The sequence below is a fragment of the Acomys russatus genome, chromosome 2 (assembly GCF_903995435.1).
Source record: "Acomys russatus chromosome 2, mAcoRus1.1, whole genome shotgun sequence".
Taxonomy (NCBI): domain Eukaryota; kingdom Metazoa; phylum Chordata; class Mammalia; order Rodentia; family Muridae; genus Acomys; species Acomys russatus.
Window position 1 is genome coordinate 81,730,592 of NC_067138.1, and position 72,089 is coordinate 81,802,680.

Genomic DNA, 72,089 nt, shown 5'->3' on the forward strand with positions numbered 1-72,089 from the left:
TCAAACTAATTTCTCTCTCCTAGCCCCTCTCAGCCTCTCTCCAAATCCCGACTCACCCAATCCACAGCTGTTCTTGTTCTATCTCATTAGAAAACAAACAGGCCGCTAGAAAAAAAATAAATAAAATAAGATGAAATAAAAACAAACAAACATGAATAGAAACAAAACAAACTAATTAAAGCAAAACAAAGATCCAAAAGAAAAAATATAAGAAACAGATGTAGGTGCAGGGACACACACATTGCCACACACAGAAATCCCCTAAAAAACCTTGAAAAATGGACACTATAATATATATACATAAAAGACATGTGTAAGAAAATATTTTAAAGAAAAAAAGTGCCCAATGAAACATTTTTTGGCCATCTGTTGGGTGTAGGGTCTGGACACAATAATGTATAAATAAAAGACATGTTGTGTAAGGAAAAAATTATAAAAAGAAAAAGAAAAAAGAAAAAAGGTCCCAGTGAAGCATTTTTGGGCCATCTACTGCTGAGTGTGAGGTCTGGCCTTATTAGAAGTTTGTATACACAGTAAGACTCCATTGGAGAAAACAAATTTTTCTTTGTGTGCAATTATCAACTAGAGATAGCTTCTGGGTTATGGATGTGGATGTATTGTCCACCTCTCCTTTCAGAACTAGGACCCCATTTGACACAGACCTATTCAGGCCCTGTGCATGTTGCCACAGTCTCTGAGAGTTCATGTATGTGTCAGTCTCTATTGAGAAGGCTTCGTATCCTTAGTGTTCTCTATAACTGTTCACTCTTACAATGTTTCTGCGTCCTCTTCCCCAGGGTTCCTTGAGCTGTAAAGAGACAGAATTGATGCAAATATTCAGTATAGGAACCAGGGTACAAGATCTTTCACTCTCGGTATCAAGCTGGGCATATCTGTTTGTTCACATCTGTTGCAGAAGGAAGCTTCTCTGATGATGGCTGAGGAAGTCACTGATCTCTTAGTAGAGCAGAATGCCATTTTGTTGCTATATTCTTTTAATAAAACAGAACTATTTGGTTATCTCTTAGGTCTCAGGTTCTTGGCCACCTCAACCCTGTGTGAGATGTACTCCATCTCATGGAGTTGGTCTTATATCCAATCTCATGTTAGTTTGTTAGACCCAAAAGATTTGTGTCACTATCGCACTAGTGTTTCTGGCATTCATGTTACCATTATATACCAAAGTGTTTGTAGTTGGGTTGATGTCTACTCCTGTTCTTTGGTAGCATAAAGAATGTGTTCCAGTACTATGAACATTAGTCAGAAAGGAGTGCAGGCTCTAGGTAGGCACCGGCTTGACTTCTCCATATTCAGTGACTTGTATAGGTGTTGTCTTCAGCAAGATTTGCAATAGCCTGGTTCATTTTAAGGTTCCCATGGGATTGTTTTGGCTAACAATTCTAGTAAATGTAACCCACTCCCAGAACTGAAGGCTTACTTTGGTGATAAGAGGTATTTAGTTAGGGCTTCATCTTCCCTATAGTTTGTTGTTTTTTAAAAATCATATTCATATATGCATATATTTTAAGAAGCTTCTACTCTATTAGGTTTCTACAACAATCAAGCCACTTGAATTAGTTGTCTCTACCCATATTCTCTCCCTAAACTTTCTCCCTGTCCCCTGTGATTACCCTTCCCAGCTCACCCCATCTCTCTATAACTTTCTATTCTATTCCCATATCTTAGGGTAATCCAATCATTCCCCTTGGTCCCTTACTCTGTCCCTGCCCTATCTGGTTATATTAATTATAGTGTACTTATAGAAGATTTACAACTTATGTTCATATATAAGTGAATATATATATGTATATATATATATATGTATGTCAGATTTGTCTTTTGGGGTTTCGCTTTCTTCATTCATGATTATTATTTTTCTATCTCCATTCATAGACTTGAGAATTTCATGATTTAATAGTTTCAAACAGCTGACTAATATTCAATTGTGTAAGTGTCCCACATTTCCTTTATCCATTGAGGGACATCTAGTCTGTTTCCAAATTCTGGGTCCCATAGAGCATGAATGAACGTGGTTGAGCAAGTTACTCTGTAGTGGGATGTAGAGACCTTTGGGTGTCTGCCTAAGAGCTGTATAGCTGGATCTTATGGTGGGTCTACTGCTGTTTTCCTGAGGAACCATTACACAGATTTCTACAGTGGTCATGCAAGGTTACTGTCCCACAAGCAATGAATAAGTGTTTCCTTTACTCCACATCCTCACCAGCATGAGCTATCACTTGTTTTATCGATGTTGTCCATTATGATTGCAGTTAGATAAAAGCTCACAGTAGTCTTGATTTGCATTTCCCTGATGACCATGGATGTTTAACATATCTTTAGGTGCTTTTCAGAGGATTGTGTTTCGTCTTCTCAGAGTATTCTTTTTAGATCTGCACTCCTTAGTTTTCTTGAGGTCCATTTTTTTTGTTTTGTTTTTTTTCTTATTTTTCTTTTTTTTTACAGGTAAGCTACTGTATTTTTTAAATATATTTTATTAATTTATTCATATTACATCTCAATTGTTATCCCATCCCTTGTATCCTCCCATTACTCCCTCCCTCCCATTTCCCCCTTACTCCCTTCCCCTATGATTGTGACAGAGGGGGACCTCTTCTCCCTGCATATGCTCATAGGGTATCAAGTCTCTTCTTGGTAGCCTGCTATCCTTCCTCTGAGTGCCACCAGGCCTCTTTTTTGTTTGTTTGTTTTTTGGGATTTTCTTTTTTGTAAAAGCTAAAAGTAAGTTTTAATTTTTGTTCAGATTATAAACATGAACTTAGTGGAATTATATTATTTTGATATTATCCCTCTTAGATGTGCAGTTTGTAAAAATATTTTCTCATTCTGTATCCAGCATTTTTTTAGTGTGTGGCAGTATTGGTTTCCTTTGCCATATAGATTTTCTCTTTCATGAAGTACCTTTTTTTTTAAATGCCTATGTGAGCACAGCTTTATTGGATAATAATGGAGCATCCCCAAATGTTTCTGGATCAGTAGAGTGACAGGATGAGGTGGCAACTCACTAAAATATGGAACCCTTCTTCACCTGCCAAGTCTCAGTGCCTTTAGGATGGTGTCTTGCTATGAGTGGTGGCCCCTGTCTTCTTTGATGCTCCTTTCAGCAGTGCAAGATTTTTAGCAAGGCTGGAGCTGGCCTTCATCACCATGTCATGACCAGTCTTCTTCCAGATCCCCACTTCCAGGTTCTTCTTCATGTTTTGCTGCTGCCTTCAGCTTTTGCACACCATGATGAGAGCAATGACTGACTGCTTGTCTGTGGCCCACGGCTCTGCTCCACCACAGCTGTCTTGCTTTTGGATGTCTGTACCTGGAACTTTCACTGTCCCTGTGCCATGTTTTACCATGAGCGGAGTTGCCATTTATTAATTGCATTGCCATTCTTAGCAGCATTGTTAACTAAGTTTCATTTAGAGTGTCCTTTTCAGTGCCAAAGAGTTCAAGATTATTCTCCAGTCACTCATCTATCAATTTCAGTGTGTCTTGCTTCATGTTGAAGTCTTTGATACATTTGGAATTGAGTTTTGTGCAGGATGGTAAGTATGGATATATTTGAATTCTTCTCCATGTGGATGTCCAGTCTTCACAGCACCATTTGTTGAAGATGCTATCTTTTGTTCCATTTGCATTTCTGGCTCCTTTCTAAAAATCAAGTGTCCATAGGTGTGTGGATTTATGTTTGGGTCTTCAATTATATCAGAGTGTCTGTTTTTGTGCCAATGCTGTGCTGATTTTATTACTGTAGTATAATTTTTAGGTCAGGGATGGTGATATCTTTAACAATTCTCTTATTATTAGGATTGTTGTAGCTATCTTGGGCTTTTTTTGTGTTTCCACATGAAGTTCAACATTGTCCTTTAAAGTTCTGTGAAATATTGCTTTGGAATTTTTGTGAGGATTGATTTCTTTGAATTTATAGAATTCTTTTGGAAGTTGGCCATTTTATATATTAATCTTTCTAATCCCTGAGCATGGAAGATATTTCTATCTTCAGAAATCTTCAATTTCTTTCTTCAAAGACTTCAAGTTTCTATCATACAAGTCTTTCATTTACTTAGTTAAAGTTACTCCAAGATACTTTTTTATTATTTGAGGCTATGATGAACTGAGTTACTTCTCTAATTTTTTCTTGATTCATTTGTCATTTGTACACTGGAAAGCTACTGATTTTATATGCTAATTCTGTATCCTGCTACTTTGCAGTTGTAGGAGTTTTTTTTGTGGAATTTTTAGGGTTACTTATGCATGTAATCATATCATATACAAAGAAGAATACATTGACATCTTCCTTTTCTGTTTGTATTTTCCTGATCTTTGGTTGTCCTATTGGTCTAGCTAAGATTTCAAGTACTATATGAGTAGCAATGCAAATATTAAAATCAAGGAATCCCCCAAATTTCTGGACAAATGGATTGAACTAGAAATGATGATAACGAGTGAGTTAACCCAGAAGCAGAAAGAGTCAAATGGTATATACTCACTTATGTCTGGACATGAGCCCAAGGGGCATGTCCCATGAAAGTCTTCATTCACCAAGAAAGTAGGTCAGAGGGAAGGACATCCTATTGGGACTCTAGGTGAGAGAAACATGGGACAATGAAGAAATAGAAGGATCCAGAGGGTCCTAGAAACCTACAAGAAGAACATTATGATGGGCGGATCTGGGCAGAAGGGTCCAGCGCAAACTATGGCACCAGCCAAGGACAATACGTGCAGTAAACCTGAACCCCTGCCCAGATCTAGCCAATGGAAAGGATATTCTTCACAGTTGTGTGGAGAGTGTGGTCTGACTTTCACACAAACTCTGATACCCCGTATTTGACCACGTCCCCTGCATGGGGAAGCCTGGTAGCACTCAGTGGAAGGATAGCAGGCTACCAAGAAGAGACTTGATACCCTATGAGCATATACAGGGAGAAGAGGTCCCCTTCAGTCACAGTCATAGGGGAGGGAAATAAGGGGAAAATGGGAGGGAGGGAGGAATAGGAGGATAGAAGGGATGAGCTAACAATTGAGACATAATATGAATAAATTAATAAAATATATTTTAAAAGGAATGCAAATATTTATCATTCTTGCATTGTTTCTGATTTTAATGGAAATTCTTTAAATTTCTCTCCATTTAGGTTGATGTTGGCTATGGGATTGCTGTAAAATTTATTACCTGAGGTATAATAATTTATAACTTTATAATTTAAGGTATGTTCCTTGTATTCCTAGTCTCTCCAGGATTTTTACCATGAACCAGTGCTGGATGTTTTCAAAGGCCTTTTCTGCACCTAATGAGATGATCATGTGGGTTTGTTTGTCTTTTAATTTATAAATATAATAAATTACATTAATTGATTTATGTATGTTGTACTATCCCTGCACCAGTGGCATGAAACCTGCTTGTCCATCGTGGATTATCTTTTTGCATTTGTTTTGCAAAATTTTATTAATAATATTTGTATCTATACACATAAGGGAACTTTGCAGCTTTCAATAATCTGTCTCTATTCTTTCATTTAGTATTTTGATGTTTATATGTTATGGGGAATTTCTTCTCTAGTTTCATCTATTTGGTATCCTCTATGCTTCTTGTACCCTGATAAGTAGCCCCGGTTCTTTTTAGATTAGGAAAAAGTTCCTTCTCTGGTTTTGTTGAAAATATTTTCTGTGCCTTTAACCTGGGTTTCTTCTTCTTCCTCTATTCCTATTACTAATAGATTTGGTCTTTTCATACTGTATCAGATTTCCTAAATGTGTTTTGGCAGATTTTTCCCATTAAATTGTTTCTTGGTAGTGGGCTGGGAGGGATCTACAGAAAACACCACACACCAGCCACAAGGGCAGCAAGTTGATGGGAGAGAGCCTGAAGGCCCCTCTTCAATAGCAAGTGGGTAGGCAGGGGCCTACATTATTGATGGAGCAGCCTTAGATCACTCCAGACTAGTAGGCATTGTTAGAAATGAAGAGAGATTCACCGTCTCATGACTGACCACTTGGGGGTATACTTTCCTTGACAAGTGAGGCTGTTGGCGAGGGCTCACTTGACGTATGTTCTCGGGGCACTCATTAGGTTCTCCTTCTTCCAGCCCCAAACCTTTAGAGCAGAGGTCTGCAGGGTTTGGCCATAGGAGAAAGTCAAGATCTATGGCTTTAGCAGGGGGCACTTGTTGATAGCATTGAGGTTGATGGATGATTCTTCCTCATTCTGCCCTCCAGACAGGAAAGTGTCCCCAGAGACAGCAGAGGGCACCGTGCAACAAAGTGCTGTTAGTTGCCATGACAGTCTCTTCATTGGAAAATTTCTGAGTGCAAGCACGGCCTGGGGTGCTTATGTTGGGCTTCAGCAAGGTTCCTTCCAAGTAGACATGGTGGTCACTCAAAGCCTTGCAGCCAGCAGCCAGTACTTTCTCAGTTACATACTGACAGTACTTCAAGTTATAGTCCCCATCAGGGAGGATTTCAGGCTCCACAGTGGGTACAATGCTATCTGCTGGCAGATGCTGGTGTAACGGACCAGAACATTGGCATTTTCCATGATTGCAAGGTCTGAGGGGGTGTGCTCCCCAACCTTGAACACTCAATACCTCTTGCCAAAGTCAGCTCCATCCTTCTTACACTGGCACAACATTCAGATAGTCCACCAGCCCTTGGGTAGTGGTCTTGCCATTGGATCCTGCCAGGGGCACCATGCCCTTATCTACCTTAATGACCACTACACCACCCATGGACTTATAGTTTGGGGGAAGGGACGCCCATCATCAGCCTTCTGGTGCAGTGTCTCATGGAAGAGGATCATCCCGCCCACCTATGCCGGGATTCATAAGGCTGTCAGAAGTCTGCAGCAGCTGGCAGTAGAAGTGCCTGTCCTCGGTTTTCTCAGTGCAAAGGGACTGCATCCACTTGGCAATGCTTCCAGTGGACTCATCTGCAGCCAGGGTGCCATTGCCTGGAGCCACAATTTGGTTAGCGATGTCAGATTGCTCTTTCTTCTGCTTTAGAGTCAGTGCTGCGTATGGGTAGGCCATGGTGCTGGTGGCAGCACGCTCCTGGCACAGGAATGGGTGGGTCGGCCGGGTATGGCAGGTGGTGGGTAGGTGAAAGAATTGAAAAGTGAAGAGTGAACGCCTCTAGGTTCTCCAGAACTCAATTCTGTGGCACAATCCAAGAGAATGCAGCCTATTCAGCTGGTGTGTGGGGCTGCAGCTTTGCAGCTTTTTTCTTTTTTCTTTTTTTAGATGTAACATTTTCTGTGACTGAGGTATTCATTTCTGCTATTTGTGTTTAATTTCTGAGATATTTCTCTTCCTTCTTTTGTATTCTGTAGTGAGGATTGCCTCTGAGGTTCCAGTTCAAGTTTCTATTTCATTTCCAGTTTCCCTCAGTTTGGTTTTTTTTTATTGATTCTATTTCCATTTTTACATCTTGAACAATTTATTTCACTTCATTCCACTCTTTATTTGTGGCTTTATAAATAGTTTCATTCATTTACTCTTTAAGGACCTTGCAAATATCCACAGTAGCTATTCTGAAGTCTTCATCTTATGCTTCAACCATATTGTGTATCTCAGGGCATATTGTAATGGGGATAGTGAACTCTGGTAAATACATATTATTCTGGCTGTTTTTATGTTTTCACACTGTCATCTACTAATTGGTGTTTGGAATGATTGTAAATCTAAGTGTTGATATGTGATCTTGTCTTTATTGTCTAAGATCTTGTTGAATCTTAGGGGCCTGGAGACTGTGAGCTGTCTGATAGAGAATGCTTCTGAGATCCTTTAAGGTTGCACAACCGTGACTCTCACTTAGAACTGGTTTTTAGTTATCAGCTGCTGACATAGAGTAATGGGGATAGGCTGGAAAGGCAGTGTACTGACAGGGTCCACAGGAGGGAGGGAAACTGAATATGCCAATAATTATAGAGTCCTCCAGGAATAAAGAAAAGAAGGGAGGACAGGTGCTTGCACGTGGTATTCTACAGCGCTGGAGAAGAGACTATGGAACAGGAATTGGAACATATGAAGGAGAGAAAGAGTAAATGTGGCTTACCTGATTACTAGGGGGCATGGCCAGTGGGTTTCTAGAGAGAGATTTGCGTGTTGCAGGTCAGCCACAGGGATGGTATGAGGAAAGAAGGATATAGGAGTAGATCTTCTTAGTTTCCTGGGAATTATGTTCACACTTCTTAAATATCTTTCCATGCTATGAGAGATTCCTTTTGGAGTCTCCCCTAATCATTTACTGGTTTAACAGAATAACTGTAAGAGTAGAGGTTTCACAAGATATTCCAGAAATTTGTAGATAAATGGATTGAACTAGAAATGATTATAATGAGTGAGTTAACCCAGAAGCAGAAAGAGTCAAATGGTATATACTTACTTATATCTGGACACTAGCCCAAGGGGCATGTCCCATGAAAATCTTCACTTACCAGGAAAATGGGACAGAGGGAAAGACTTCCTATTGGGACTCTAGGTGAGAGAAGCATGGGAGAATAGGGAAATAGAAGGATCCAGAGGGTCATTATGATGGGCAAATCTGGGCCCAGGAGTCCTGCTCAAATTATGGCACCATCTAAAGACAATATGTGCAGTAAACTTTGAACTCCTACCCAGATCTACCCAATGGTAGACTGGGGACTAACTTTTACACAAACCCTGATGCCCCATATTTGACCACATCTCCTGGATGGGAAGGTCTGGTGGCACTCAGAGGAAGGCTTGCAGGCTATCAAGAAGAAACTTGATACCCTATGAGCATATACAGGGGGAGTAGGTCCCCCTCAGTCACAGTCATAGGGGAGGGGAGTAAGGGGAAAATGGGAGGGAGGGAGGAATGGAAGGATACAAGGGATGGGATAACCATTGAGATGTAATTTGAATAAATTAATAAAATATATTAAAAATGAGTAGAGGTTTTAGAAAAGTCTTCATCTTTTGAATGGATCTTTGTTGTTTCCACACACTCTGCTGCTATAAAAATTGAGTCTCTGTTTACCCATTGGAAAAGCGCTCTTCCAAGAAGACCTTGCAATAGCCTTTTGCACTAATATACTGACACTAAAATCTCCCTTAACCTAAGAACTGGGAATGGTAGTTCAGGGCCTATTGACCCTTTCAGGAAAGGAAGCCATTTCATCACTGTAAATATTTTAAGAAGAAAACAGTATTAGTGTATCTAGAAAAGAAACTGATACGATTCCTTTCAATAAGTTAATAGAATGAAAGAGCTTCAAAGATACACTGAGGCCTTGAAATATTAGGGAGAACATTGGGTGGAAACGATGCATTATGTGTAGGTTTAAACATCATAGGAATTTAAAAGGATGGATAGACTTCACTTGAGAGCTTGGAGAAGATTTCATTAAGACAGATCAATAAATAGATGATCTATGTCATCTATCTATAAATACGTGATATCTCTGTCTCTCGCTGTCTGTCTCTGTCTCTATCTTTCTGTCTCTGTCTCTGTCTCTGTCTCTTTCTTTAGGTATGTAGACAGACAGATAGATAGATAGATAGATAGATAGATAGATAGATAGATAGATAGATAGATGCCATGATAGGGTGCACTTGAAGGTGAGTTTTTGAGACTCAATTAATTCATAAGTTTGAAACAATTATGAAGAACTCTGATTCACTTTAAATGAATTTCTAGAGATATCCATTCCCCATTTGTAAATATAACATGGTTTTTCTCTCTGTGAATATGTCCCTCTCTCTTAGTCTTAACTGGACAGCAAATCTTGCTAGGCTCTAGAAGTATGGGAAGTAAGATTTTCCTGTATGTAAGTTAATTAGCTTGTGGTATTTTGTTGTAGTTCCTCAGTCAGATTAAGACAGTTCTGTTGCCATTCCTATTCAACAGCATCAACATTCACCCAGCAAAACAATAATACTACTCAATTAAATCTTGTCCCTTGCTCTTTGCCTAGCATTTCTTTAAACACCTATCTTCAGCTTTGTCCCATCCATAACCTTCCCATTAGCACACTATGACTTTTTCTTTTTTCTTTCTTTCTTTTTTTAATGTTACTTGATTGTCTGTTTTAAAATTTTTCTTTCTTTCTTTCTTTTTTCTTTCTTTCTTTCCTTATATAATTTATTCAGATTACATCTTATTTGTTATCCCCTCACGTGTATCTTCCCATTCCTCCTGCTTCCCTCTTTCACCCTATTCCCCTCCCATAGGTTTGTGACAGAAGGGGACATTGTCCCCCAGTAGATCACAGCTTATCTGGTCTCTTCCTGGTAGACTGCTTACTTTTCCTCTGAGTGTCACCAGGTCCCCCACCAAGGGGAAGTGGTCTAATAGGGGGTACCAGAATTCATGTCTGAGTCAGTCCTTGCTCTTTCCACAATTGTGGAGGATGTGCTGTCCATTGGCTAGATTTGAATAGGGCTTTTAAGTTTACTGCGTGCATTTTCCTTGATTGGTACCATACTTTGAGCTGACCCACCTGGTTCTAGATCCGCCAGCTTTATTAGTCTTCTTATAGGTGTCTAGGACCCTCTGATTGCTTCTCTTTCCCCATTCTTCCTTACTTTTCTCAAATAGGGCCCCAATAGGAAGTCTGAGTATCCATTCCAATTTCTGGTTAAGTGAAGACTTTCATGGGATATCTCTGTTATCTACTGTCTAATTATAAAAATGAGTATATGCCATGTATATGCTTCTTTCTGGGTCTGGGTTAACTCACTCAGGATTATCATTTCCAGTTACATCCACTGCCTACAATTTTCAGGGTTTTCTTGTTTTTAATAGCTAAGTAGTATTTCATAGTGTAAATATATCACAGTTTCTTTATCCATTCTTCTACTGAGGGATATCTAGGTTGTTTCCAGGTTCTGCCTATTATGAATAAAGCTGCTATGAACATGCTTGAGCATGTGTCCTTTTGTGTAATGGAGCCTCTTTTTGGTATATTCCAAGGAGTGGGATAGCTGGGACTTGAGGTAGCCCTATTCCCAATTTTCTGAGAGAGTACCAGATTGATTTCCAAAATGGTTGTACAAGTTTGCACTCCTACCAGCAATGAAAGACTGTTTCCCTTTCTCCACATTCTCTCCAGCATAGGCTGTCACTTGAATTTTTGATCTTAGCCATTCTGACGGTGTAATATGGAATCTCAGAATCGTTTTTGGTTTGCATTTCTCTGATGACCAGGGACATTGAGCATTTCTTTAAGTGTTTCTCAGCCATTTGCTATTTGTTTGTTGTGGATTCTCTGTTTAATTCTGAACCCCATTTCTCAATTAGGTTATTTGGTTTGGTGGTGTTTAGTTTCTTGAGTTCTTTATATATTTTGGATATTAGACCTTTGTCCAATGTAGGGTTGGTGAAGATCTTTTCCCAGTCTGTAGGCTGTCGCTTTGTTCTGTTTACAGTGTCTTCTGCCTTATAGAAGCTTCTCAGCCTCAGGAGGTCCCATTTATTAATTGTTGACCTTAAGGCCTGGGCTGTTGGTGTTCTGTTCAGGATGTCATCCTCTGTGCCAATGTGTTCCAGGCCCTTCCTCACTTTTTTTTCTAACAGATTTAGGGTGTCTGGTTTTATGTACAGGTCTTTAATCCTCTTGGACTTGTTTTGTTCATAGTAATAAATATGGATCTACTTGCATCTTTCTACATGTAGACATCCAGTTAGACTAACACGATTTGTTGCAGATGCTATTCTTTTTCCATTGAATAGCTTTGACTTCTTAGTAAAAAATCAGGTGTCCATATGTGTGTGGATTTATTTGTGGGTCTTCGATTCAATTCCATTGGTGTTTATCAGCTACAGGAAATCTCTGGTAGAATTTTGGGGGTCACTTAGGTACACTATCCTATTACCTGTGAATAGGGATAATTTGCCTTCCTCCTTTCCCATTTGGATCCCCTTGATCTCCTTTTGTTGTCTTATTGCTCTGGCTAGAACTTCAAGCAGTATATTAAAGAGATATGGAGAAAGTGGGCAGCCTTGACTGGTCCCTTATTTTAGAGGAATTTCCTTGTGTTTCTCTCCATTTAATTTGATGTTAGTTATTGGCTTGATGTATATCGCCTTTATTATGTTTAGGTATGTGCCTTGTATCCCTGATCTTTCCAAAACTTTAAACATGAATGGGTGTTGTATTTTGTCAAATACTTTTTCTGCATCAAAGGAGGTGATCACATGCTTTTTTCTTTCAGTTGTTTATATGGTGGATTAGATTGATGGATTTATGTATATTGAACCATCCCTGCATGCCTCAAATGAAGCCTACTTGGTCATGGTAAATTATATCTTTAATGTGTTCTTGGATTCAGTTTGTGAGTATTTTATTGAGTATTTTTGCATCAATGTTCATGAGAAAAATTTGTCAGAAATTCTCTTTTTTTATTAGGTCTTGGTGAGGTTTAGATATCAAGGTGACTATGACTTCATACAAGGAGTTTGGTAATGTTCCATCCATTTCTATTTTGTGAAGTAGCTTGATGAGTATTGGTATTAGCTCTTCTTTGAAGGTCTGATAGAATTCTGCATTGAAAACATCTGGCTCTGGGTTTTTTTTTTTTTTTTTTTTTTTTTTGGTTGGAGACTATAAATAACAGCTTCTATTTCTGTAGGAAAAATAGGACTATTTAATTTGTTTATCTGATCTTGATTCAACTTTGGCAAGTAGAAACGATCAAGAAAATTGTCCATTTCCCTTTGATTTTTAGATTTTGTGTCATACAAGCTTTGAAGTAGGACATTATTATTCTTTGCATTTCTTCAGTGTCTATGGTTATGTCTCCCTTTCCATTTCTGATTTTTGTTGATTTGGATAGTGTCTGTCTACCTTTTAGTTAGTTTGGCTAATGGTTTAACTACTTTGTTGATTTTCTTAAAGAACCAGCTCCTGTTTTGGTTGATTCTTTGAATTGTTTTTTTTTTTTTTGTTTGTTTGTTTGTTTCTAATTTATTGATTTCAGTCTCCTCTTGAGTGTTTCTGCTTCTTTTTTTCCCTAGGGGTTCTAGATGTGTCATTAAGTTGCCTATATGAGATGTTTCCAGTTTCTTTATGAAAGCATTTACTGCCATGAATTTTCATCTTAGCACAGCTTTCAATGTGCCCCATAAATTTGGGTATGTTGTTTCTTCATTTTCATTGAATTTTAGTAAGTATTTAATTTCTTTCTGTATTTCTTCCCTGACCCTGTAGTCATTAACTAGAGAATTGTTTTGTTTACATGTGTGTGTAGGCTTTTTGTTATTTCTGTTGTTGTTGAAGTCCAGCTTTAGTCCATGGAGATCTGATAGGATACAAGGTATTATTTCAATCTTATTGTTTCTTTTGTGGCTTGCTTTGTGACCTACTATATGATCAATTTAGGAGGTTCCTTGAGTTGCTGAGAAGAAGGTCTAATCTTTCGTGTATGGGTGATAAGTTCTGTAGATATCTATTAGATCCATTTGATTCATGACGTTGGTTAATGTCATTATTTCTTGATTTAGTTTCTGTTTTGGTGACTTATCCTTTGGTGAAAATGGGGTGTTCAATTCTCCCACTATTAATGTGTGGGGATTGATGTGTGATGTAAGCTTTGTAAATATCTCTTTTACAAATGTGGGTGCCCTAGTATTGGGAGCATAGATGTTCAGAATTTTGATGTCATCTTGGTTGACTTTACCTTTGATGGGTACGAATGTTCTTTCTTGCCTCTTTTGATTAATTTAAGTTGAAAGTGTATTTTATTGATATTAAAATGGATACACCAGCTTACTTCTTATGTCCATTTGCTTGGAATTCCCTTTTCCAGCCTTTTATCCTAAGGTAATGTCTGTCTTTGTGGCTGAGATATGTTTTTTGAATACAGAAGAATGTTGGGTCTTATTTATGCATCCATTCAATTAGTCTCTGTCTTTTTATTGGAGAATTGAGACCATTGATGTTGAGAGATATTAGTGACCAGTGACTGTTAAGTCTCTTGACTTTGATGTTGGTTACAGTAGAGTGTTTGTGTGGTTATATTTTTGTGATGGAGTAGTTATCTATTTCCAGTGTAATTTTGGTTGTAGTTTGTTACTTTGGGTTGGAGTTTTCCTTCTAGTAACTTCTGTAAGGCTGAATTTGTGGTTAGGTACTCTTTGAATTCGTTTTTATCAAGGAATATTTTGTTTTCTCCATCAATGTTATTGAAAGTTTCACTGGATAGAGTAGTCTTGCATGGCATCTGTGGTGTTTTACAATTTTCAGAACCTCTGTCCAGGCTCTTCTGGCTTTTATGGTCTCTGCTGAGAAGTTGGGTGCAATTCTGATAGGTTTGCCACTATTTGTTACTTGGTCCTTTTCCCTTGCAACTTTTAATAATTTTTCTTTAGTCTGTATATTTTGTCTTTTTTTTTTTAATTATGTGGTAGGAGGATTTTCTTTTCTGGCCTATTCTATTTGGTGTTCTGTAGGCCTCTTGTATGTTTATTTGCATCTCTTTCCTTAAAGTATGGAAGTTTTCTTCTATGATTTTTGTTGAAAGTAGTTTCTGGGCCTTGGAGCTGGGTGTCTTCTCTTTCCTCAATTCCTATTATCCTCAGATTTTGTCTTTTCATTGTATTTTTGATTTCTTGGATGTTTTGTGTCAGGAATTTTTCAGATTTAGCATTTTCTTTGATGATTGTTTTAAGTTCTACCAAAGTATCTTCTACTGCCAAGATTTGTTCCTCCATATCTTGAATTCTGTTAGATAAGCTTAGGTCTGCATTACTGGCTTGCTTCTCTGAGTTCTCTTGTTCTTTGATTTTTTTCAGTCTGTGATTTTCTCATTGTTTCCATTTTCATCTTCAGATCTTGAACTGTTTTATTGATTTCCTTCATCTGATTGTTTGCATTATCCTCAATTTCTTCCTGTGTCTTTCTATGAGCCTTCAGATGTTGAACTGTCTTATTAATTTCCTTCATCTGATTGTCTTTTCCTGAATTTCTTCCAATGACTCTCTATAGGCTCCTGTAATGACTTCAATCTGCTTGGCTGCACCTTCCTGCATTTGTTTACGGATTTTATTCATTTCCTACATTATCATCTTCATTACTACGGATTTGAGGTCATTTTCTTGTGTTTCAATTGTGTTTGGGTTCTCAGGGTTGACTTCTTTGGGATAGTTGGGAACTGGAGATGCCATATTATTTTGGTTCATGTTGTTTATATTTTTATGCTGACATCTAGTCATCTTGCTGTCTCTGAAGTTGTGAGGTAGTTTCTGGTATCCTTTCCTAGATCAGGCAGGTGACCTGGTTTCAGCTCCAGGGGACTTTACCCAGCATCCTGTACTTCCCACTGGGTTAGCAGAGGCTTGTGCTGGTGTTCTGTAGCCCAAGAATAAGTTTGAGGTAATGTAGATAAAGTCTGTTATCCTGCCTTTGGCTGGATTTAAAAACCTTGCCCTAGGGCATTGGGGCTCTGAGGGTCTAGGCTCGGTCAGCCCTAGCAAGCAAGAATCCCTGATGACTTGTGGTACGATTCTGTCTGATCCATCCAGTCTGTGGGTCCTAGGTTCAGTCCCACTTGAGAGAGTATATACTGCCCTCTGGCTTTTGGGAGTTGGTTGGCCTTCTGCCCTGATCCCTTCAGGCAGGTTCAGTCCTGTCCAGGCATGGGTGGGTACTCCTGCTGGGTTTCTTCCCATTCCCATCTTCCCTCCATTTTCCATCCTATTTCCCTCCCCTAGACCTCTGACAGAAAGGTATCTTCCCCCCACCACATGATCAGAGCCTATCAGGTCTCATCCAAATAGCCTGCTTCCCTTTCCTCTGTGTGCCTGCTGGGCCTCCCCACCCAGGAGAAGTGATCAAATTGGGGGCACCAGAGTTTACATCAGAGGAAGTCCTTGTTCTCCCCACAATCATGGAGAATGAACTGTCCATTGGCTACATCTGAATGGGGGTCTAGGTTTACTGTATGCAATGTCCTTGGATGTTACAACAGTTTGTGCAGTGTTTTCCGCTCCAATCCCTTTCCAGATCTGCCAGCCTTGATAGTATCCTTGTGGGGCTACTTAAACCCTTTGGGTCCTTCCATTCCCCCATTCTTCCATAGCACTCTCCATGCTCCACTCAGAGTCCATTCAGTGAGTTCAAGTTCTAGCATCTGTCCCGATCCCTCACTTTGTGGAGTCTCTCTGAGGGCATCTATGTTGGGCAAATATTCACTTATAAGTGAATGTCTTTCTGGGTCTATGTTAACTCTCTCAGGATGATCGTTTCTAATTCTACCCATTTGCCTGCAGATTTCACAATTGCTTTTAATAGCTGAGTAGTATTTCATAGTGTAAATGTACTCCAGTTTCTTTATCCATTCTTTGGTTGAGGAACATCAAGGTTGTTTCCAGATTGTGGCTATTACAAGTAAAGCTGCTGTAAACATAGCTGAGGAAATATCTTTGTTGTATGGTGAAGCATTTTTGGGTATATGCCCAGGAGTGGTATGGCTGGGTCCCGAGGTATTACTATTCCAAATTTTCTGAAAAAGCATCAGATTGATTTCCTGCCTGGAATGGAGAGTTTCCCCCTTTCTCCATATCCTTGCCTGCATGTGCTGTCACTTGAATTTTTGATTTTAGCCATTCTGGTAGGTGTAAGATGGAATCTCAGAGTCATTTTGATTTGCATTTCCCTGATGACTAAGGTTGTTGAATATTTCTTTAGGTGTTTCTTGGCTATTCAATGTTCCTCTGTTGAGAATTCTCTGTTTAGATCTGCACTTTTTAAAAAAAAATTTATTATTTGGTCTGGTGGTGTTTAATTGCCTGAGTTCTTTATGTATTTTGGTTATTAGCCCTTAGTCAGTTGTAGGGTTAGTGAAGGTCTTTTCCCCATCTGTAGGCTGTTGTTTTGTTCTGTTGACAGTGTTCTTTGCCTTACAGAAGCTTTTCAGTTTCATGAGGTCCAATTTATTAAATGTTGATCTTAGAGCCTGAGATATTGGTATTTTGTTCAGGAAGTTGTCTCTTGTGGCAATGAGTTTCAAGACTCTTCTTTACTTTTTCTTCTAAGAGATTTAGTGTGTCTAGTTTTATGTTGAGGTCTTTAATCCACTTGGACTTTTATGGAAAAGGTACCTTATATGCCACTTTCATCCGAATATTGTAATCATTTTGTAAATATAAAATTTAAAGAATATAGATTCTAACTTTAAAAAAGATTTTTAAACAAATGACCTCTGGATCCATAAGGTACTGTGAAATATGCCACCTTTGATCTTAGCTCAGCTGAAAAATCTTTTCTTTTGTACAAACTTAAGAACACAGCCCTTGGCTAGGAGGTCCAGTGGTCACACAGAGGAAGGAGATACCTGATGACACCTGATAGGCTGTGGTAAGGTGGTAGGGGAGGATGGCCCCTTGTCTGAGGTCTATTGGAGAGGAATAGGGCAGAAGAGGATGGGGGGATGGAAAAAGGAAGATACAGGTGAGGGTATAACAATTGGGATGTAAGATGAATAAACTATAATAAATAAATCAATTAAGAAAGAAAATGCAACATAAATGTCTAAGAGAAAAAAGTTAGTTCATACTCATTCCTTTTGTTTTCTCATATGCAATCTGATTGCTTCTAATAAAAAAACAGGATTCCTGTTTTTGTGAAATATTTTGCAATATTAGTTACAATAGAAAAATTTTACTTTTGGGGAGAAAAGTAAACAGTAAGCTCATATTATTCAGAAATTAAAAGTTACTAAGACCTATGGGTTGTATGGTTTGGATAAAATAACTCCATGATGAGTATTTAATGTGGAATGTTTTGTCATTCTCTGAAATCTGAGGAATATAAAAGTTACAGCCTTGTCACAAAGTGATAAGATTCTATGCAGTGGCCTCTAACATAGCTCATTGAAAATATCCCTTACAAAATATGTTTACACAGTAACTATTTGGCTGTTAAATCAACCCAATATTTAATAGGCCCAGTGTGATCTGCTTACATGGGAACCTGTAATAATTATAAAGAGACCATGGCAGAATATTAAGAAATTAATATGTGGCTTCTACAAGCAATGATCCTCGAAGAGAACAACAGTTTGTGGAAGATAAGATAAATACCACCTGCTGCAATGGCTCCAAGAAACAATCAGGGATGTGACATTCTCTGAAAGAAATGCAGTTTTCCAGATCTTGAACAGCTAGCTGAGGTGGAACACTGGGAAATGAGTTAACTATTTGATTTTTCCCCGGCTAGTCATCCACTATATCACTGGGGATGCCATTGTGCAAGTTGCAACAGCTGGTGTTTTCATGCCACCAAGCTTGCGCCCAGTTACTGTAGAACCAGAAAGGGCTCTTTGGAACCACAGAAAGATCTGTGAGTTGTACTTTCCATTTCCTGTGTATTATTCTGTGCATGGCCTAGTGCTCAAGGTCTTAACATTTCTTTTGGAAATATTATGTCATTGTTCCCAACAGGAGGTGTATATGCTTTTAATGTCCACTTTAAAATTAAGAAGCTAGCAGTTCAAAGTGTATAGCTAACAGATACAAAATCATACCACTTATACGATATAATTATGACACCAATGCATTGCATCATCTTCTGTGATCACTGGGAGGCCATAAAGTCACTGGACAAACAATTTCTTATGCTTGTGCCATAATGTGGGGGCATAAATATGATAGTGAAATAGAAAATTGACAGTTTTGGCAACCCTTGGTGATGTAACTTCTATAAGGGAACATATATTCCTCTGACTTTTGTGCTTGTTATAATGCTGACAAGACAGCATATATTTAAGAGAATATTTGCTGATTTTAGGTGTATAAATTCTACCCCATTCCTTGTATAACATCCTTTTCACAGGAAGCATTGAGAATTTATAAAAAAGCACTGGGTTCTAAGGTGAGAAATAATTGTGAGGTTCCACAGCATTAATATGTAAGTACTTGTGGGTTGCTATCTTTCTGCTCTTCCTGATTTTTGTCATAGTTTTGCTATTTGAGCAATAGGTGATGTAAAGAGAATCAGAACCACTTTCTCTAGTCTAGTTGAAAGAGAGAACTTGCAGAGGGACAAGACAAGATTTTCTGAGGACAGGATGTGTAGTTGGGTAGCTGTTGTGACAAGGAAAGGCACAGGGGAAACATCCTTTAAACATTAAATTGCCTTATAATCATCTGTACATTGCTTTTGTGACACTGAGGAAGGATTCAATTGAGGACAATGAACATACTATCCCAGTTCTCTGCTACTAAGCTCTATGTTCAGCTCATGGGAGGGTTGTACAATAATTATTTTTATGATATCCATGATTTCCTTATAAGGTATCCATAACTGTCTACATGAATTTAAAAACTGCACTACTCAAGTATACACAGTATTCTATGGTTTAAAAACTAACCTTCACTCACTTCCTACATGAAGGAGTTCATGAGGGCAAGAGACATAATGGAAAGGTTATTTCATGATGTGTCAAAGACTCTTCTACAACCACAGAGCTTTAAATAAGCAGGCCAATTCAGGAGCCCAGATTCTGACACTTATGTCTATGGGACCCCTCAATAGGAAATCTTTAAGAACAACAGAAAAAATGACAAATGACACTGAACATATGTAGTCAGTATAATGATTTGTCTAGCTAAATCTTTCTGTCGGGAGGCACAAATGTTTCATAAAGTAGTATCTCTGTTAACATTAAAGTGGGGAATGCATCCAAAGATACCAGTCTCTTTAGAAGCCAGTCAGAGTTTGGGCATCCATGACTTAAAAAAAATCCTTTTTGAACCTTCTTACATTTCCTAGCTTGTATGTAATAACCAATTAAACGTGTTGTTTCCTTTCTGGGCTAAAATTTGTCTTACTTATTGTCTAAATAATTGCTTCTTAGGCTTATGCCCTCTCCAGCCCAGTCCTCAGGAGGCCTGTTTACCCTGCCCCTCAGCCTCTGATTTATATATGTCTGATCTTGGAGAGGGGCACTCAGTGGTCCTATCAACAAGATTGCCAGGCCATGCTTTGGGGCTTTGCTCTGCCTACTTGCTGAAGTGAAAATTGGAGTGTGAAGTTTTCTTCTGAAATGCCCTGATGGCCTGAAAATTTTTATCAAAGACTGCTATTATGAAAATTTTGCATGTCTTTTCATTATGTCCTACTGAAAACTGCACTGTCTAAAGAATTTTATGACAGTCCAAATGGAACCACTACAACATTAAGATGTGAATGTGATATTCTGATTTGAATCCTTTCTAGTCACTGACCTTACAAATGTGAAAATGTTCATATGGATAAGATTAATGATTTAATTATTTTTATACAAGCTATCCCTCATGTAGGCTGTTTTCCTTGACTTGACTATGTTAATTAATAAAGAAATAACTCAATAATCCTTCTGTTGGAGCTTGTGGTTAATCAGGTGCAATTATCAATAAAGATGCAGTGAATGTCTGTGTGTTCAGACTCTGATGAAAGAAGGATATATTTGACAATAAAGTGAAGTACACAAGGCTCCTTTCCAGTGCTTGCTTCCAGAAGGAAATAAGGCCATGAGTTTTAGAAGGCACAAGCTGACATTATAAATATAGTTGTCCTTTTAATTAAATACTCAGACAATATGATCAAATATGAAATAATCCATTTGTGTGAGCATTATTTCATGTCATGTCTTAAATTAATGCTTCCTAGGCCTTGGCCTGGATTTTCTACTTGTGTAGTAAGATGTGCTAGTTGGAAAGCTTGCACATTCTGTCTGCAGCAGGCTGTAGCTTACAGTTTTCTTTAGGAAAATGCAAAATAACAAGACAATTCCTTATAGTCAAAAAGTCTACACTTTTTTAAAAAGATAATTAATTGCTTTGTTGTAGAGAACTCTGTAAAGAACAAAATGCATGTAAAACAGTTCATGTTGTGACAGGTAAGTAAGAAATAAGTGAAATGATTATGACTGGCAATGCTCTTCTAAAATAGTCTTTTACCCTCATGCTCCACTTCAGTGTCTTATGGCAGAGATTAATCAAGTCTTATATGAAATAAAATGTGGCTGGGAGAAAGCTTTTCTTACAAGAGTTTCACTACCTGTATATGGTTGAATGTATGCTACTAAGCGTTAAGGAGAGGGCATAAGTTGAATAGATGACTTCCTGAACTTCTAGGTTTAAGTAAAATTGGAAGTAGGATTTTTTTTTATGATTTTTAGCATTAGGTTAAAAATATTTTGAATTTCAAAATACCTTAATGTTAAAGATTCCAAAGAATTTGTCACTAGTGAAGTGTCACAGTATGACATTTTGACATTTTTCCAATATAATAGATGGCTATATTTATATGTATTCTGCTGTCTGCAATCACTGAAATTCTCTTAGGTAAGTACAATAATAATAATTTAGGAAGATCTAAGACATGACACATATTTGGTGACAAGACATTTACTTCATCTTGAGGCAGAAATTAGTTGTAATTGAACTCTCCCTATTGGGAAAGGAGAAGAAACAGAAAACTGGGAAGAAAAAGAGGTTTTAAGGAGAGCTGGTTACAATCTTTTTAATGTCCAGTCATCTATAGAGTGACTGGGATTTCACTGAAGACCTACCTTCTGCCAAAGACTAGAGGTTTGATTTAAACATATATCAGCAAAGTTTCTGGTGTCAAAGAGTTTCCAGTTAATTGGAATGACTGAGATAGATGTATAATAGAAGAAGAAAATTATGTCCTGATCAGCTAGGTCCATCGAAGTTCAATTGAAAAGACAGCTGATTCTACCTTGGGGCCACGGCGGTATTCTTTATTTTTTAAAATTGAGTTTATTTTAAGTGTGGTGTTTGTGTGTGTGTGTGTGTGATGTATGCCATGTGCATGTGGGTATCCATGGAAGCTGGAGGCAGGCTTGAGATCCTATAGGTTTGAAATTACAGGTGGATGAAAAAAACATTTATGCTAGCTTGTGCAAGTTGGCTATGTTCACATCTTCCCAGCTATGCATACGGCTATACCATGCTGCTGGCTTCACATCAGCTTTGGTGAGAGAGTGCTCACATGACAGAATTAGGAAAACACTGCAAACGTTGACTTTTCTCCTCCTAGAGAACACATTATTAGGCACTCACCAGTATCCTACTGCCTGTAGGTGGGAGATGGTAGAAAAAGGTATTGGTCTGAATCTTACAGATTGGTTAGAAAGAAGTTACTGAATCCCTGGGTGACGGTTTTTGAGGGCTCGTGGAAGAAAGAGGTTTTTTTTTTTTTTTTTTTATATCAGCTGCTAAATTAGGTTGGCTATGTAAAAGATATGTCATCCTATCATTTAGTAGCACATTAAAAAACTTTTATTGATTTTTTTTCGTGTCACATCATACACTCCCATCCTGATCTTCTCCCTATTCCCTCATATTCACCCTTCACCCTTACAACCTCCCACCTCAAAATAAAACACACGCAAACAAACAAAAAGAAAGAAAGAAAAACAAAGCATAAAACGCATCTCACATTGGAAGCTGTAGTATAATATCCCAGTGAGTCCCACAGTGTGTTCCTCTGTCCACACAAGTGTTCATTGCAACAAATCATTTGTCTGGTTCAAGATCTCTGGCTTCTAATACGCCATTAATATTGGATCCTCACCATGCTTCCTCCCAGTTATTCTGTTGTTGCTCTGTGTCATGGAGGTCCTACAGTGTTGGAACAGCAGAACTGGCCCTTTCGCTTGTCCCAACGGTTCACAGATGATACATATTTTGCGGTGGGCCAATTCAGAGCCCTGATTCTGGGCCTGGGTTGTAGCTGAGGTGGTTAATGTGCTGATCTCTCTAACACTGCTCTAGCTTGGCCACCCATTGCCACCACTGGCAGTAGGCAGGGTCAGCTCTTCTGCTCTCCTGGCCACCTCACCAGCACCTATGCCTCCAGGTCCAGCTCCACAGTGCTGTCCAGTCAAGGTGCAGGACCCACTGTCCCAAATGCTGCAGCCTGAAATGCTGCAGCACTCCAACTCCCACATGCTCTGGATGTCTCAGCTGTGCTTTGACCATCAGTGCCAGCTTCACTGTGTTGAACAGGTGAGGTGCATGATCTTTTCTCCTGAGTGCTACAGAGAGTGAGGGGGCAGGGATAGCTTTCCCATTCTCATATGCTGTGGGCAGCTCTCCCAACTCCTGAAGGTAGGGAAGGTGAGCCAGGAAGGCATCACCTCCCACCCCAGGAACAGGTATTTTTTAGAAATAGGAAAAAATGAGAATTATTAAATATATTTTGAATAGTTATAAACCAACAGTTAATGTTTTATCTACTTACTGAATTACTGTTTTAATTAGTGTTCAAATTTTAATTAATGTAGCTAACATTTTAATTACTTATTGAACATTGAAGTTAGATTCTGGGCTTTATGAATTCTGTACATGTACAACTTTACATGTGAAAAATATGACTCTTATATAAACAAATATATCTTGACATTCATCAAGCTTTCCAAATTACCTACCTGGAAAATTAACCATTTTAGGTAACCGCAAGCTAAGAGCAATATCAGGAATTCCGTGTGATTATGTACACATCTATGTTTCATGGAAGGGGAAACGAAGACTGGAAACAGAAGGAATTGACAGAAAGTCATAAAGTTTTTCCACAATGTGTGAACCTGGATCTGGATTCTTTCTCTTGACTAACCACCACCCACAATCTCTAACATTGTCACACTTCTTCTTCAAAGGTCTGTGGTTATTTGAAAGCATCTAATTGGCTGTGCTGTCAGACTGCGATAGCCAGTTTCTGGGAGGCAGAAGGAATACTAATCTTTCTTATGCTTCCCCACCAGGAAGCGAACTTGTTTTCTATCAAATTCTTTGATAGAAAATTCATCCAAATAGGAAGGGAGTGTATGCTGAGCAGCAGTAAATGATGGGTGTTTCCCGTTACGTGTTTTAGCTTTAGCATGAAAATATGACTAAAGGATATGATGATGGCCTTGTTCATAGAAAACACTATGCAAATAAGATATGCTGTTATCCTAATAGGAATGAGCCTAATTAAAGTACGTGTATTTTTCAAGGTCCATCGTCCTTTTTAAACCTGTTATTTTCACACAGAGACTGTGTAGCTCTAGGCTTGCCTGATTGAACAAGAACACTCAAACAGAGGGTGCCTTCTATTTTACTGTGTGGCTTTGCAATTCAGATGATGAAAAGAGGTTTTTCCCTGGCTTTCAGCCTCCCCATCTATTTTGATCATGGAGGTTAATAATGCTGAAAAGCACTCAGAGTATATAATGCTGCAGAAGAAATGAGAGTTCTATGTTTTATGGCTGGGACATGACTAGTAATGTATCTGCTGGGAAAGTTGCCATTCAGAGTGCAGCAATGAAAATTGAATTCAATCAATTCTTAGCCATTTGTCCCTTCCCCCATTCTACTCTAGCTCCTGCCTTTTATTTCATGTAGGAAGAGAGCCTTCAGATCCAAGTCCCAAGCATGCTGGTGTTTTCATGCTCTGTGGGGTTGTAACTGTTGTGTAGTGGCTTACCCATTTGGCTACACAGTAGAATTACCTGGGAGCTTCGCAAAGCTTGAGGCTCCTTGGAGAAGAACAAAGGCTTCAGTATTGTTTTAAAGCTATCTTAATGGTTCCAATGTGCATTCGGGAATGAGCATGACTGTAGTGGAACCTCAGAACTTTACAGTAATCAATTTCTCTCACAAGTATAAGGCAAGAGCAGTGAAGATTCCTGTTCTCACTCTCTCATTCTCTCTTATCTTTCTTTCTCCTCTCCTTGAATGAAATGGTTATCCCTATAGTACACATTCTGCCTTATAAATATATGTTTAAGTTCCAGGCTTCATCTGTTACTCTGGACAGGTTATTTTAGCACTCTGATATTCACCATCCTTGTCCAAGTCAATTTCTGTCTCACGGTATTGATGGAAAGATTAAACAAACAATTTAACTTCAAGCTCTTCATTGCAATACCTGGGACATAGTAAAGGTAATAAATTCTATATTACAGAATACATAATTTTCTGAATGTTTTCATATATAGTGTTCTACTATGCTTTTAGCATCTTTTTTATCACCTTTTTTTCAGATATGTAGTAAAGAAACTAACAAATGCTAAAAACCTTCATGTAACAAAACATCAAAATACTCATCAGAAACCCAAATTATCAGTCAGAATAATAACATGCCAGAAGATGTATTTTCTGCTTCTTCTGCCCTACTTTCTATACTCAATTCATAAGCAACAATATATTTGCTAATAAATCATATTTTTCCTCCCTATGATCAACACTCTAGGCCTAGATACCCTCTTCTTTCACTTCCTAGCTATCCACATTAATTAGCTATTGCTCAATTAGTTGCATCTGGACACTCTTGCCAATGATCTACTAGAAGTGCAAATTATACCTTCTTACTTATCTCATAACCTTTTGCCTCACAATATTCTTATATCAAGGTAAGACTCCACCTACCAGCACAATTCTTTGACATTAGCAAGTCTAGAATTCCTACTCACTTTTATAACAGAAGGCCATGGGATTTGGGAAGCACATGTTCCAGCATATAGAATTTCTTTTTTGGGTTTTGTCTTGATTATGAGAAAATCTACAGTGTCTGGGAAATAATTTTTCCTTCTCATTGCTGCCTTGGCCAAGATTAGGGGCAATTGATCTTTGATATATCCCTTGTCTGTCATCCAGAAACCAAGCAGTAAATGTCTAGCAAGGCCAAAAGCATATTAAACGTTTCAGAAGAAAAAAAGTTAACTACTAGCTCCTTTGGCTTCTCTTTAAGGCTCCCATCTTTACCATTGATCTGGTTAAAATCTACTTTCAGAACATAAGACCTCCTATGAGCTATTCACACCTCAGCACACCTCTGAATGTAAAGGAAACATGTTTATCTCGTCATTTTCCAGAGAAGAGTTAAGTTTTCAGGTAATAATTTAGTAGAAGGATGCCAGAGAGGGCTAGCTAGTACCCTTAGAGAGTATTTATAGTTTAAATATTTTATGAGTAGAAATTCCAATTTATTCAGTTGTATTTGAGGCAGAATAATATTTTTATTATTATATTGAGGCCAAATATCTTTTATTTATGTTCCTGTTTCTCAGAGATGTACAGGTCATCTCTAGCTTTGGTTCAACATACAGAGAAAAGAGTCAAAACAAAGCTATTCATTGGATGTAGTGTTTTTTTATACAAGTTTCAAAAATAACTTGGGTCATTCATTCAAACAACTCCATGTTTCAACAATGTTGACAAATTTAGAGACTAAGAATCATCAGGAAAGAAGATATAAATTATATGCGACCTCCACCAATGGAAAAGTAAGAAAGTGAAGCTTAAATTATCAATGTCCTTTTGAGTTTAAATCAGTGACTATGACTATTATGTTGTGAATAAGTATCCAGACATGCACACACATGTGTTATAAACTTACATGGGATTCACAAAAGAAAATAATATGAAGAAGAGAGCAGTTGTTATGGAGTTGCTATGCACTCAACTCTGGGAATCATTTGGAGTTAAATAACATTACTAGGTATTCCTTCAATAAGTCATCCAATCTGTTTAATATTTAGTTTAGTCAGCTTTTAATGGTACTTATATTAATATATCATATTTTATGATAGAGTAAATGTAGCCACATATACTTTGCTTTAAGAACATGGTAAGCTCTCAAATGTTACTTTAACCAAAGAATCTATCAACTAGTCAGGCATTAGAGTTCTGAATCCAGGTTTCTGGCAACCAATTCCTGTAATTCTCTTTACTTAGTTCTGAGACCTCTGTAGTGTCAAAAGAAGCTGAACAAGTTTCTGTATCCAGGTTAATACTGAAAATAAACCCCTGCTAAAAAAATTGATGTATTTACCTCCTTCCTAAATTAGGGTGAAGTAGACCTTACAGGAGAAAAAAATATTCAGAGGTGCATGAGTTGCATTTAGAAACAGGTCCAATCTGTTGAAAATGTGGCTCAGTGGTTAGAAGCCTTGGCTGCTCAACCAGAGGAGCAAGGTTTGATTTTCAGTCCTTACGTTGTGGCTCACAACTGTTAGTAACTCCAATTCAAGAGGATCCAACTCTATCATCTAGACTCCAGAGGCTCCCAGCTCAGAAGTGGTGCTCAGACGTACATGCAAGCAAAACATTCATTCACACAAAAATAAATAGAAATAATAAAAATAAAAACAAAGATAAATCCCAAACAAATCATGAAGCTTTAAAATCAAGAAAAAAAAATAGTGGATTGTAGTTTACATAGTTAGAAAGTTTCTTTCATGCCTGCAAGATGGATAGAGGGGTTTGTATCCAGGCCTGACATGGATCTCATCAGCTGAGCAAGGAGCCTCTGAGATAGTTTTCAAAGTGACAAAAGAGACACAGCTCCAACTTTTGAAACAGTGGAGAAAGGAGGTACTGAGGCCAGATACCTTCACAAAGGGCCCTTTCTAAACAGCATTTGCTTAGTACTAGCCAAGGCAAGCAAATCCCCAAGACAGCTTACATAGGGTTCCTCTGCCCAATGTCTAAGCTTTCTGTTCTTTAACTATAGCAGCAGTGTTTCCAAGAAGAATATTTTGTGCTAAAAAATCTTCCTCATTACAGTTTTCAATAACTCCTTGAAATAAGTGTTTAGTCATTGCCTAGTGGCTTGCAGCTACTGTATTCCTAGCCAGGATACTATCTGCATTCCAGAATGGTTCTGTATCTTCTTCCAGTCAATTGTGGTAAGTGAAGAATATTTTTGCCTTGCTGTAAAAATAAGGAATTTATAAACATGCCAGTATAAAAGAGTGTCTGGAGGATCATTACTGAATGCATAAAAGACTAATTTCCTCTGTAAAATGACAGCAATAAAATTCTTGTAAATATGGGCCTCCACGGACTTTTCAAAATCACATTTTTTCATTCTCAGTCTAGTAAAGTCTATTATATATTTAACAGAGTAAATAACTGACTCATTGTCTGTTCACATGCCTGATCCAAGGAAATGTACACCCAGGCAAAGATCAACAGTAAAAGAAACATGAGAGACATGGGCTGGGAGAGAAAAGAAGGGAAGGAAAGAAGAAAGAAAGGAAGGAAGGGAAGGAAAGAAGGAGTGGGAGAATAAAGGCTAGAAATGGGAGGATGGTTGCTAAAGTAAGCTCTTAACAATGTAGAAAAGTACAGAAGATGAGTGCGGGGGAATTGGAGACATCATCTCCCAAAGTTGCCAGAATTTGGAACAGTTCTATTTCCCAGTTATTAAAACTTCAGGGACATGGTAATTTAATAAGTCCTAGTTACAAAATAAAGTCTAAGTTTGAATATAAGCTCTATTTTTTATGTGGAGACTATTTGATACAGAGAGTTTCAAAAATTCTTATGTTTTCAGTCACTTCTGCATGACAATCAGATTAACAAGCAAATCTGACCTGTCAGAGATCCATAAATGTTGTGACAATGGTCCTTGGGGAGGAAGTGCTACTCAGTGTCTGCACTGAGTAATGGGAGAGGGAAAAGGGGACTGTGCTGGTGGATGACCAAGGAGGAGGATGAGGCAATGTTTCTTTATCATTAAGTGAATCTCTGTTAGCAATAATGAGAGAGACAGACAACCCAACAGGGTCAGATGTTTGGTGAAACTGCTCTGAAGTCTTTCTTGGTTTGTAAAAGATTAATGTAACAGACAGGAGATGTTCTTCAAATAGAAGAATATTAGAAACTGTTTTGATAATAAGGGGAAGAATTCTTAAGAAAAATTGAGTTTTGCATTACTAACAATGTAGAAGGATAATAACTCCAAGAAGAACAGTGTCTCCTGAAAAGGAATAACCAGTTCAAGAATAAAGTAAATTAAAATAGATGGTTCAAACATAAAGTGAGCTTTTATGTCAGTTACCAATGAATACCAATAAACCTATAAATCTTTCTTTAGATTCACACACAGTGGGAACTAGGCTCTATAAGGATGGAGTTGGGTGTGGGATGAGTAGAAAGAGATTAAGAAATTTCAGTAACAGTTGATGTAATTTTTATATCACCTAGCTAAAACACATTCTTAAAAGGCAGAATTATATAAAGTGTGGGAAAACAAAAAAGACTTAAGACTTCAAACTGTAGAACAAGCAGGTAACTTATATTGTTAATCCCACTACATGGGAATAGCTATGAGACGGGTTGAGACATGAATGTCTATGCATATACAATGCTTCTTGTTGGTCACAAAATCCCAGTGACTTCTTATTAGATGCCATTCTTCATATGATATGAATGAAGATTTACAGATGCCTTTCTTCTGCTCATATGAAGAGAAGAAACAACCTTAATTGTTCTGTGCATCATGCACACCTCACACATTTATAGTTTTACGACTGTATAATGCTTGTGAGAAATTATATGTTTTCAGAAAAAAAGAATCAGACATTTAAGCTGGATCAGACCTGACAGGAATGACAGGATTCATTCCTCTCAGCAAGCTGGAGGCTGACCTCCTGCATCCTTCATGTTCCAGCCCCATGCGCTTCAGTTGCTGTTCCTCATCAGAACAGGACAGGTTTGAAGAAAGCTTCAGAAATTCAGATTGTCCCACATAAGACTTCTATTAAGCCTGGAATTTCTCAACATTTAGAAACTTGACCATAAATGCTATTCTTAGATTGTTTAAGCATTTTCCCCAATTTTATTTGGCCCGAAGAAACATTAAAAGAGTGATGCCCCATTTCCCCTAAGCGGGGTTCTGTAGGTTTTTGGTTGTTCTCTTGAGCTATAGATGTCTATTTTTTATTAGTAGATGGTTATAAGTTATTATTGGTCTTATGCAGAGAAAAAAACGAGGTTGGACTCAGGGATGTTTCTCTTTTCCTTTATCTTTCTTTCTTAGGTTTGGAGATAGAGGTTGAAAAGAAAGAAGGAGGAATATAGAAATATATAGGGATGATAGAACAAAAAGTAGATTAGTGAATCCAGTTCTTAATTTAAGGACTTAATTGTTACTCACAAATAAGGTTATTTTTAACTCATTGGTATAGAATTTGTATATTGGTGCAAAATGAGTTTAATTTTGATACATTGGTATAGAATTCAAATTTAAGATTATTCTTCACACACAATACACACACACACACACACACACACACACACATATTGCTACTCTAATATGAGGTATTGTACCCACACAACTCAATTATAATACAAGATTTATTTCCAATACTTTGAAAGTACTATTGCAGCCTTTTTAGGATAATAAAGTAATACAAGTTAATTGCTAGTCGATCAAACCATGGTCTATTTTATTACAGTCCTCTTTTTTGGGGGGGGGCAGGGTTTCTCTGTGTATCCCTGGCTATTCTGGACTCGCTTTGTAGTCCAGACTGGCCTCGAACTCATAGAGATCCACCTGCCTGTGCCTTCTGAGTGCTGAGATTAAAGGTGTGTGCCACCATGCTCAGCTTACTAGTCTATTTTTATCGTAAGAATATATATCCTAGGTATAACAGATAGGTATGATAGATAGATAGATAGATAGATAGATAGATAGATAGATAGATAATGTCTTCAAAAACCTTGTTTAGGGGTTAAGATGTTTTTAGGTCTAAATAGATGTTTTAAGTTGATAGAGATGAGATGATAGATATTGATTTACATTCAGAACTTTAGACTCACCAAGATAGGAAAGATATTTTCTTCAAGTTTGCCAAATTTATATAATCAAAACATTATGAATGTAGCATATTTATATTTCCTGACTGTTTCAAGGTTCTTCTTGCTGTATGTTGCTTATTGCATTTATCTGTAATAATATAAATGTATATGTAAAAAGTGAAAAATAATAATAAAAGTTTTTAAAATACCTAGGACTATGAAATCAGATATGCTGATTTCAAATATCATCTTCATCTCAGCTGACTATGGGAAAGAATGAACTGAGAAAAATTGACTTGATTGTGTCTTTAATGCATTATTTGTGAGACAGGGATAATGTCAGAATTGATGTGAGTTAGTGTTTGCAAATGATTGGCAATAGCACTTGACACAAAGTACATTCCTGTGTCATTGAAGCTGACATCATAAATGCATTGGTTACTCTTATAATGACTTGTATACAAATTCTGTTACAATTATGCATTGTACAAAGAAATATATATGTTATAATGAATAGATTGTACTCCCAGAATACATTATTTAATAAACATCAGAATCATTTAGGATAAACTGAGAGACTGGTGCATAGTTTTCAAAAAGTTGCTTCTCACACCCTGATCGTCATTCTCTGGTGATTTGAAATGAGATTAAACATGTTTTAGTTTGTATATTTTAAGCATACTTTGCCTGAATTCCTGACACCTGTTTTGAGATAAGCATTTAGTTCCTTTGCCCCTTTTATCCAGACTACTATTTGTCTTGTTTCTGGGTATCTTGATACTTTCACACGATACTTTTCCTGTCACCTTCAGGATGTCACTGCCTTTCAAAACTCATTTTCTCATTGTCCACAGGATCATATATTAGCTGCTTACCTGTTGACTGCTACTTTCTATAATATAATTATATACATATAATTTCATTCTTACACACCCAAGAATATTCCTTGGTCACCATGATAAAAGGCATCTCTGAGAGTTGCAGTCTAATGCATGACTTGATACATGAGATACTAGGTATGTGCTGTACAAGAGTAGTGACAGCTGTAATGGGTAGATGATAGGAGAATCTGTGTTCCTGCCACAATTATACTTGTGTATAAATGAAAAATGAAAGACAAGCGTGCTATTTCATAAACTTTAGGAAGAGGACCCTAAGGATGTTTGTGTAGGATGTATTTCAAAACCAACTAATCAATGATTTCATCATAGACTAGATATGTATGGGTTCCAGAACACTGAAACATAGAAAAGCAATACCCCTTAGCTTATAAAACATAAACAGTTACAAAGTTCTTTTAAAAAACAATTAAGAACACCAAGTGTTGAATTAGCAGTCATGGTCTGTCATGCAGGCAGGATGAGAACAATAGGAGATTAGAAATGGAGTCAGAACTGCTAGGGCATGAGAGAAAGAGGGCTGTAAAAGGTAAAGAGGAAACAAATGTGGAACTAGGTAGTGGAGAACATGACAAGCACGCACAAAGTCCTGGGTTCAATACTTAGCACTAAAAAATGAAACAACTCCCCAAATATACCAGCTAACAAAATAACAGCAACAAAAAGATGAAGAAGGAATGAGGTACCATATTCTAGATGGTCAGTGGTACCTTAAGTGTGAGACGCATACATACCGGCCAGGAGGGCTGCAGCTGGGGCAAACTACAATGTATGTAAATCTACCTAGATAAATTCTCTCTCTCTCTCTCTCTCTCTCTCTCTCTCTCTCTATATATATATATATATATATATATATATATATATATATATATATATATATATATATATATATATATATATATATACCTTCTGTTTTTCAAGTACACTCAATCCATCTTATAAAACTGATTTGGAGATCACAAAGCCTAGTTTCCTACTCTGAAGCAATTAGGCACTTGGTTTGCTTGGCTCTTTAACTCTGAATATATGGATTCTTTCCCTGAAAAGTTCAGTTCTCATTCAACTGTTGTCTGATAATTAGGGATTACATCCTCAGTTTACTGTCTCTGTGCCTCTATTTTCTATTTCACAATCCAACTTTCTGTATCCCTTTTCTAGCTAATCTTCTTTAGGTCCAAATAAATGAATTGATCAAATGCTTTTTTTCACTTCCTCAAAAAATAAAAGAGTCCCAACTGTTTATTGATGATTGGAATAATAGTTTTCCTTGGTTGGAAAGAGGCACTCATAAGCAGAATATTAGGTTTTTTTTTTTTTTTTTTTTTTTGAGAGAATGAGGTTACATATATTCACTTGACTTTATACTTATTATTTAGCCTTCATTTTCAACTTTTCATATTGCTGTCAGCCACTCCAAAGGACCTTCACTGGGCTGATTATGGCACAGATTCAGATTGCATTAGTGTAAATTTGGAGTTTCCATTGCCTGCTGCTTCTGCAGCAATCTGCAGATTTATTCCCAATAGTATCATTAACACCTGCTTCCTCTGGGTGCTGATGAGGACTAGAGAAAGCCCCCAAGCCTATAATAATTCACACTGTTGATTCTCCCTGAAGCTAATTCATCTTTCTGATCTGTCATATTATTCATTTAGTGCCTTAACCCTCTCACTGCTCTTGCAGAGTTTCCCTACCCAGAGTCAATTGATTTTTGAGGCTTTTAATAAGATTGTGGAGGTAAGGAACCTGACAGATCATCTCTTCAGTATACTTTCTTTGAGAGAAAAGTGAAGGTCATAAAGGTTAAACAATTTTTAAAACTTACACAGAGTTCACCTTAGACTCTGTTTCCACTATACTTATTAAACACTCTTTTTTAAAAATCTTAAACATTTTTGAGGACACCATATATGAACACCCTATCTATGTCACTCTCACTCTGACCTCTTCCCAAATCCCTCCAAAATTAATTGTCTTTTCTTTGATTATTATTTTGAATGTATGGACAATCTACTGAGTTTACTTAGTGTTGCCCACATGTGCATGTGTACAGGGCTGACTACTTAAGCATTGGATACCTAAGACCCATCCCTGGAAGAAGCTAATTCTTCCTCATTTGGTAACCATTGACAACCTGTAGCTTTCCAGCTAGAGGTGGGACATTGTGAAATTTCCCAAATCCATGTGAGTATGCCAGCTGGTGTTGCCATTATGCTGGATAAAGGTCCAGGGTCTCACTAGGCTGGTGAGCATAGGATGTGTGGTTGGGGATAGGAGAGGGGTTTTGGTGTTAACAAAAATGCAAGACTCCCGAGGGCTCATCAGAATAGGCTTGAACATAGGATGTGCAAACAAAAATAAGCAAGGTCAGTTTTTATTGCATTGACTATCGCTTAGGGTCTATATTAAGCTCCCTATGACTCAGTGTGCTCCATCTCCTAGCAGGGCAAAGAGCAGTCACAAAGGTCTTCTACTATTACAAGAAAAATGTGTATATTATTATTATTATTATTAAAATTATTATTATTATTATTAGTGCATACTTGTGTGTGTGTGTGTGTGTGTGTGTGTGTGTGTGTGTGTGTGTGTGTGTGTGTGTGTGTTTAGCATGGAAAGAGATGTATGTGTTTCTGGACCAAATAGGTCAGAATTCAGTTGTTAGGAATACACCTTCTTTTAATTCTTGTTGTTGCTGGTAAACTTGGAGTTCTGTTTACCACATGGAGATATGATAATATCAAGAAAAAGCAGAAAAAAATGATGTTTCTTGGCTTCATTTTAGCATCATCCAGAGGGTCATTCCTCATGATTTTTAGCATCACAGGAAACTACTGTTTCATAAGCTCATTTCTGAATAAATAATTAGCCTGCCTAAGGTTCAGGCCACCACAGTAGATGTCTGCTTAGGATTCACATTTATGCATCAGTATGGGGCTCATCCCTAACTTAAAACCCATACATAAGGTAGCTATATGAATTCAAATTAATTCCTCACCTGCATCCTCCTTGCCCTTGATACTGGCCACCCAGAGGCTCACCAGTCTCAACTTTTGTGCTAGGAGCCTTCGGGCCTCGCTGTGCATTCTTTGTATCCCAGCAGGCGACCAGCTCGGGCTGTGCCTGTAGCTACTACTTGCTAGGTGCCAATTGGCAGGCCTAGGACTGGCTCTACTCAGCTGTGACATGATGCCACAGGAGCTGCCTTGCCCTTGATGTTAGCTGCCTCTCAGCTAGCCTCCCCTTGCATAGCTTGTGATCTAATAGACTGCAGTTGAACCATTGTGCTGTGCTCCGTCTCCTAGCAGGGCAAAGAGCACAGGTTGAAGCTGCAGCTGCTCTATGTTGGTGGCCTGCTGGCCTTCAGGCCGAGGCCCAGCCCTATTCAGCAATGACATTTCTCTGTGGGAACTCCATGGAGCCATACATCTCTTTTCAGGAATGACTTCTGTGCTTGTCACTTGCTGGCTGAGATAGGGCAAGCAAATTTTATAGATTCATCATTTTCTACGCACAGCTCTATTTTGCCATCTTTCCTTGGGATTTTGTACATCCACAATTTAAAAACATCTTCCCATAAGACTTGCCTTTTTTCTTAGTTGATCTGGAGCTAACACAGGCCCTGTCGTCTTCCTTTCTACCACCATGTCAGCCCTTGGAGTCTCTCTAGGTCTTTCAAACTCCTCTGAGCTCCATGACAGGTGCACTGCCATCTTTGTTTTCTGTGCACTTTTTTTTCCTTTCAGCTTTTGTTTCGTTGTGTTGGTTTTTGTTCTTTCCCCCCCCACACAACAGGTTCTTACCACACACATACATATTTGTGGAGACAGTGACTTGTTTCCATGACTGTTTGCAGACATTGTGGGATGCAGCCTTTTAAATTCTCCTTTGACTTAATTGACTTAATATCGTAACAACCACGATATTGGTTCTTTTTCTTCTAGATGCTTGATCCAAGTTATTCTTTTCTAATTAATCTACAATGGCTATTTTTGTTAGAAAAAGAAGTCACTGGTTTTCTCTGGCCCAAAGGAAATTTATCATCAGCATTTGTGCCTTTCAAATGGTGACTATCAACCATATACTTCTACAGATTTCTATTCTTCTACAGTAGTTCCTTCTAGAAGGCCTTCACTTCCAGTTTCTGAAAGACCTTCTGTTGACATAGAAGTTCATTCTCTTTGGCTGCCTCATTTTCCCTATTTCGTCTTAATCACAGAGTGGCTTTTCTTTTGCATAGTGCCAATTATGGGCTCCTTCAGAACTACAATGTAGTATACTCCTAATTTGCTTGTCTGTGGGTCTGAACAGCTGTGGAAAACTCTCTTCAGTACTCAGAGCTCCCTAGATACCAGAAGAGTCTGGTAAAATGCCAGTGAAATGATTTGCCTCAGCATCTTTTCTTTTCTTCAGAACTGCATGAACAGTGTTAGGCAAACACTCAACGTGAACATGTTTTGTAACTTAAGAGTTGGACTGTTATATACTGAAAGAATGGGCCTCTGTGGGATCAGAAGGATCCTTTGAAGCAGTACATATTTTGGTTGTGACAACTGGTCAGTGACTGATGGGTCTGATATGGAAAAGAGAAAGATATTCATGATGTGGCTTCAGTCTGATGGCTGGCCAGCCTTGTAGGCCACATAACAGAGGAGACAAAGTTATAAGAAGATAAGGAAGAGATAAGAAAAGATATATTCTCTGGCGTTCTAATACTATAACAAGCGTGGAAGGAGCACTATAAATGTTCGTTCTAAAAGTTAATTTAGAGAATTTCAGTTGGCAAAGTTGTTTGCAACTAATACTTTTATGAGATGAACTTAGGAAATACTTTTGTAGACAGAAAAATATTTTCAGATACATGTATGGTGTGTGTGTGCATGCGTGCATGTGCGCGCGTGCACGTGTGTGTATTTATGTATGTTTCTATTTGTTTGGCTGCTTGTCTATCAGTGAGTGCTCCTGTGTGTGAACACTGGTGTACTTACTTACGTGTAGGTCTGAAGTTGAAACAAATGTCTTCTTTGATCACTTGCCACTTTATTGAGGCAGTGTCTCTATAATGACCCTAGAGTTCACTGATTCTACTAGTCTACCCAGTTATCTTGATAAGGGGATCTCTGTCTCTGTCACTCAGATGCTGGGGTTACAGGCAGCTGCATTCCTACCACACCTTTTGTAGACATTCTAGTAATCTAAACTCTGGTTCTCTTACTTAAGTATAAAGGTTTTTATCCTGTAAGTCATCTCTTTCAAGCCCTAGATAAACATGTGCCACTGTTATTTCCCTCCTTTATATATAAACAACTTCTCCAGCACACAGTACCTAATACATAATAAAGGTTTAATAAAAATTTTGATAAAATTATTCCCAGGATAATGTGGTATTGTGGGCAAATGTGTCTTTGGAGGCAGAGCTTCTGAATCATGAATCTAGTTCAAGAATCTTTTTAGTAATTCATAAACTTGTCCAAAGAATGACCTGGATGATGGAGGGGAGTCAATGAATCATATGTCTACATTTTCCTGCTGAAAAGTTTCATAAAGTCTATTCTTAATTGACTAAAAAAGTTTTACCCCAAGTAAATGTATTGCTGTTTATTTGAAAAACAGAATGAACTCAAACAATATGCTTATACAAAGTATCATAGAGTTCATTTCTATTGTTGTTGCTGTTTAATTTTAGTGATTCCTGTAAATTAGGCTTTTTATCTATACTCTTACATAAAAATTATGTTTTAAAACATTCATCAGACTTGAAAAAGATATACTATGTGCTGTCTGTGACAAGTATTCTTAGTACTTTAAAGTTTATGCCCAAGGAGATGTGAGTCTCCTAATGTCTCAATGCCAAAAATGGCATCAGGTGTCTTAAAACAGAATCTAATCTAAGTGTCTTAGAAATAGTTTTATGCATGGTTTTGGTGGCATTTGAAGTCATATTATTCAAAGGACTTGAAAGATGGAGTATAACTGGGTATACTTATTTTTTCAATATATTTATTTAGTGTTTTAAATTTTCATACATGCATATAATGTACTTGGATCACAGCCATTTCCCACTTGCTCTCCCTTATTCTCTCCTAATCTGCCCCAGCACCCTTCCCTCTCAGCCTTATGTCTTCTTTCTTTGACAAGCCAGAGAGTCCAGTTAGTGTTGTATCATATGCTTATGGGAATGGGGCCATCCTTAGTGCATGTGAGACTTACCAGTGGTCACATTCAAAGAGAAATGTCTCTCCTCCATCCCAGCTTCCATTTACTGTGATTAGCTCCTCAGCTAGGACCTCAGGAGTCTTCATGCATCTGTGTTGGAATTTTAACTGGCTTGGTAGTGTGTAGTATTGTGCATAGGAATAAAACTGTTGTGACTCCATGTGTAACAACAATCCTGTGTCCAGAAGACAGTCACATTTCATAGTATTCTTCTTGCTCTTAGTTTGTTTTGTTCTATCCTCTGGAATGTTCTCTAAGTCAAGGATTTGATATAGATGTCCTATGTGTTGCTGTAATAAAATACTGTAAATAGGTAATTTATACATAACAAAAATGTATTGCTTCCAATTTTGAGGTCTGGAAGTCCAAGACCCAGACATTAAGTGATTTTGTGTCTAGTAAGGGCTTGCTCCTTATAGGAAGTAGCTTCTTAGTGTTTTTATCTGGTGGAAATGTGAACAAGTTTTTTTTTTTTTTAATTTTTTTTAAAATTTTTTTTATTAATTTATTCTTGTTACATCTCAATGTTTATCCCATCCCTTGTATCCTCCCATTCCTCCCCCCCCCATTTTCCCATTATTCCCCTTCCCTATGACTGTTCCTGAGGGGGATCACCTTCTCCTATATATTCTCATAGGGTATCAAGTCTCTTCTTGGCTACCTGCTGTCCTTCCTCTGAGTGCCACCAGGTCTCCCCCTCCAGGGGACATGGTCAAATGTGAGGCACCATAGTATGTGAGAAATTTTTTTGAGTATTTTTTTTAAGTTTTTATTAATTTATTCTTGTTACAATGGTTATCCCATCCCTTGTGTCCTCCCATTCTTCCCTCCCTCCCATTTTCCCCTTACTCCCCTCCCCTATCACTGTGACTGAGGGGGGACTTCCTCCCCCTGTATATGCTCATAGGGTATCAAGTCTCTTCTTGCCAACCTGCTGTCCTTCCTCTGAGTGCCACCAGGTCTCCCCCTCCAGGGGACATGGTCAAATGTGAGGCACCAGAGTATGTGAGAAAGTCATATCCCACTCTCCACTCAACTGTGGAGAATGTTCTGACCATTGGCTAGATCTGGGTAGGGGTTTAAGGTTTACAGCCTGTATTGTCCTTGACTGGTGCCTTAGTTTGAGCAGGACCCCTGGGCCCAAATCTGCCTATCATAATGTTCTACTTGTAGGTTTCTAGGACCCTCTGGATCCTTCTACTTTGCTATTCTCCCATGCTTCTCTCATCTCGAGTCCCAGTAGTATGTCCTCCACCCTGTTCCAGTTTCCTGGTAAGTAAAGGCTTTCGTGGGACATGCCCCTTGGGCTAGTATGCAGATATAAATGAGTATATACCGTTCGAGTCTTTCTGCTTCTGGGTTAACTCACTCATTATGATCATTTCTAGCTCAATCCATTTGTCCACAAATTTCGGGAATTCCTTGTTTTTAATAGCTGAGTAGTATTCCATAGTGTATATGTACCACAGTTTCTTAGTCTATTCTTCTACTGAGGGACACTTAGGCTGTTTCCATGATCTGGCTATTATGAATAAGGCTGCTATGAACATGGCTCAACCATTAAAGGCTAGGCTCACAACCATAAATATAAGAGCATGTTTTCTTAAGAGACTAACCCTACTAATGAAGGTGCATGACCAATCACCTTCTAATTGTTTTGCCTCTAATTACTATAATACAGGTGTTAAGGCTTTAATGTATTAATTTCTGGTATACAAAAACATGCAGACTGTAAAAGGCATCAGTGGCAGTGGAGACATTGCTCAGTGTTGCTAGCTACATATTCAAAAAAGAGAACTCTATATATGTAATACAAGGATCTTGGTTTATGTCACAGGAAAGGATCTCAGGATGGGTCAGTAAGAGGGAAAGTTGAAGTAAGATTTTTAATATATTTTACTGCATGGACACACACACAGACACACAGAAAACACACACACACACACACACTACAGTTGTAGGCACCCAAGAATGATGGAGCCTTCTCATGGAAAAGTCTCCTGTGTCTTAATGACAGCTTTATGCATGACAGCTGAGCACTTGCAGTAACTTAATCTCAACTTTGACCACTAATGAGTCTCTTCCTTAACCACTGCTTCTCTGGCCAAGATGAAGAGCAGCACGGATCTATGAGCATAAACATAAATTTTTAGGAGGCAATTTTACAGCGTGAGCATTTAGAGAAATAACCATGGCAGGTTTCTTCATGGGCTATCACTTCACAGCCATGGGCTTTTAAGCAGGTTTAGAATACCAGAGATGAGATCCCTCTTGTGGACAGATCTCAAGGCAAGTCAGAAAGTAGCTAGTCATCACCAGAATCATCATGCTACAATTTCACCAGAGGGCACATCTTGCCTGTAAGGTAAGTATTGGAGCATGCAGTGTACAGGGATAGAGCAGAGCCCCAGAAGCTGATATAGCAACTTCTAGCACTAGAAAAGCTAGATTGGAAAACATAGTTTCCTGGTTAGCTCAACATTGAGTTCCATTATGTTTTGTAAACATAATGTGTGTTGTCTTTAGGCAAAGGGTCTTACAATCTCCCAACTTCTCAACTCCTGCACCCGCACCTCACTTCCATTCTCACCTACGTTTAACTTTCAGTATTCATGTCCTCTGTTTTTGCATAGCACATGCATTCTACTATCCCTTCAATTATATTTGAACTTGGCTCACAGGAGCATAGATTTTTTTAGTCTAAAGAACTCTTGTTTAGGAAGTGAATTTATTAGGTGGTTTATGAGGTGCTTCGTACAGATTTATAGGCTGATAAAGCATAAGTCAAAAGAAGACAACAGAATCCTTATTACATGTAAGTCACAAAGAGGTCAAGACTACAATTCTGACCATAAATGTCATTTATAACATTGTTTGTGAGATTTTATCAAATAATGTATTAAATAGTTATTGTCAGGTGGTCTGCACATTTTTGGCAAAAGACTTAAACCATATTCCCAGATGGGACATTCCTTTTGCTTTCCAGCTTTTCCACATTTCATCTCTTTTTCTGCCTGCATCAGTGGCATCCATCTAGAGAATAATTGACTTCTGCTATTGCTCCCAGTTCTCAATTCTGTGTGGCCTTTGAGGACTGGTACTAACCACAGCAAATAGTACTTCTTCAGTATGGAAGTATATGTTCAAATCTCAGGAAATATCTGGAATACAAGCTGTACATAAACTGGTTATAAGATTCCTTCTCAATGTTCTGTGATATGCAGATTCCACAGGTAGACTGTAAAAAATTGTCCCCTTTCCTTCTGTATGCCATTAGCCGTATTTGGAGATATTCACATATTACATTGCCATTGAATTATGTCAGATGGTGCAATGTGTTGATCTTATGATTATGAATCTTCACTCTAAACATTGATTCTTTGATTATTCCTTTCTCGGAATCAGTAGGGTGATTCCCTATTCATCTCATTATTACTATAATTGTCCACAAATGTCTAGTGATAACAATCTTAAAAGAAGCATTTAAGGTGAATTGTTTTTTTCAGCCATGCTTCTGTGATCAGAAAAAAATGGGCCTCACATGTTGAAAAACAGATGATGGCGAGGTTAAACCAGAATCTCTGTTTGCACATATCATTTTCAGATCACCATGTACCAAAGTCTAACTTTGCCGAAGAATAAAAAATTATACACATTTTGAAAAGTGTGCAGGGTCTAATAATAAATAAACTGAAAAAACTCCCTTTATTTGTGACTGCAGAGGTTAAATATTGTACAAAATCAGGTATTGTATAATTATTAGTTTTCTACACATGTAGGGGATGGGTTCTTTGTCTAACCATTGCATTCCTGTTGAATTGGGACCATTTCCTGACCTGACTTAGATGATTAAAAGCACCACATATACTAGGTCAACAATAATAGCTTTCTAAAAACATACACGTGTTCACTATGACTCATTGTACTGGATGGGAGAAAATAAATATCATTCTTAGTTTGGGTTCCTATTGTTGTGACAAATCACCATTGTCAAAGCAATTTGTGGTGGAGTGGTTATTTTCGCTTACATTTCTACGTCACTGTCCATTACAAAGAACTCAGTCCAGGAACTCAATGAGGTCTGGAAACTGGAGGCAGGAGTTGAGAAGGCATGGAGGAGTACTGCTTACTAACTTGCTCCTTATGGCTTTCTCAACCTGCTTGCCTATAACACCTGGAACCACCATCCCCAGGGTGACAACCACCCACAGTGAGGATGTCCCTTCTGTAGCAATCATCAACTAAGAAAATGTATGACAGGCTTGGCCAGAAAGCAATCCAATAGGGACATTTTTTTTTTTCAATTGAGACATCCTTCTCTCAGACAACTCCAGCTTGGTCAAGTTGACATAAACTAGCCAGCACACACTCAGGAAAAATGAATTAGGAGGAGATTTAATATCATAATGACAGTCAACTTTCTCCTTCCTTCCTCTGGTACATTTCGGTGGAATGTACTGCCTTGGCACTTAGTCTCATTAGGAACAGCTGGCACTGGCTGAACTGTTGTTCTTTTTAGATCTCTGTTTTACTGGAAGGTGTTTGAAGTGAGGAGACACTAATTTTAAATTAAGATGCCCTTGAAAAGCATAAGAAAGTGTTTAATTAATATAAGACCTTTTGCTAATAAGGTAAAATATGACCTGTCATGTATTGGGTTTTGCTGCCTAGAATGCAGTAAAATCTGAGTATGTTGGCTCAGAAACTACTTATTGTTGTCCCATTGAATCTTGGAGAAAAAGAATCATGGCGAGAGACCTAAGGTGCCCAGTGGGAGGCAATGTGGTTTCTTTATGTGTCTTATACAAATTAACTCTGTACCCTTTGTGGGAGGCATATTTTTTCTTATTTTATGCATAAACAAACGAAAGCTTGAGATTAGGCCTGTGTTTTGTACTTTCCAGGAAAGGGCCATAGTTGAGATTTGTGTTAAAATTTTCTTTACCAGTTCCCATTATACCTCTCAAAAAGAGACGTTCCTTTTTAGTGTCTGTGATAAGAGTAAATATATAGCAAATTTTATCTGATGTAAGGTGAAGATTTGAGCATATATGTTCCAAACTGTCTTCTCAATCCAGCAAAAAATTCTTTCATTAGAGATTTATTCTGTTGAAGTAAATGGTGATTACTTAAAATATCTAGAAGGAAAAAAAAAAAAACACCTGTTAAGGCCCTATTTTTTTTCATTAAATTTGATTATAGTTTTAAATTTACATCACATTCTTCCATCCATTTCCTTCTTCTAGCCACTCTCATATTTCCTGCTTTCATGTTGGTGGCCTCTTTTTCTTTTTTTATTGTTCTCTTTCTCTCCCTCCCATTTCTCACACATGCAGATATATATTTTACATATTGTGTATGTGTATGTGTGTGTGTGTGTGTGTGTGTGTGTGTGTGTGTGTGTGTACAAAATATGTGTAAATATGGCCAAATTAGTCTGTTTTTTGTGTATATCATTTCAGGGATGATCATGCTGCATTGGACAGCCTATAAGTGGTCTTCTGTATGGGAGAGGCTAATTCTCCTTCTCCCCACAGTCATTTGTTTCCTACTCTTCTCTGTCTATGTGTGGGACCCTATGGAATTCCCCCTTCCATACTAAAATTTCCATTAATATTGCCATTTGATGGACTTGTTTGTGTAGCCATTTATAGGAGAGAGTGTTTTCCAGTAGACTTTCTGATATTCTGACTCATATATTTTTCTATGCCCTCTTTCTAGATGGTCCCCGAGCCACAGATTAAGGGACATAATCCAATGATCTCTGCATTGTGTCCAGTTTTGGTTTTCTGTGATGAGCTCTATTTGCAGTAAAGAGAGGCTTCTTTGATGAAGGGGTGGTGCTAAATTTATCTGTAGGTACAGATTTAGAATATATTAGAGACTATGCTGATCTATCCAAGTGGTGGTAATAGGCTTCTAATGTCCATGACTACACTGGACCTGGGAGATTGTCCATTTTCAGTACAAGACATGAGTTTCCTCCTGTTGAATAGGTCTTACATACACTTTAGATAGAGTTGGTTACTACCATTATATGAATGCCACTTATTATACCTTTATGAATAGCTTGCTAGACTGGTCATTGACATGTCTCATAGATGTTTCAGGTGGTTATGATTGTTTAGTTTATTACCTTCTTCAGTAACTTGTAAAATAATGGTTCTTAATCTGGGGGTAACAATCCCCTTGGCAAACCTCCACCTTCAAAAATATTTATATTATGATTCATAACAGTAGTAAAATTACAGTGATGAAGTAGCAACAAAAATAATTTTATGGTTTAGGGTCACCACAACGTAAAGAGCTGTATTAAAGGGTTGATGACCAGTGGCAGTCTGAGGTGAGGACAAATTACTTTGTCTTTAAGGTTCTAAAGGGGGGTGGGGAGTAGAAACTGTGAGAATGGAGCCTGAAAATCAGGAAATTTAAACCCTGAGGGTATAGTTCAAGCTCATGATTTCAAGCTGCATATAATCACAAGGATAAAATGCATGGGGCAAAAACATACTTTGCCCCAGAAGCATATAAACAAAGAACAATAGCCAGTTGTAATGGATAATCCAAAGTAAACCACCTATATCTGGGCACAAAAAGCACTTGCCAAGAATAATTCTGTGTTTTTGAAGAATTCAGACTCTTGTCTTGTTTTCTTGAAGTTTTCTCACAATCACTCAGAATATCCTTTGCACAGCTTCATTTGTGGACTGTGTTCTGACAGTCTGTCACTTTATCAACTGGAAGTCTCGGCAGATCCCTAAGAACATGGAACTAATAGCTCTGTAACTGCTCATCAAGAATACCCAGGATCTCAGAAACTGAATGGCATGGCAGTAGCTGAGCGGCCAATATGTTGTTAAGAAAGAAAGCCGTAGTCTCCTCAGGAGATGAGTACGAGTACACGTGTGTGTGTCTAAGTACATGCGTGCACATGTGTGTGTGTCTTTGAGTATACGTGTGTCTCTGTGTATATGTCTGAATGTAAGTGTCTGTGTATATGTGCATTTGCCGGTGGAGCAGCTAGGCATAGACTTGTCTTCCCTCTGTGAGTTCTCTCTTCAGATTTTCTATTCTTTTTAAATTTCAGTTTCCTCTTATTACCTGTTGGCCTGTAATCTAATTTCCTTTTAAAAGTTCCTGTTTCCTATCTAACACGCAGAAACATACATACACAGAGACACACATGCACACCTTTTAAATTACCTTTCTTTTAATTACTGAGGATCTTCTACATGTTTGCAATGTAATATGCTCATATCCACCATCATTTCTCTTTTAATTTTTCCCATAAGCCTCATATTTTCCCTTAACTTTATGCCTTCTTTTTTGCACAACACTTCGAGATCTTGCACAACTGATTGAAAAAAAAAAAAACCCTAAAAGGTCTAATAAATATTTAGCATAAATGTGCCTGTAGGTGGCACTCTTTGCACTGGTCACAACATTTCTAGGAGGAAATCAAACTTGATTTGGAAAATCTGTAGGTGGAGGAAGAGCTTGGCTGACTGAGTCTACGGCAGTAGCTGCAGAATTAACTCAATATTGCTTTGCTATGAAAAGAGTCTCCTTATTCTAGTGCTCAGCTTTCAGAGCTTCACTCCCACCTTGCATAGAAGCAGCATTTGTGTGCCACTGTGTATGTGTGTGCTCTACTGTGCACTGCTTCAGACTGCCTCAAGGTAGAAGCCACAGTCCCTGCAGTGCTCTGCTCTTGTATTGTCTTATGAATTTTCCAAGGAGTTGAAATAGCTGAAACAAAAGTAGCTTGGACACAATTTCCTATTTCAAGAGAAAATGTTGAAAAGCATACTCATTGTGAATGCATACAATTAAACCACTGGGGACTCACTAGTGCTTTTCCCTGCTCAAGCATTTGTTTTCAGTAGCAGACAAACCAACCATTCATCCACCCATTCATGTAGCCATTTAGGCAGTAAGCAAAGAAACCAACCAAACACTAGGAAACCTGAGAAAGAGGGAGAGGATCCTGGTGTTCTCTCAGGTACAATTGTAGTATAAGCAGAAACCAGGAAAGGTATAAATGTCCTGAAAAGGATTAGGGTATCTTGACAGACAACATGTGTGATGGAGGCTCCTTTATTGTCAGGGTGCATTCAGCATTAAACTCCACTTGAGGAGAATTTTTGCTTTCTGCTCAGACAAGACTATCCTTACATGTAAGAATAGACTAGTCATTTTATAGTGTGAAAGACCATAACAACAAATTCCAATAAAATACCAAAATTAAAAAACAAAACAACAGCAGGTTGCCAAGAAGAGACTTGATACCCTATGAGCATATAGAGGGGAAGGTAATCCCCCTCAGGAACAGTCATAGGGGAGGGGAATAATGGGAAAATGGGGGGGGGGGGAGAAGAATGGGAGGATACAAGGGATGGGATAAACATTGAGATGTAACAAGAATAAATTAATAAAAAACAAAACAAAACAAAAAACTCAAAAACTGGAAACAAACAGCTTGGAGTTTTACTGTGAGGTGATGATGATGCATTTGGCTGCCACCTTAACCCTGTCTCTCTGGGTACACATCAGCCAAATACCTGCATATGGCTACAATAGGTTGTACACTGAAAGTGGCCCAAAACAAATCTAGGAGAAAGGATTTGAATGCTGAATGAAAGTTCAAATAAGGAAAAAAGAAGCCCAATATTGGACTCTTTGCATTTCTTTGTTTCTGTTTATGTAACTAACATTTTCTCCAGACTGAAAGCCTGAATCTCTTGCATCCTTCATTCATTTTCCAGTAATCAGTCTCTTCTTGTCATCACTTCATTCTATCAAGCTTACTTGAGCTACTCTCTGTCTCTGTCTCTGTCTCTGTCTCTGTCTCTCTCTCTCCCTCTCTCCATTATCTTCTTGTTTTTATTAGTTTAGCCCTCATTCTGGGGCCTTTTCCAATCCTCTCTTCCAGTTCCTGGGATGTGCAGATCCCTTTCTCAAGTACAGAGTTTTTTTTCCATTCAAAGTGTGCAATGAACTTTGAACTAAAATGTCCACTGCTTTGAATACAGATGAAAGGAACACACTGGCTGTTAGACTGGCTCATATTTGGTACTTTAGCTTCCCCATCTTTGAAGAAACTGTCCTGCTTGTGGCTTGCCTGCAGCTCCAGGAGCCACTTCTCTGTACACTTGAAAGGTTTTTTTCCCTTAAGAAGCCATGTCTGCTTGCCTGAGGGCTTTCTCTAGTTGCAGAAGCATGTCTACTTGAAGTGTCTTGGTGTTAGTGCTCAGGAAGCAGCAACCCTTAAGCATAGACAGATGGGAGTTGATGGGTAATGACCCCAGTTTCCTTGTGACAGCAACTCTGAATTGTATTTTCAGACTCTCTGTACGTGTCTGGTGGGAATGTGTTTTATTTGTCCAAAGTGACAATCTACCCATTTACTCACTCCTTACTGTCTTTTCTTCCTTTCTCCAGATGATTTTATAGCTCACTCTCCTGAGTTTCCTGCACCCCTTCTAATATGAGCTACACACATGTAACTTGTCAGAGGTCTGATTTTCAGGGGACTTACTCTTTGCAATATACTTCTAGCTCTACACAGCTGAGCAAATTCTATACTTTTCTATTTCTGCCAGCTCATTTCTTCTGACCAGAACACTTTCCCTTCTGTGGGCTAAAACTCCATCTACCCTGGAAAACTTCATGATTCTTGCATATTCTTTCAAGACATAATCTTCCCATGTATGGTAATACTGAGGTATTTGTTTTATTTCTGCCTGTGGACAGGGCTCATTAGGAGAATCTTATCTGTCTTTGCATATGTTTAAGTGTCAGGTACAATCAATAAATGGACGATGACTTCTGGGTAAGTAAATGATCATGGACAATAATATTTCCTTATCCATGTGTCCAGATACTCATTTTCTGTGGTATTGAAAGTTGAATGTTTTAAATTCTCAGGTGTGAATATACAATACAATTTTGTATCCAGATATTATTCAATGGCTTGAGTATTCTATTCACTCGCTCAGAGAATAGACTGCAGCTCTAGGAGTATAACAGTTGGTTTTGATTTTGCTATTATTATCTTAAGCCTTAGAACCAAGTAGTTGCAGCACTACCTAAATACTTATCATTCCTTTTATATTGCTGGAGCTGACTATCAAAATGTATTTTTAGTGATCTCAGAATCTATTCCAGACCAATCTTTTTACTACAAGTCCTTTTAACCTCCCCCACATAAACCAGAGTGATTACTGGGAAACTGTGGGAAAAGTGCTAAGTAAGAATTCAATAGAAAGAGCTGATGAAGTGTGCCATCTGGAAATTCCCCAAGGAACTAACCATCACATAGTCTATCCTATTTTCTTAGACTTTATATCACTGAAATGGCCCAAAGACTTCTTGACAGAACTCCTGGCAAACATCAGAATACTTCCTTCTATGAAGATGTACTTCCTTTGAGTTTGAGTTTCTCTGTTGTTTTCAACACAAATGGTTGATAGACCTTCAAACTCTAAGATAGTCGGAACTTAGCAGACAACTGCTGACAAAGCCCAAAATAACTTATATCAGGGGTAGTAAATGAGACTGAATAATGACAGCCTGTCTCTAGTATTTCATCATCAGGTATGTGTGTGTGGGTGTGTGTGTGTATGTGTGTGTGTGTGTGTGTGTGTGTGTGTGTGTGTGTACCCCTAAAGATTCAAGAAACAATAGAATTGCAGCTTTTAGTTTCCTCAAAAGAACATGTTATCTATAGTGTGGTTTGTTATGGTTTTTACATTGGATTTCTCCATGTCCTGTATACTTGTATTTGTCAAGATGATGTTTCCTTCTGTACAACTTCCATAACTTATACTCACTTCCATGCATACACTCATACACATTGGAGCAATAATTTTGAGGCATAAGAATTAAGAATATTGACATATAAGGGTCTAATTGCATTTTCCTACATGTAGACATCCAGTTAGACCAGCACCATTTGTTGAAGATGCTATCCTTTTCTCATTGAATAGATTTGGCTTCTTTGTCAAAAATCAAGTGAGCAAATGTGTGTGGATTCATCTCTGGGTCTTCAATTCGATTCCATTGATCCACCAGCCTATTGCTTTGCCAGTACCATGCTGTTTTAATTACTGTTGCTCTGTAGTACAGCTTGAGATCAGGTATGGAGAATCCTCCAGAGGATCTTTTATTGTATAGGATTGTTTTTGCTATTCTGGGGTTTTTATTTCTCCATATGAATTTGAGAATTGATCTTTCAATATCTTTAAAATATTTTGTAGGTATTTTGATAGGGATTGCATTGAATCTGTAAATTGCTTTTGGTAAAATGGCCATTTTTACTATGTTGATTCTCCCGATCCACGAACAAGGCAAATCCCTCCATCTTCTGATGTCCTCTTCAATCTCTTTCTTCAGAGGTCTATAGTTTTTTTCGAATAAGTCCTTCACATGCTTGGTTAGAGTTACTCCTAGATATTTTATATTGTTTGTGGCTATCATGAAGGGAGTAGTTTTCCTAAATTCTTCCTCTGCCTGTTTGTCATTTGTACACAGGAAAGCTACTGACTTTTTTGAGATTCTTTTGTATCCTGCCAATTTGCTGAAGGTGTTTATCAGCTGTAGGAGTTCTCTGGTGGAATTTTGGGGGTCACTTATATACACTATCACATCATCTGCAAATAGGGATAATTTGACTTCTTCCTTTCCCATTTGGATCCCCTTGATCTCCTTTTGATGTCTTATTGCTCTGGCTAGAACTTCAAGAAAAATATTGAAGAGATATGGGGACAGAGAGCAGCCTTGTCTGGTCCCTGATTTTAGAGAGAATTCCTTTGGTATCTCTTTATTTAATTTAATGTTGGCTATTGGTTTGCTGTATATAGCCTTTATTATGTTTAGGTAGAAAAATGCAATTAGACCCTTATTTGTCACCATGCATAAAACTCAAGTCCAAGTAGATTAAAGACCTCAACTTAAAACCGGAGACAATAATTCAGTTAGAGGAAAAAGTGGGGCAGAGCCTGGGACACATAGGCACAGGAAACAACTTCCTGAACAATACACCAACAGCCCAGGCCTTAATGTCGACAATTAATAAATGGGACCTCATTAGGCTGAGAAGCTTCTGTAAGGCAGGAGACACTGTCAGTAGAACAAAACGACAGCCTACGGACTGGGAAAAGATCTTCACCAACCCTTCATCTGACAAAGGTCTAATATCCAAAATATATAAAGAACTCAAGAAATTAAACACCACAAAACCAAACAACCCAATTGCGAAATGGGGCTTGGAACTCAACAGAGAATTCTCAACAGAGGAGTATCAAATGGCCGAGAAACACTTAAAGAAATGCTTGTCCTCCTTAGTCATCAGAGAAATGCAAATCAAAACGACACTGAGATTCCATCTAACACCCATCAGAATGGCTAAGATCAAAAACTCAAATGACACCACATGTCGGCAAAGATGTGGAGAGAGAGGAACACTCCTTCATTGCTGCTGGGAATGCAAACTAGTACAACCACTTTGGAAAGCTATCTGGCGCTTTCTCAGAAAAATGGAGATAGGGCTTCCTCAAGACCCAGCTATCCCACTCCTTGGAATATACCCAGAAAATGCCCTACCACACAACAGGGACATATGTTCAACCATTTTCATAGCTGCTTTATACATAATAGCCAGAACATGGAAACAGCCTAAGTGTCCCTCAGTAGAAGAATGGACTAAGAAACTGTGGTACATTTACACTATGGAATACTAATCAGCTATTAAAAACAAGAAATTCCCAAAATTTGTGGACAGATGGATTGATCTAGAAATTATCATAATGAGTGATTTCACCCAGAAGCAAAAAGAGACAAATGGTATATACTCACTTTTATCAAAACACTAGTCCAAGGGATACGTACCATGAAAAACTTTACTTACTAAAAAAGTGGGTCAGAGGAGAGGACATCCTATTGAGACTTTAGGCAAGAGTAGCATGGAAGAATGGGGGAAATAGTAGGATCCACAGGGTCTTGGAAACCTACAAGAAGAACTTTATGACAGGAAGATCTGGGTCCTGGGGTCCTCCTCAAACTAAGGCACCAGCCAAGGAGAATATAGGCAGTAAACTTTGAACCCCTACCAAGACCTAGCTGACGAACATGATATTCTCCACCGTTGAGTGGAGAGTGAGATCTGACTCTCACACGAACTCTGGTGCCCCATTTCTGACCACGTCCCCTGGATGGGGAGGCCTGGAGGCATATATAGGGGGAGGAGGTCTCCCTTAATCACAGACATAGGAGAGGGGAGAAGGAGGGAAGTGGGAGGGAGAGAAGAATGGGAGGAAACAGAGAAAGGGCTAACAATCGAGATGTAATATGAATAAATTAATAAAAAAATGTAAAAAAAATTAAGAATAATTTCCTATCCTACAAATGATGAAATTGAGTAAAATAATGTGTCTGAGTTTTTTTTTCCCCCAAGACAGGATTTCTCTGTGTAGCCTTAGCTGTCCTGGACTCGCTTTGTAGCCAGTGTGTCCTTGAATTCACAGAGATCTACCTGCCTCTGCCTCTCCAACTGCTGGGATTATGGGCCATGTGCCACCATGCCCAACTATGTGTCTGAAAATTTTTGTTTTGTTTTGGTTTGGTTTTCCAAGACAGGTTTTCTCTGTGTACCCTTGGCTATCCTGGACTCACTTTGTAGACCAGGCTGTCCTAAAACTCACAGCTGATCCACCTGCCTCTGCCTCCCTAGTTCTGGGATTACAGGCATGTGCCATAACACCCGGCCTTATGTCTGAATCTTTAATGTTAAAAAAAATCTGTGTATATTTGATGTTTGATGTGTGTGATACCACAATTCACTTTGTTCCCACAGTACCTTACTGCTATTATCATTATTACAATTATAATTATTATTTTTATTATTTTCTCTTTCCTAGTAATATTTTCCCCTACACATATCATTCTTGTTAACCCATTCATTTTTTGATTTGGATCATATACTTACTTCTCTGTTCAACCTTCCCTGATTTTTCTCAGGTGCTCTAGATGAACACTTTGTCTGATGCCTTTTCCTTATGCCACTTTCAGGCAACACATCTTGTCTGCTACCAATCAAGTAAGTAAGTCAACTGGCAGTGACAAGTAATTCTGATGGATGATATACAGCCACATTCTAAATTGGACGCGCACAGAGTTCACCTGCTTTAAAGTAGCTACTTATGAAACATTCTGAGCTAATGACAATTATTTTGTGTTGCTGTGAGAATTATTTCAATTAGCTATCTCTGCCCATGTCATGGGAACACTCCGGTATTCTCTGCCTCAGGAATATAAAAGGCCTAACCAACTTCTTCTATTTCCTTCCAACAAAACAGCAGGGCAGCCAATTTTTGACCTTTTGGCTCTTGTAACCAGGGGTCCCACTCAAACTAAGGCACCAGACAAGGACAATACAGGCGGCAAACTTTAAGCCCCTACCCAGATCTAGCCAATGGTCAGAACATTCTCCACAGTTGAGTGGAGAGTGGGATATGACTTTCTCACGTACTCTGGTGCCTCACATTTGACCATGTCCTCTGGAGGGGGAGACCTGGTGGCACTCAGAGGAAGGACAGCAGGTAGCCAAGAAGAGACTTGATACCCTATGAGCATATACAGGGGGAGGTAATCCCCCTCAGGAACAGTCATAGGGGAGAGGAATAATGGGAAAATGAGGGGGAGGGAAGAATGGGAGGATAAAAGGGATGGGATAAACATTGAGATGTTACAAGAATAAAGTAATAAAAAAATTGAAAAAAAAAAAAAAGAGGTGTAAGGTACAGTTTAATCTCTTTTCAGGGAGCAAGAGTTATATAGTCCACCAGATTTTCTATTAAATTTCTTATGTAATTTTGGTGAAATTTCTCATATTAAACTTTGAGTTAGGACCCAATATATATTTCTTTTTTTTTTCCATCTCACATTCATATATGGTATATCCTGGATGTGGTAAGGAGCTACAGAATCATGCAGTGAGTTTCTGTCTATATTCTTTATAGAAGCCATACCATCTTTTTTGCATGTGTACAACTACTCTTTATTTTAAGTGTTTAATAGTATCCAACAGATCTCATATACTCAGGTTTTTGTTTTTGTTTTTACTTCAGGTTGAATAAATTTCTCTTGACCTGTTTTCAGTACTTATTGTTTCCTATCCTGTGTGTTGATATTTAGTCCTTAAAGGAAGTTTTTGTGTATGTCATTGTACTTTTCTACTATGTCCACTGGTTTTCTTTCTAAATGTTCATCTCTGTCAAAACTCCCATCTTTTAATAATTTGTACCAGACGTCTCTTGTTTTCATTTTTAAAATTGAAAATAGATCTTTTCCATACAATATATTTGATTACGGTTCCCAAGCCCACCAACTCTTGTCAGATCTTTCCTACTTCCCCACTCACCCAAATCCACACCCTAAGTAGGCAATAGTTGGAGATTTCCCAGCTCATTACATTTTTACATATCCGACAAGAGGTCTCAGCAGTAAACATGGAGATATGAATGAGAAGGTCTTCCTCATGATTGCCAAGGAGCCTAGACAGAGAAGCAAGGAGGGCACTAACTGAACAGAAGCACGCTGGAAGCTTGCCCTGCCTGCCCTGTGTGTTCTCATTGAGAATGAATGGGATCCTTACTTTAAAATGGTTTTAAAGAGAGTATTCTTTGATAAACCTTCCCAGAAATTGAAGTATTTGTAGCACTACAGTTTACAGGAAGTGGAGAAGCTACTGTTCTTGTTGTTAGGAACTGAGATGAGCATCTTGACAGCCACTGGGTAAACCTATGCTTATTCAAAACAACAGGCGGCTGTGAAGCTAATCATCTCAAGATCCACTTATTAAGAAAGTTTAATATTCTGCTGATTATTTAAAAACATGCTTTGCATAAATCTTCCATTGACATACTACTTTTTCATGTCAACAGGCACATTGTGAGAACAGAAATCATTTTCTGATGTTGGCTCTCCAGTGTGAACATTTCTGTAAGTCAAATCTCTTACTTTGTTTGACTCACATTTCATTCTGAATCCATACAGTGGGGATAACATCTGTATTAACTCATGTAAGATCTGCAGGTTTTGGTTGTATCTTTAAAAATTCTGATTCTGCTTTCTGTTGGATCCAGGGTGGTCTCATTCTTGTCAGTTTGTGTTGGTTCCTTTCTGTGAATTCCTGTATCTTGAAATGCCATTGGTTGTTTCTGCTCATGTTTTCTTTTCTTGTTTTATCCTCATTTCTCATTTTTCCTATTCTCTACTATTATTACTATTTCTAAGTGTTTTAAATTCTAATTTTTATGAAGTTGATTTATGCTATACTTTTGACACTTGAGATTGAACTGTAAAATACTTTTATAATTTTTAACAATTCTAGAGGATTTAAACTACTCTAATTTGCTATGAATAATTAAACTTATTTATGCTTGTTTAAAAAATGCTCTTTCCATATGATATATTTTGATTACAGATTCACCTTCCTCAACTTCTCCCATATCTTCTCCACTTCCCTTCCCACCCGAATCTACACCCTTTTTCCTTTTTTCTTGTCATTCCAATTCTGAGTCATTTAGGGACCTGTTTCCTTTTCCTTATGCCGGGTATGCAGTCTTTTTATGTCTTCTAAATTATGATTGTTTAATGGATGCTGTGTGAAGGAATTGCAGAGATAAAAGTGGCATGACTGATTTGAAACCACCAGCTGCTTTCTGATTGGTTTTGAGGCTTTCTTTATAAGAGTAAATCCATGCTTGGTGCTGTAAATCCAGTCAAATGTACATGGCTAGTAAGGCCATAAGTCCTAATGGAAACTTGCCATTGTTATTTTCCTAAGTGGCCATGCTGTCGAGATATATTTGTTCATATATTTGTTCTATTCACCACCTAGTTAAAAGAAGTTTCATTTTGCAGAAGGCAATGGTTAATGTTAAATACTCATTACTAGGTAAGATACTGAAAATGAGAGACTGTGAATACTTAGCCCTACATGGATTATCTATGTCAACATGCTTTCCAAGGCTCAAGAAACATCCTAGGAAAAGAACTTGAAACAAGTGAAAAACAGGAAGGTAGGGAGGTATACTATAAATGCTTGAGCAGTACTCTTGAAAAGATATGGCTCTTTTACTCACAGCGGCTGTGTTTACTTATACAAGGTATGAACAAATCCCAACAAGGATGAGAGAGGAGCTGATGAAGTTCTGCTCCTAATCGAAGAGTTATGTTAAGCTGATAAATGCTAGGGAGATAGAATTCTTTGGGGGATATGACCAGTAGTAGATAGCCCATGCTCAGTAGATGGTCCCACACCCATGCAGCAGTGATAATTCTCTCTCCCTCTCTCTGTCTTTCCACATCTCTGTCTTCATCTCTCTCTGTGTGCCTTTGTGTCTCTGTCTCTGTCTTTGACTGTCTGTCTGTCTGTCTCTCTCTCTCTGTCTCTCTCTCTCTCTGTCTCTCTCTCTGTCTCTCTGTCTCTCTCTCTCTTTATCTCTCTCTCTCTCTCTGTGTGTGTGTGTGTTAAACAACAAACATTGACATAAAATTTGGAGGGACTCATTTTAGATGGGATCTGAAGAGTTGGATGTGGGCAAGGAGGATGCATATTGTCATACTTAGCTTTGATTTTTCAACTTTACTCCTTAGAAGACAGAACCTCACCTAAGGAATTGCTTCCACCAGATTAACTTGTTTGTGTGCCTGTAATGATTTCTTTTTGGCTGTTAATTGATGTAGGGCCCATTATGGTATCACTATAGAAAGTGCCATCCAAATTTAGGTACCTGAGCTTTAATAAAAATAAGCCAGGGGAAGCAAGCTAGTGAACAGTGTTCCTTTATAGTCTCTGCTTCAGTTCTTGCCTTGGAATCTCTCAATGACTGATTGAAACACGTAAGACAAATAAACTCTTTCCTCCCATATGTTGCTTCTTGTTCATGTTTTATTACAGCAACAGAAAATCAAACTAGTACAGAAATAATCATCTCTCATTGTGCACGAGTGAAATTCTCAAAGAATAGAGTTCAAGTTTAACTACATTTATATATTATCGAAAGTGTTTTGCCTTGTATAAAAAATCTCATTAATCCATTAACTGAGACGCCATTACAGTACTTTGAGCTTCATAGAGACATCACTGGAGCAAGCGCGAGCCTGATGGGCACTGGGTGACTCTTAGCCTAGCAGTTGAAAATCAACTAAACATAGGCAAAGGAGACCCTAATATCGAGAGGCAAAATGTCTTCATATACATTCTTTGTGTAAACTTGCTGAAAGGAGCACAAGAAGAAGCACCCAGATGCTTCTGTCAACTTCTCTGAGTTCTCCAAGAAGTGCTCAAGAGAGGTGGAAGACTACCATGTCTGCGAAAGAAAAGGGGAAGTTTGAAGACATGGCAAAGGCTGACAAGGCTCATTATGAAAGAGAAATGAAAACCTACATCCTCCACAAAGAGGAGACCAAAAAGAAATTCAAGGACCCCAATGCACCCAAGAGGCCTTCTTTAGCCTTCTTCTTGTTCTGTTCTGATTACCGCCCCCAAATCAAGGGAGAACAGCCAGGCCTATCATTTGGTGATGTTGCAAAGAAACCAGCAGAGATGAGGAACAACACCGCTGCAGATGACAAGCAGCCCTGTGAGAAGAAGGCGGGCAAGCTGAAGTAGTACGAAAAAGATATTGCTGCCTACAGAGCTAAAGGAAAGCCTGATGCAGTGAAAAAGGGGATGGTTAAGGCTGAAAAGAGCACGAAAAAGAAGAAAGAGGAAGATGAGGAGAATGAAGAGGATGAGAAAGAGGATGAAAAAGAGGAAGATGAGGGTGAGGAAGAAGAAGAGGATGATGATGAATAAGCTGGTTCTAGTGCAGTTTTTTCTTGTCTATAAAGCATTTAAACTCCCTGTACACAACACACTCCTTTTAATGAAAAAAAAAATGGAAATGTAAGACTGTGAGAGATTTGTCTCCTTTCTTTGTAAAGTTAATACACTACCAAATGTGTCTTTAGCTAACCCTGAACTGGTGGTATTTTCAATAGCCACTGACCTTGCCTGGTACAGTCTGGAGGTTGTAAATTCGCATGGAAATTTAAAGCAGGTTCTTGTTGGTGCACAGCACAAATGAGTTGTATATGGGGACAGTAGGTTTGGTTTAGATTTTTCCTTTTTTTTGGTTTTTTCTTTTTCCTTTTTTTTTGTGTTTGTGTTTTTCCATCTTCAGTTGTCTGTAATGAATGCAGCTTATAGGAAGATAATTGTTGTTCTGTTAATTGAATATCTCTCTGTAATTGAAAAAAATGCTGCTGTTTTGTTGACATTCTGAATGTTTCTAAGTAAATACACCTTTTTTTTATTAAAAAAATCCATTAACTGAATCACAAGGTTCACTCTAAATATATAAAAATAAATACAGCAACAATGCTTCCTTTGCTTGTTAACAATACCCAGCTATAAAATGCTTCATGAGAGCAAAGTACACAAAGATTTAAGAATAAGTTACCTGAAATCATGGGCAAACAATGTATTTCTATTTTGTACCTTTTTTCCTCCTTAATTTATGATTTAGTGAAACCAAATATTTTTCTAGCTTTTCTTTACTGAGTCCTACAAAGGACGTCATAGATTAGTATTCTCAAAGTATTGTTTCATTTATAATTTTGAATAATACTACTTTCTTTTTTAAATTAATTTTGTTAATTTATTCATATTACATCTCAATTGTTAGCCCTTCCCCTGTTTCCTCCTATCCTTTCTTCCCTCCTACAGAATTCTCCCCTTCTCCCCTCCCCTATGTCTGTGATTGAGGGAGTCCTCCTCCCCCTATATATGCTCTTAGAATATCGACTCTCTTCTTGGTAACTTGCTATCCTTTCTCTGAGTGCCACCAGATCTCCCCATCCAGGGGACGTGATCAGAAAAGGGGCACCAGAGTTTGTGTGATAGTCAGATCTCACTCTCCACTCAACAGTGGAGAATATCCTTTCATAAGAGTTGTGATGACAAAGACAGTCCAAACAAGAAAAACAATAGAAAAATTTATGATGTATAAAATGATTCTTCCAAAAAATTTTTTGTTTTGTTTTGTTTTTGTTTTTGTTTGGTTTGTTTGGTTTGGTTTGGTTTTTTAAGACAAGGTCTCTCTGTTAGGCTTGGCTGTCCTGGACTCACTTTGTAGACCAGGCTGGCCTCAAACTCACAGCGATTGGCCTGCGTCTGCCTACTATGTTCTGGGATTAAGGGCTCGCGCCACCACACCTGGCTCAAAAGAATTTTTTAATGCAAATGGTTATAAATCAAGTATATGACCTACAGATTATTAGTTCTTACCTTGTGTTGGCTTAAATTCATCCCTTCTGAAAATCCTTGGTAAATGATACTTTGTCTCATAAAATATGAGAGCTGTTCCTTTTTTGAAGATGCCACTGACTGTGAACTTGCCATCACTAGCTGCATGCCACCTGCTGTAAACTTTTTATAAGACCATGACTTCTAAAGTCTGTAGCACTTAAATGAAAGAAGAAAATGTGTCTGAAGAAAACAGATGCAAAAGGTTGATAGCTCATCAAGATATCAGTGCTTAGACTGTTAGCTAAGTGCAATTGAGAAGTTTTACTTCCAGCAAATTTACTGGGCAAAACCTTCATTTTTTCATTTGAATACATTCGCTATTTCTCAGAATATGCACCTTTATTGTGAACATTTTTATTCACAAAAGTTTTACTTAACTTACGCTACAGTGCAGAATGTCATATATATATATATATATATATATATATATATATATATATATATATATATGTATATACAAACAGACACACATACACACACACACATATATATATATATATATATATATATATATATATATATATATATATATATATATAAAACAATCCCAAACAGTGCAAAATATACATCTGTTATAAAAAGAATTATTTCTTTTACTTTTTGATATTATAATTACAAATTTCTCTTTCTCTTTCCTTCTACAAAGTCTTCCATTTGCCTCTCCTTATCTTTTTCAAATTCATGGCATTTTTTCATAAGTTGTCAGTCATTGCATATATATGTGTGTGTATGTGTATGTACGTATGCATATGTATGTATGTTCAGAGCTGACCACTTGGTATTGAATAAGAAATTAGTATGGACTTCTCCAGGCAAGAGTATTTCTCTTGTTTTCAGTATTCCTTAGTTGCCTATTGTCTTGGTGTAGGCTTGAAGCCTCCTGGGCTACTCTCACTACAACTCTTTATCCATGTTAAGCAAGATTTTTGCTGTTGTACCTTTTCAGCTCGTTTTCTGTCAACCATGTTGGTGGGACTTTGTGGGCATAACCTTTGACATTCCTAAGAGACATAGTCTCACAACCAAGTTGCTGTTCCTCTGGCTCTTACAATATTTATGTCATAGGTGTGTACCAGTTGGGACTGGGCAGCACAGTCCTGCATTTTGTATAATGGTCTATATCTGCTGCAAAGAAAAGTTTCCTTGATGTGAGGTGAAGCCTACAGTCATCAAACTAGAACCTGGGGAAGGATGTCTGAAAATATTTGTGAGGAAAAAAAATAGTGTTCTATGACCACACTTCTTTCCCGTAAGTTTTTCTTGACTACACCCTCTCAAACTTCCAAAACGCTTACAAAGTGTTGTTGCACTAGAAGACAACTTGTAAAATTTTATAGGCCATTTTCCTGAAAAGTTGTCTTTAGTAATGAAGGTATTTCCATCTGGGTGTTTATCATCCTTCTCACACTCATATTCTTTTTTCCGAATCACAGAGCAGGAGGTGGAGAAGAATCCTAATGATGGTTAGGTCAGCTTCTGTTGTCTCTGGACACTGCTACTTAAGCGTAAGAAGTTGTTATTCATCCCATGCCAAAGGTTAGAAGATATATCTATAGACACAAATTACCTAGATTCAAGTATTCCCAGTTTCCTGGGCTGGGAAGTGAAACATAATGACATTATTATATATTGTCATAACAATGTATCAGTCTAGATGCATGAAAAAAGGAAATTTATTTTTCCAATGGTCATAGCAATTTTAAGTCTGAGAACAAGGTTCCATGAGCTGCTTTACTGGGAAATATCTGGTTTGTGAATATTTCGATACTTTAGTGATTTTTCTCTTATGAGTGCTTGGAGAACTGTCTACTGTGATCATCCTCATTTATTTATTTTAAAAATTTTATTTATTCATTGACTTTACAACCTGGTCATAGCCCCACCCCTCATCACCTCCCAGTCCTCCTCTCCCTTCTTCCCTCTATTCCTCAGCAAAGGGAGCCTACTCCTCCATCCACCCCTCTTATCAAGTCATATCAGACTGAGCATGGCCTGTTCCCCTGTGGCCTGGCAAGGCAGTTCTGCTGGAGGGGGTAAGTGAAAAGCTGGCAAGAGAGTCCATGTCAGAGACAGCCCCCACTTTTTTTTACTAGAGGACCCACATGAAGCATGAGCTGGCCATTGGCTACATCATTGTTGTAGCCTAGGTCCATGCAAGTTTCTTGGTTGATGCTTCAATCTCAACAGGCCTCTCTGGACCCTAGTTAGTTGGCTGTGTTGGTTTTCTTGTGAAGCTCCTGTCACCTCCAAGTCTTTTTCTCCTTTCCTCAACTTCTCCACAAGATTCCCTACTATGGACCAATGCTTGGCCGTGAGTCTTAGCATCTGTTTCAAGACCTTAGAGTACAACTCTGCTAGGCTTCTGTCTGTAAGCATAGCAGAGTATTGCTAGTAGTGTGAGGAGTTGTTTCTCTCCCATTGTGTGGGTCTTGGGTTGGGCCAGGCATTGGTTGGATTTCCCCTTAATTGCTACTCTATCTGCTCTATCTTTATCCCTGAACAACTTGTATGCAGACATCCTGTAAAGAAAAGAGAAACTGTGGGCAGGGACCTCTCTATGACAAGCTGGAGACCTAAGTCGTGATAGGCTTCTGGGAGGATATAAACAGGACTCCAGTTGAGACTCCTAGTAGGAGGGGCCAAGGAGACTGAAGAAGATACCCTCTAACAAGACAAGATTCCTAGTGGAGGGTGAAGAACATTAATCCAAAAAACTTCGATTTTCTTTGTTTGTTAGGATAATGATCTCACTGAATTACAGCCAAACTGTTATAACTTTATTTAACTTCAATTAACTCTCAAACAACGTAACTGCATATATTGTCAAATTAAGGTTAGGACTTCCCACCTAAAACTCTAACATTGGAGCATCTACTTCAGTCCCTGGAGCAATATATCTGACAGACATATTTGTGAGACAGGAACTATCTAGGACTTGCTTACCCTGTCTTGGCAGAGTTTTGATCTCAACTCTGCCTGCATCCATGCTTGCCCATTTTTAGGCAGAATTTTGTCTGTGGTAGAAAGGAGGACATTTTTCCCAGTGGCTTGTTAGCCACAATTGAAGCCATCTCCATAAGGAGGTTCTTTGATGCTCATTACCTTCTTTGAGGTAGGCTGGGTATTACCACGTGTTAACTTGTCTCATCATCAATGAATCTTTGAAATAATAAAAACATCTTTAAATGAAAAAAATAAAAAAAGGTTAGGACGTCCACAAATGAATTCAGTCTTTAGTAATGGCCAAAGAAGAGACCATGCTTTTTGCTATAATATAAATCTAACTGCTATTAAACAAAAAGAAAGGTCTTGATCTCTCTAAAATGTCATCCTCCAATCAATGAATAAAACACTTAATTCACGTTTTTTTATTCTAGTTAACTTTTGGGCAGTATACCATCTGATTATCAGCTAGCTTCATCTTGTAATCATCACTGATATATCCTGTCACTTTGGTAACCGTCTACCTCTCTGCCTACATAATCATATTCCTGTGCACTTAGTAGTTTATAGCATATAGATGCTACCCAAGGTTTTGGGCTGGACTTCATTTTGTCTCCCTCTGATCTCTCACCCTCTCTGCAAAGCTCCCATTGATTTAATTTTCACCTCTCTTCCAACTATGATTCTTTAATTTATTTGATAATTTCATACACAAATACAGTGTAACAGTGTATTTGTATCTCTAGCATTCCCTGCCTCCTATTCATCTCTTCTCTTGTTCCATAAGCCCCTCATGAATTCATGACCTGTTCTACTACAATTGTATACACACACACACACACACACACAGACACACACACACACACACACACACACACAAGCACACACACACACCCTACTCAACCCACTTAATACTGTAAAATATATAGATGTAGTTATAGCTAACCATTTAGGTTTGGGGTCCCATCTTTAAGAAAATCTGTTTCTCTTCACTCAGAATCCCTTGAATTCTAACTACCTTCAGGAACACCATAGAATTCTGATGCTGAATTTATTTCTCTGTTCTTCTAGCCAGCTAAGAATGCTGCTTCCAAAGTTTTAGTTACCTCAACTTTATTATTTCAATTCACTCAAAACTTCTCTACCCCTTCATGATCCGATTACACCTTATTTTTCCTAATATTTTCATTGTGTTTAGAGCTTTAGTAGATGTAATGTGACATAATGTAATAGGAAGGTAGCTGATGACTTTCCACCATAAATATTTCAAAACAGTTTGGAGTTAAACCTTTAAAAATAATTTTGTTAGGGCATTTTCTGGGTATGTTCTTCTTGCTATAAATTTGAATTAAAACAGAGACTCACAACTGAACCATGTGTAGACAGAGGCTTTAATGCTCCCTGTCTTAGCTGAGATGAATTGGCAGAGGAAGAAAAGATAATCAAGATACATTTAATGAAAAAATACTGTGTTTGAGACACAATTGAGGCTATTGGTAATCATAAATGCTTGTGATTATTGGCAATAAATCATGGATGACAAAATGCACTTTCCATTCTTATGACCAACTCCTTCCATATAACCTTCTTTGCTTTCTTTCAAATTTATTGACTTTATTTTCATTAATTGTTGATATATGTGTATATTATATGTGTGTGTGTTAATAAAGGCAGAAATACAACCAGCTTAATCTGTATGTGTATATGCATGTAGTTGCTTGAATGTATGCTTTCAGCACTGTTTATCTGGTATTGGATAACCAATTATTGCTCTCTTCTTTGGAGAACATTATTTTCACCATTCTTTAATTGTCTGCAGTTCTTTTTCTAGAGGTGAGGACAACTGGGTTTTATACACCACCCTCACTCATTCACACACCAAGTTCCTTCAAAACTCTGCCATCCATTTTGTCATGTTTGTTGCATTGTCTTTGTGAAATTTATGTTTAGGCAGTCACATTGGTTAGACTTTAAGTGTGTAGTTTCTGCATTTTTTAGAAGATAAAAATCTCACTGCTAACTTCCTGGTTTTTTGTTTTTTGTTTTTGTTTGTTTGTTTGTTTTGGTTTGGTTTTGTTTGCTTTTTTTGCTTTTATAATCTTTCCACCTACTCTTTTGCCTGATCCCTTAGCTGAAGGTGCAAGAACTGTTTTGTTCACATAGCTATTAGAACCCAGGAATACAACTCTGTATTTTGATTGGTTGTGTATTTGTTTTTTGTGAAGAGAAATATTTTGATGACAGGTGAGAACTAAACTTATCATGTGTTGTGTATAAAGACAAATATTTAGAATGTATCTGGAGATTACGCTGACTTAGAAAAATGGTGATTGTGGGTTATCCTTTAAGATACACAACCTCACTAGCGGTGGGTAGTTGCGTTTGTACAATTATTTCTATTACTTCAACAAAATGCTTGTATATTTGGATATAGTTTTATAGAATATATAATTATTTAACTCTTGTATAATTAGGAAACATATACCATTTCATAAAGAATACTGAAACTGTATGTAGTCTATCAAGGGGCTGTCATTTATTAGACATGGCAACTAATTATTTAAGCTCTCATTTTTCTTCGCTATTAATGAGTGGTATCCTCATAAAAGGTGTTTTTTTCATACAAATTTCATACAAAATGATTATCGTACTCTAAGTCCACTTAATGTAGAAAGCATGGAGATATCTCTCACCTTCTGAATGGTGTTGTACTGGGAAGATGGATAGGTTTTTATGTGTGTCATTATTCATATATCAGCATGTATTAGATATATTGTCCAAGTCTCCTTTCTACTTTATATTCTATTCACTTATTTTCCCAAACCATAAATATGAAGCATTATTATCCTATTCAAATATGACTAAAATCAATATTGGTTATATATAACACATCTTTATCTGAACAAACAGTGGAAAGAATGTGCTTATTATATATAATTGGATACATATTTGATGAATATATATTTTCATAGATCATCAATTCTGCCCCAGAAGAAGGTGTTTTTTGGGCATCTTCTTACATGTTGCCAACTTCTGTGACTATGACCCCACATCCCCATCAGTGAGGACCCCCATTCCTACGTCTTCACTTCTCCATGAAATATGCCACAACCCGCCAGATGAAAACAGGAAAGATAAAACTTTCTTCCTATTTCAAGTGACAAACTCAGCTGCCTTTTGGAAGCACAATAAGTTATTTTCTCATTATAAGGGTACATCCATATATTCCTATAAACATGGCTTTGGAAATAAAAGAACATTTTTTCTTTGTGAGGACTTATGCTGCCTTCTTACAGCAACTGGCTAAAATTGTACCCAGAGTTAAAAAATAGCACCCAGCTTTTTTTAAAATAACATATTCTCTTTCATAACATCAAGAGTATTTCTATGATATAGACTGATTATAACATGAGTCCAAGCAGATATATAGGTAAGAGCACCGTGCAGATTTAATTAAGGAGCCCATAAGAATATGGGATACATAAGGCTCCATAAGGAAATTACCAATGATTCATTGAAAGATATTCAGACTTAACATACACTTTGCTAAATGTGGATGTACATGTACATGCATCCATAACCAGTTCCATAATTACTGCTATGTTGTTATATTTTCTTCTTCTATAGGCTAGGGGTTCTATCTTCCTTAAAATTTTCAACTTTATAACAATGTCTAGTATTTAATAAATTTGTGAAACATAATTATCGTTTCTATTAGTTTTATGGCTGTATATTTAAGATGTTATTCAGTCAGATTCAGAAGTAAAATATCTAGCATAGTGATAATGCAGCCACAATAAAAATCCTCAGATCTATACTATTTAAAAAAGATATATACAGGACACATTTGGGTCAGTGAATAAGGTGTTTGGCGACCACAGTTTGGATCCCCAGAAAACATGTAAAGACAATTGTAATATAAAAGTAAATCTATAATCCTATTACTTCTATATTGGGATGGAAGGAAGAGATAGGAGAATCTTCAGCACCGTGTGTTACAACTAGCTTGCTAATAAATGCAGTGGGGAAAAACAACAAGGAGGGAGGAAGAGAAAGGTGGGGCTCTGGTATATCCTGTTTAACAAGGTATAAGTCTAGGGGTGACATTGAGGGTTTTCTTTTGACCACTTACACACATATGCTGTGGCAAGTATGTGTCTACACTAACTCATAAGAACACACCACACACACATACACACACACACACATACACACACACAAAGTTATAAAATTCTAATTCAAGGTTTATTTTAGAGAATAATGGTTGGTTAAAAGGCTTTCTATGAAATGTTCAATAAGCACATAAAAGATATTCAACATCTCTAACCATCAAAAGCATGCAAATTAAAACTTCAAGATTATATCTTGCTCCAAGCAGAATGTCCACCATTAAGGAAACAAGTGACAACGCATACTGGTAAAGATCTGGGGAGAGAGAAACACTGATCTATCATAGGGCAAATAAAGGCAGCCAATATACAATAAATTTGGCAGTTTTTCAAAAATGAAATTACCACATGACTCAGTTATACTAACCCTGGGAACACAGCCAAAGGGTTCTGTATTGTTCCATTGAGATGACTGTATATCTACGTTTATCCCTGCTCTTTTTACAACAGCAAGGGAATGGAGTAAGTGTAGATATCCATCAAGTGACTAACGGATGATGAAAAAGTAGTACACATGTTCAATGAAATCTTATTCAATCATAAAGAAAAATGAAATAATGGGATTTGCAGAAAATGGGATGAACTGGAAAGCATTATATCAAGTAAAATAACCAAGTCTAAAAAAGATAACTACCATATGTTCCTCTATGTATGGGTTCTAGCCTTTGTTAAATAGTTTTTTCCAGATGGGAATATACGTGGATAAAGGCCAGCAATATAGTAAGGGGATCTAGATAATTTGAAAAACGAGGCTTTTTTTTTAATTAAAAAAGATGAATAAACAAAAGCTGAAGTCACAAAATGCATATCCAACCAGGTAAGTGACGAAGAAAGAACAATTCTTTCCTTATTTGGAAAGGCATTGGTGAATACATGAAGCTCAATGTGTATTTTGTAAAGCCTTTATTTTATTTGGAGTTTCATTCATGTTTTTATGATTCAAAGACACTAATATCTTCATTATTTCATGCAGTATAGGGACCATGCAAGCAAGAGAAACTGGTGATTCTCACATTCTAATGAAATGTTTGATTGTGGGGGTGATTGTGTGATACTTGCGCAAAAGCTTTTCCTCATTAGCTCTGGTTTTCATAGGTTCGTTTCATACAGAAGGGAGATCCAATTACTCTCCTTTTATTTCTTCTTTTTTGTTTGTCTAGATTTTAGTTTTGCTTGAATATTTGGCAGCTGTTAGGAATGACTGTACATGTGTGCATGTGCATGAGCATGTGTGTTTGTGTGTGTACGTGATTTAGAAAAATGAGATGGCATCATTTCCTATAGATGCTGACTTAGTTGTCCTGTTTTACTGAATATGAGAATGCCGTTCCATAGCCTGGATTTTTAAATCTTTAAGAAAAAGCAAAATATTTTATTTTTCTTTTATTGAAAATAAATTATTTTCTCACATTTTATATCCTAATTACAGTTTTTCTCCCTCTATTCCTCCCAGTTCTTCCTCACATCATTTCCAGTCCACAGCCCACTTACGTTCTGTCTCTTGTTAGGTTTCTAAGGGATAATAATAAGATAAAACAAAATAAAACATAATAAGATAAGACCAAGCCAAAACCAAAACCATGTTTTATACTATTATGTTTGGGGGGGTTCCTAATAAGTTTTAGTAGGAAATACTTATTTTTAAACCGCAGATTTTATTCCATATGAATGAATATTCATTTTTTGTGTCTTTACTGCACATTTCCTGCTAACCCTTTGCCTCACCATTTGTTGAGTGGAGCAGAGATGACTTGTGTGACTATAAATATTACAAGAAGAAACTGGTTTCTCAGAGACCAGAATATTCCTCTCTAGGAGGGAAGTTTCTAATGGGATGAATTTATGTTATTCTTCCTCCTAGTGGCTGCCCTTATAAAGGAGATGGTTTTGTCAGTTATTTTCGGACTGATCATAAAGACAGTCACTTATATGTGATACTTATATATGTATCTTAGCTCCAAAATTTGAGGCATCTTATACTCTTTTATCATTGTTTTCTGTTTTATTTTGTTTTTTCGAAACAGGGTGTTTCTGTGTAATTCTGGTTGTCCTGAATTCACTTTGTATACCAGGCTAGCCTAAAACTCACAGAGATCTACCTGCCTCTGCCTCCCAAGTGCTAGGATTTAAGGCATATGCCACCACTGCATGGCTACATTGTTATTTTGTCATTGTGAATATTCTATAGAACAGTAAAATGACTTAGGATGCAAACCATTGAATTTATGTCTAGAAATATAGGAATAGAATGGCTATCTCAAATTTTATTCTAAATTTAACGCTATGGAAGGTAACATAAGAATGACACCATTGAATTCAGGTAGTTTGCATATAGGTTCAAGGGTAATCACCTACCTTTATTCTCCCAGGGTCACTCCAGGGCAATTCATTGAAAGTGAACAAAAATATTAAGTGTGATTTTTCTTTTTACACATAAAAATTATTATTATTGTTACTCAGAGCCAGATTTTAGGAAAAAAAAAAAAACCAAACCAAAACACTGTATTAGAAAACTGGAAATAACTGCCTACAAAGGAATGCAGATCCTGTCACAGTCTATACTCAATCCAGTCCTATTGTAGCAGAGTCTGTGACATCAAGAAGGGAATGAAAATTATGTAGCTTTAAATACACAGAAAAATCATGTCAGCTTTCTCAAATAGCATCTGGACAAAGTAGTTGCTACTTTATGAAGAAACCTGCATAGTCTTCAAGGGAGAAAACAACATATTTTTTCCTTAAGAGATAGGAAATACATTATGCCAAACATCAATGCCAAAATTAACCACATGAGTGGAATCCCATAGATTATATAGTACAGACACCTGGTATAGTTTAACTACCATCTTGACAAGATTTAGGAGCAAAGATTTTCTGGTTATTAGGAGCTGTGGACTCTCAAGGTACACTGCCTAAGATTTGAATCTTGATGAAGTTTACTAGCTAGCTATGTGCCCTTGTGCCAATTTTAAATGGGGAAATCTTTTTTGTGGGGCAGAGAAATCACCATTTTAATGAACAAGAGTAAACTGTACATAGTTCACTTTATCCATTCTTCAGTTGAGGGACATCTAGGTTCTTTGCAGATTCTGGCTATACAAATAAGGCTGCTATGAATTTAGTTGAGCAAATGTATGGTGGAACATCTTTCAGGTATATGCCCAGTTACTTGAGGGGGGCTTTTTCCCAATTTCTTGCAATAGCACCAGATTGATTTCCAAAGTGGTTGTACAAGTTTAAACTCCCACCAGCAATGGAGTAGTGTCCCTCTTTCTCCACATCCTTTCCAGCATGTGCTGTCACTTGAATTTTTGATCTTAGCCATTCTAGTAGGTGTAAAATGTAATGTCTGAGTTGTTTTGACTTACATTTCCCTGATGACTAGGGATGTTGAGCATTTCTTTAAGTGTTTCTCAGCCTCTCAATATTCCTCTTATGAGAGTTTTCTGTTTAGCTCTGTACCCCATTTTTAATTGGGATACTTGGCTTGGTGGTGTTTAATTTTTGAGTTATTTATATATTTTGGATATTAGACCTTTGTCAGATGTAGGGTTGGTGGAGATCTTTTCCCAGTCTGTAGGCTGTTGCTTTGTTCTGTTGACAGCATTTCCTGCCTTACAGAAGCTTCTCAGCCTCATGTTGTCCCATTTATTAATTGTTGACCTTAAGGCCTGGGCTGTTGGTGTTCTCTGTTCAGGAAGTTGTCTTCTGTGCCAATGAGTTCCAGGCTCTTTTCCACTTTTTCATGTAACAGATTTAATGTCTCTGGTTTTATGTTGAGGTCTTTAATCCACTTGGACTTGAGCTTTGTGCATGGTTATAAATATGGGTCTACTTTCATTTTTCTACATGTAGACATCCAATTAGACCAGCACCATTTACTGAAAATGCTGCGTTTTTTCCCATTGTGAGGATTTGGCTTCTTTGTCAAAAATCAAGTGCCCATAGGCTTGTGATTTTATTTCTGGGTCTTCTTTTGATTTCATTGATTAACCGGCCTATTTTCATGCCATCCATACTGATTTGATTACTGTTGCTCTGTAGTTCAGCTTGAGATCTGGGATGGAGATTCCTCTAGAGGATCTTTTATGGTACAGGATTGGGTTTGGTATAGATTTTTGTATGTTGATGCAATATATTTGTATATTGTAAATAAGTATAAATTTGATACATTGGTATAGAATTAAAATTTAAGATTAGTCTTCACACATATTACATATATTTCTACTCTAATATGAGCTATTGTATCCATACAACTCAATTAAAATACAAGGTTTATTTCCAATACTTTGAAAGTGCTATTGCAGGTGGTTTAAGATATTTAAGTAATACAAGACAATTGTTAGTTGATTAAATTATGGTCAGGTCAATTACTTGTCTATTTTTATCATAAAAATATACATCCTAGGTTTATCAGATAGATATGATTCTGTAGGTAGATAAAGGAAAATATTTAGATAGGGTTTTTACAAATCTCAGAGACCTACAGAATCTAACATTTGAAGATGTTTCTATTATTTTAAAGATTCTTTGACAATAAGACATGTTAACTTCTGGCAACTCCTAGCCTACCTCAAAGAAGATGATGAGCATCAATGAACCTCCTTATGGAGATTGTTTCAAGTGTGGCAAATAAGCCACTGGGCAAAATGTCCTCATTTCTACCACAGACAGAATTCTGCCTAAAATGGGTAAGCTTGAGTGGAGGAAAAGTTGATGGCCAATTTTTGCCTAGATAGGTTAAGCAAGTCCTCAATAATTCCTGCCTCACAAATATGTTTGTCAGATGTACTGGGACAGAAGGCTAACGGTGATTCTCCAACATTTTTGAGAATTTTGGGTGACTGATCAGCCAGCTAATTGTCTCTGTCATTTTTTCATTTCAGAAGCTGTTATCCTACACATCTGGTTTACTCAGGTAATTAAGTTTTATTCCTTCTCAAGTCTCTCAATTCTCTGATGGGATTGAAGACCAGATAGATTAGTTTTACAATTAAGCTTAGTTGTTTAAGGGGTAAGTTATTTTTAGGTCTAGATAGATATTTTAAATGGATAGAGATGAGATATGATAGATATTGATTTACAGTCAGAATTTTAGACTCACCAAGATAGGAAAACTGTTTTCTTCAAGGATGACAAATGCCAATCACCAAACACTATGAATGTACCAATCATATAATTTCTGATTGTTTGTGGTTCTTCTTATTGTATATAATGTATTGTCCTTATGTGTAAAAATAATAAAAAAAGACTGTACTGGGAAGAATAAATTTAGAGTTTAATTTTTTAGGACATAAAATGTCACAATAGAAAAATAACCATAGACTTTAATTACTTGGGGCTTTACATTTTCATAGGAATTTAATGTGGGGACTGGAATCATCCCTAATAATATGATAAGAGAAACTTATTTTGTAATTTGGACATTATTTTTAGTATTTTTATATTATAGAATCATAAGCATTTTGTTATTGGATGAAGGTTGTTTTGACCTGGAAAATGCTCTCAGTGCAAGAAACCTGCTGTCTGTTCAGCAGGAGGGAAATACTATTAAATTCAGGAACCTGATACAGGACTATCACTTTAAAAAATTCAGGGATTTGAATATATATTTTTTTCTTTGTATTCACTAATATAAAAAATTGGGGGAAATCATCATTTTACTTAATTTGTTTTGTAATCAGTAGACTCCTTATTTTGAATGGGGTCAAGATATGAGAGAGAAGAGAGGGATTTTATAAACAAGTATTTATTTTATTTATTGTTTGTGTGCATGTTTTTCTCTTTCTGTCTGTTCATATGGTTTATGTAACAGTAAAATATGTAAGCAAAACATGCAGGAAAACAAAGCATATTTGTTTTAATGAGACTGGCTTACTTCATTTAATATTATTATCAGCAGCTGCATTCATTTTTCTAAAAATGACACAACATCATTCTTCTTTGCAGCTGAAAAAATTCCATTGAGCATATACAGGTGGAGGTAATCCTTCTCAGGAACAGTCAAAGGGGAGGGGAATAAGGGGAAAATGAGAGGGAGGGAAGAATGGGAGGATACAAGGGATGGGATAACCATTGAGATGTAACAAGAATAAATTAATAAAAAAAAAGAAAAAAATTTCATTGTAATTGGGAGAGATAACTAACACTAAAAGCCTTTTAAAATGTCATCTGTAAACCCATTATAGTAAAAGCTTCCTAAAATATATACACATATAAACAGAGTTGAAACGGTGTTATCCTATAGTGAGGGGCCAACTTGATAACATATCCTATGAAATAAAAATCTCCAGTACCAGGAACTGAGTATCTCATTTTCACTTGTTGAGCAATGGGTTGTCATAGACCCCCAAATGTTACATAATATGGCCATTGCTTTTGGTTATTCTCCAGAAATTTATGATAAGACTCTTTTGATGAATACCTCATACTTGAGTAATAACCTTGGAGAAATAAAGTGCATATTGTTCTAGATGTTTCTTCTCTACTGAATAACTTTCATAGGGCTGGAAGTTCTTAGGCACTCTATCAGAGGAGAAAGGTAATCATTGGTCTCACCCATCTGTGAAGTCTGTCATTTACAATTATGAGGCTTGTGTGGCAAGATATGCCCACTGGTGCAATAGTGGTACAAGTGTTATAGATATAAGCAATAGCTTTCTGAATGGATTAAGGCCTGCTCCATAACATTCAACATGTATCTGACACTGTTAGTCTGGCCAAGAATTTTTTTCTAGGTAGGTCATAAGTCATACTCCCTAGAGAAAAATTTTCTACAGTTATTCTGTAAGTAAGCATAGTATTAAAGTGACTTCCACTGGCATTTTGATATTTCTGTAAATTAGTACATCTCTCAACCTTCTAAGAAAATTTTTCTTGCTGTAGACAAGATTTAATACAAAGACTCAAAACTAAGCAAGATGTATAAAAAATATTCATAATATTCAGCCCCAACTGAGACAT

General features: G+C 37.5%; 3 pseudogenes; 1 reads left to right on the top strand and 2 right to left on the bottom strand.

The window, feature by feature from the left end:
- Nucleotides 1–3,065: 3,065 nt before the first annotated feature.
- Nucleotides 3,066–3,355, bottom strand: LOC127204391 (leydig cell tumor 10 kDa protein-like; annotated as a pseudogene).
- Nucleotides 3,356–5,949: 2,594 nt separating this feature from the next.
- On the bottom strand, nucleotides 5,950–7,034 carry LOC127204352 (fructose-bisphosphate aldolase A-like; annotated as a pseudogene).
- A 15,790-nt stretch (nucleotides 7,035–22,824) lies between these two features.
- LOC127198583 (high mobility group protein B1-like) lies at nucleotides 22,825–56,520 on the top strand (annotated as a pseudogene).
- The last annotated feature ends 15,569 nt before the right edge of the window (nucleotides 56,521–72,089 follow it).